The 72,089-nt window shown below is 38.0% G+C and overlaps 2 protein-coding genes, 1 long non-coding RNA gene and 2 pseudogenes across 5 annotated transcripts in view; 2 read left to right on the top strand and 3 right to left on the bottom strand.

The window, feature by feature from the left end:
- Positions 1-10,549: 10,549 nt before the first annotated feature.
- On the bottom strand, positions 10,550-12,439 carry LOC138305635 (integumentary mucin A.1-like). Its single transcript, XM_069245932.1, has 2 exons — positions 12,371-12,439; positions 10,550-11,320 (listed from the first exon to the last, which is right to left on the bottom strand). The coding sequence occupies exons 1-2, from the start codon at positions 12,437-12,439 to the stop codon at positions 10,550-10,552; spliced, it is 840 nt and encodes a 279-aa protein (XP_069102033.1).
- Positions 12,440-15,833: 3,394 nt separating this feature from the next.
- On the top strand, positions 15,834-16,739 carry LOC138305634 (uncharacterized; annotated as a pseudogene).
- Positions 16,740-32,834: 16,095 nt separating this feature from the next.
- LOC138305547 (uncharacterized) lies at positions 32,835-43,873 on the top strand (annotated as a pseudogene).
- A 13,226-nt stretch (positions 43,874-57,099) lies between these two features.
- On the bottom strand, positions 57,100-60,285 carry LOC138305906 (uncharacterized). The gene is made up of 2 exons (XR_011205731.1): positions 58,100-60,285; positions 57,100-58,019 (listed from the first exon to the last, which is right to left on the bottom strand). It is a non-coding gene; the product is annotated as an uncharacterized lncRNA (long non-coding RNA).
- Positions 60,286-70,268: 9,983 nt separating this feature from the next.
- LOC138306109 (zinc finger protein 862-like) overlaps positions 70,269-72,089 on the bottom strand; it is a 2,422-nt gene continuing 601 nt past the window's right edge. The window contains exons 1-5 of one of the 3 annotated variants that reach the window (XM_069246472.1): positions 71,988-72,089; positions 71,334-71,463; positions 71,044-71,181; positions 70,646-70,823; positions 70,269-70,518 (exon numbers count right to left, since the gene is read on the bottom strand). The exon at positions 71,988-72,089 is cut by the window's right edge and continues 601 nt beyond it. In XM_069246472.1, the coding sequence (XP_069102573.1) occupies positions 70,306-70,518; positions 70,646-70,823; positions 71,044-71,181; positions 71,334-71,386 (582 nt within the window). In that variant the 5' untranslated portion in view covers positions 71,387-71,463; positions 71,988-72,089 and the 3' untranslated portion in view covers positions 70,269-70,305. Of the gene's footprint in view, positions 70,519-70,645; positions 70,824-71,043; positions 71,182-71,333; positions 71,464-71,812; positions 71,965-71,987 lie in introns of those variants that run through there. The other 2 variants (XM_069246473.1, XM_069246471.1) reach the window with 2 other exon arrangements.

Below are 72,089 nucleotides of genomic sequence, written 5' to 3'. Positions count from 1 at the left end.
CTTATAAATACAATGTAAGTTTTGTAAATTGATTTAATCTAATTCCTGTAGCGTACAGAAGTGTTCACATTTGGGACATTTTTACAAGTAAGAATTTATAAATTTGACATAAAAAAAAATCTTCGGTGAATATTTCTGTTCATTATTCAGGACAAATTTGAACTGTATTTCTAAAATAAAATAAAAATTATTTATTGATTTAGAAATCCCAGCCAGCAGAGAGTGACACCGTGACCAGTGTACCACTAGAATGCAGTGAAGAGGAGTTGGTAGGAGGCTTTACAATGGTATATCAAAATTGAATACCGTTGCCTTTAAATATGTTCACTAATGTCTTAATTAGTGTGAATCACAATTCATCAACATATTACCAATCATAAGTAATTGCTATATTTTGTCCTTTTGCTGAATTTGAAGTAATGCTGGAATATTTACATTTTCACTGCAACCCCACTAATAATATTGTAACCTTACCAAATGCATCTAGAATTCACCAGCACATGAACTGCGATCCACTTATTCTGATGTCAATGTGACGTCACAATTGTCTTGTCAGTGATCACGGGAAATGGCTGTTCTGCGAGTACTTGACATTTTAACAGTTTATTCAGTTCAGATGCAAAATTTCATAGAATTTTATCATAAAATGAATATAAGAATTGAGTATTGCTAATTACTTGGAGTGTAACATTGTAAATCCTTTATCATTTTATCTATCAATAGAGACAATAGTTTCAAATCGTTTGTCTCCGGCATGCCTCTTGATTGATAGATATTAATATTTAGAGACAATGGTCTCAACACTAATGTATTTGCTTGAAAAAGGATATTGATATACACGTGAAAAAACTATCATATTATATTGATTCACAATTCTAGTGATTGAATACCTTTTCTGATAATTCTTTTAAAGGGGCAATTGGAGTGGAAGATCTCCCACTTAGAGTCCTTCTCGAAAGCAGCGGCATTGCTCTTCAGGAGTTTGTATACTCCTGCGGAATATGTGGGGAAAACACTGACAGGTGCTGGTGGGAGGCCTTCAGTTGACCAGAAAAGGTTAACAACAATATATAGTAAGTATTTAACAGCAATGATGTACATTATTTAAAAATTTTCAAAATTCCATACCGACAACAACTTAAAATGAATATATGAAAAGATATAGAAACATTTATAAAACATGCTCTGAAAATCTGTAGCTGGGTTAATATCTTAGCCAATTTTTAAACTCAATATTAGTTGATAAAAAAACGCCAATGCACTAAACCTATAGAGAAGGCGTTGTAATTTCTACGTGAGATTCAAAATGCTCTGATAGATATGATATCATGTATTTTTTCAGAAATCATCATGAAGAAATTCCCAAATGTGGCAGTTTCACAGATCCGGCTGAAACTGAGTGACTTGCTTAAGCCATGCAGAGCCAAGTAGATAAAAAAGGACATATAAATTTTTTACAATGTATTTGAGTTAGATATTCATTTTTTCATTTATTAATCCAATATTGAGGTAGTTCATACTACTGACTTTCTTTTCTGAAAGCCGTTAAACTATACAACAATGCCATTGAAATCATTTTTTCGCGTATCATGCAGATTTCCTTCACTGAGCTGACTGCAGACCACGGATGATGCCGTTTCTTCAAGCTAACAAACTCCGAGGTGGAAATTGTAAAGGCAGACAATTTTCAGGAATACTGACCATATTTTTCCACATTGTGGAAATTGTCCACACTTTTCTACACGTAATGTGGAAATTGTCCACACTATTCCACACAATGACATGCTGTGGAAATTGTCCACACTATTCCGCACATGCTGTGGAAATTGTCCACACTATTCCGCACATGCTGTGGAAATTGTCCACACTATTCCACACATGCTGTGGAAATTGTCCATACTTTCCCACATAGACCATGGAAATTGTCCACACATTTCCATCATCAAAATTTTGATAAAACTGTGTAAAACTGTGGAAAAAGACGTCCAAATACTCCACGGATAATTTCCACGGAATTCCATGAATTTATTCCATGGAATTCTGTGGAAATCCATGGATTCTGTGGAAAATATACACCCGGGTAAATAGCCCAGCGAGTCTTGTTCTCAGTTTTTGCTGACTTGCCACTATCAACCATATTCTGTAGATCCACAGTGTTTAAGGGAATTCTAAAACGACTGTCCATTTTCTCCATTTCCATTGAGCATTGAACAATACTCTCATCGTCGGCTGAAGAAATATCGGAAAAAATGCTGTTTCTTAAAGATGCTCCACCGCCGACAGAGCATAAATGATATTCATCATTTGAACAAGAATTGGTGTTTAATCGTGTATATATATGCCTAATTAACACAAAAAATAACATAAAATAATTTATTTCGCCTTTGGTGCATGCGCAATCATTACTTCATTCCATATAAGATATAGTGCCACGGAATTTTTTCGGGATGCAATTAATTATTTTTCGTATATTTAACTTTAAGTAAAATTAGAAGCTCAAACTTTTCAATGGTGGTAATAGTGTAAAGTAAGTAACTTTTGTAACTGAAGAAAAATACTAAATCGTCTGCTCCTGTTTTTGATAGTGAAAGAATACCATTTGTCAGCGGTGGAGCATCTTTTAAATTAAAATTTGGTTGCGTATTTTCCTGCATGTCTAATATATCACTTAGAACAGCATCGGTATCGGGATCTGTAGATAATTTCTCCACAAATGTTGACTGGGTTATTAGAATCGGAATCAGACATGCTGTCCCTTCAAACTTCACCTCAGAAATGGGCAATTGAAAACTCTCAGTTGCAAGTCACAGAGCGACATTGCATGAAATACTCATGCAAATACTATATATATAGCATTTGTTACCTTTACCTGTCCAAAAATCGTCATGGTTGATTGAACACACTTTGATCCTAGTTTTACCTATACCAGTCCAATATCATTCCAGACTGGTTGCTCATGCATTGTTAGCTTTCAAAATCTATCGAGAGTATGCTATGTGTTAATGCAAGAGCGGGTTATGTTTTAAGTAGGAGAATGTCCTCAAGCTGTCTATTCTTTGAAATAATGGATTGGACGGGCCGTTATTTCAAAGAATAGACAGCTTTCGGACATTCTCCTTTACATAGATGTGGACACTGGCAGATTTTCCAGACCGATGTAGCCATTTGTTATAGATAATGGGGATGGGAGGCGATTAATACCTCTCAAATAGGGGGGCAATAAAATTGAGGGAGCCCCGCAGACGATAAGTGCCACGGCCGTGGATAATTAATTACTTCACGGATTAAGGGTCCAGCGTGTCCCCCATCTAATTACCAGCTGTCAACAGATAGATGCGCTATAGAAAAGCACTAAATAATGATGTATAGACAAATACTACAGAATATAGAGAAACACAATAGAAAATATAGAAAAATAGTACACTTCCCCCTCCTTTGAAACACTGAACTTCCACTGTTCAGCTAAACGCTTGCCGTCTTAAAACTCCTTATCCTTATAAAGATGTTAACGTGATTATGAATATGAATACAAAAAAATCATTATTTACAACACATACCAAAACTAAACTACATCTAAATAGCATCTAACAACATCTCACGCCTATTCGGCATGATAATCATCGATGTCCAAAAACTACTGAGACATTACCTCGTCCCTACTAAACTAACATTACACTTTTTATGTATACCAGTAAAATAAAATGTTAACAACAATAATTTGTTCCATGTACACTACTGTAGCAATACCAATACTATACTGGAAGTACCCATCTACGTTAACGATATCTAACTCATGATCATCTAATTGACCTGAATGTAACAACTCATGACAAGTAACAACTCATAAAACAAACTCGTGAAACAAATAGTAACTCGTGAAACAACAAATAACTCATGGACCGGAAGTCCAATATTACATAATCAATCCAAAGCTTTAAATTCCAAGAACAAAATATCGAATGATGAGTCGTACGTGTATATAACGATACTCACACACTTTCAGTCACATGTTTATATATCGTAAAGGTAACTTACACTTATCATTTATCGATAGAAGAAAATCTGATTATACATATTAGATGCATAATTATAATGGAGGCAAAGTAATCTGACGAGGAAGATGTTCAAAACGTTTTAAGTATTAAAATTGATCAAAATAAATGCCACTGCCTTACTGTGATAATAATCCAAATAGAATTTACAGTTCCGCGTTAATATATAATCCAAAATGAAAGTCACAATTCGATATTAATAATAATCCAAAAAGATTGTCACAGTTCAGCTTTAGTAATGATCCACAAGAATGTCACAGTTCACCGTTTCAGTCCTTTTCTCTTTTAATCGCGTGGGTAATTTTACGTTTGGATAGTTTCTTTCTCATTTCTCGTTTCACGCTTGTCAGTGTTTCATAGCCACTTTCACTTCCTGACTCTGGATCCTCCGATACAGGTTTTACATTTATCCCCGCGTAATAAGTTTCTTCGTCAACTCCCTTGTATGATTGCATACAATGTGAAGTGAAGTCTTCTATTGAATTTCGATGCTCACTATCGGCTGTAGTTGACACTTCTGGTTCACCACTTCCAATATTGTTCCGAGCTTTATATGGCTTCTGACACAGGTTCCGATCGTCGGAAGTAGTGGACCTGTCATTGACTACGAGTTTTTCACGACTTGGGTGTTTATGGAGTGTTCTGGTCGACCTTTTGTACCCGAGGTTATATCCCGTTTCCCGACAAGAGGCTCGGAGATTTTCCCTGGTACAATCGGTTACCCGTTTATCCCCTATCCCCTTAGTCGTGTTTGCCCGATTGTCATGTTGAGTTAGTCCACTTACATGACCTGGGCGATCATAGTCTCTTGTCAGGTTCTTTTCAGAGCTCCGATTACTCTGATGAGACATGCCATTATGTGTGTTTCCCTTACACACACGGTTTCTTCTTTGAACCTTGTTCATATATTTTCTCTCTCCATTAAAACTTCGAAAACCCCGTCTCATATTTGACATGTTTTTCTCTGTAGCTCTCTTTCCCCAGCGCGTAAACATTCCTCATGAATAGCATTGGACACTGCTTCTGAAATGTACCTCGGTTTCGTTCTCTTTACCGCGAGACGAAAATCCTCAGTATCGCCACACTTATTTAGAAATGCCTGAAGGGAATGTTCTCTTGCTAAATCAGGTTTGTCCTGATAGGCACGCCTGTACAAATCATCCAAGGCTTGGGCAAAATCTCTTAGTGGCTCTCCTTTGTTTCGTCGTCGTAATCTGGCTTCTTTTACATATGTTTCTTTCATGGCTTTGAATCCAAATCGTTCGTCCATTTTCCGCAGCAAATGATTATAGCTGCCTTTGAATGACGGTTGTAGACCATATACATATGTTGAAGCCTGACCGCGTAGAGTGGTTAATAGCACTCGTCTTTTCTTTTCATCGTTCCACAAATTAAGGTCGGCAATGTTTTTGATACGTTGAGTCCTGAATCCACTAGAGGTGTTTTATCCTGCTCCATAACAAAATGACGTGAATAATCTCAGACTAATCCCAAAGCGCTGCCACCAATTGAAGCGAAAAAAGCGTGTATACGTATTCCAAGCCCGCAGCCCTCGGTAGATGCCTTCTAGGGTAACGTCAGGCACCCGCCACAATACCCGAGTTTTGATTAAGATAGAGTGGGTCGTCGAGTAAAACACAATTCAACGCCGTAATAAAGTTCCATGTGTATTCAGCAACAATAGCATTTACAGGATACAGTTACAGTTCACAGGATAACCACTCCGCTCTCTCTAGCATAGAAACGTGCACTTGAACAATAATCCAAACTAGCTAACACTTGAACTCCGTTATTCAACCCAACTAACACCTGAACTCCGTCATTCAAACCAGCTAACACCTGAACTCCTCGAGCTTCAGTTTCGTGCCCCTTTTATACCAAACATGCAGTAGCCCTGCAGGAGCGCTGCAGGACAGCAGGAGCGCTGCAGGAGCACACCGCTCCTTTGCAGAGCGGTGGGCTCTGGTTACCAAAATTGACAATAACACTAAAACGTAACACTTAGAAAAACGATTAGCCACAAGTAAATGTTAAATACCTCTCAAATAGGGGTGCAATAAAATTGAGGGAGCCCCGCAGACGATAAGTGCCACGGCCGTGGATAATTAATTACTTCACGGATTAAGGGTCCAGCGTGGGTGGTGGCTAAATCTTGTATCCCGTGCCGCGCCCGCGCCGGAGCTGTAGTTATTTTCACTTTTCTCCTTAACGACGGCATACATTAAAATAATATTTTGCACAATTAGTCCTTTGTGTTAATCTTTATCTTTCCGTGTAAGTTATGTTATTTGAGATGATTCGAAACTTTGTAAAATCGATGAGTTCAATTGGCGAGTCGAATTTGTTTACCCTGCGCTCAAGCGTTGGGTTTCAAGGTTTTATGCAAATTATTTCAAAAGTAAGCTTTTATTGCAATAATTGTTAGCATTCCAACATCAAGTAAACCCAGCTGATTACAAATATGTATATTTCAACATAAAGCACAAATCTTTTCATAACAAATTCTGCCTTTTTATTAACCATGTCTACTAGCGCGGGCCTCGACGATCTCATTTGTTTACCCAACCCGCGCCCGCGCTAAGGGCAGACAACTCGAAGTATATACTCCCGAGCTTTTAGTAAAAGTAGAACATTTAGCCATTCTTTCGAGAATGTTACCGGGCTCTGCGACGGGGACGCAGTTCTACAAAGAGCCCAATATATTTTATTATTATTATTTTAGATTATTTATACTTATGAACATATTCTTTAAATATGTAACTTCTATAACGATATACTTACATGTATTTTACAAACTATTAGCTTTATTTAATTTATTATATGCAGAAATGCCTTAAAAACCAAAAACAATACAAAAAAACTATTCTAATTTAATAATTATATAAATTTCCTATTTAACTGTTCCAAAATATGTATTTATTATTTATTGAATAGCTAAGATTTCATTTGTAATTGCTAACATGTAACTTCTTTTTGTGTTTTTTTTAGCTGGACTGTTGTAAAACTCAGGAACACTTATCACAATTCCAAATAAAACTATCCCTTAAAAAATTGAAACTTGACTTGTCACAAACACATCTATTATGAAACCATCGGTTAGAGCCAGCATCGCAGGTTACCATATCATCAAAAACATTAGAAATGTGACACCCATCTGACTCACAATCGATAAAGATATCATATGTAAGGGCCTTAACAACTTTCTTTTTCCTATGCCTAGTCAACTTCTTCCTTGGAAATTTAGTAAAAACCCCATTCGAAATGCAAGAAACTAGATGCTGTCTCATATAATCTATATCGAATTCCAAATCGTCATTACCTTTAAAGCTATTGAAACAAAACTCTACTAAATTAGCTATTGCAAAAACCCCACAGTCATCCCCGTTTGTCTGTTGTTGTACACTTGATAAATTGCCTGTAACATTTTCCTATTTTTCCCATAAGTAGATGATAACTGTATTTCTAATGATGCTGACAAATGATCCGTCTGTCTAGTTATACCTATCAGGCTATCAAGTATATATACCTCACCACAATCTTCCTCTTGAACTGACACTACCCAATGGTCCTCACCTGTATGATGGATCTGTGCTGCTGATGCTGAAGTCGGTTTCAATCTTAACGCATAATCCCACTTACCATTTTTCAAAACTGGAGCATAGCCCGTATCTTGCATACCATTTATATTCGAAAATTGCCTCTTTAAAATGTCCTGAACGTAACACATAGTATTTCCACAAAGTTTCCTATCCATTAAAATATCATTCTTTTCTTTAAAACTGATTGTACTCTTACCATTATCCATCCAAATACGTTTTGTTTCTACTGGTTTAACGTTTGACGGCCTATCACATGAAACATCATCTAAAATACCACTTACCTTTAGTTTGTGTTTTTTGGGTAGCGATAGTCTCTTTCTATTTGGTTTTACCTTAGGACCACCGATTATAATACACTCAATATTACTTACTTGGTTATCAGCACATGTGTTTTTCTTCTGACTTTTCAATAATTACGTTTTCGAGGCCATCTGACTGTTTCATACTTACATCATTTAAGGTATTTTCCTCTGACTGTTTTATACTTTCCTCTTTTATGACGTCTTCTTTTTCTTCTTTCTTTTTTTTCTTGACAATCTACGAGTTAAGGATAATCTAGACCTAGGCTTTGGTTTTTTGTGGGTACCGATGTCTGAAATGTCATGGAGAGGAGAGGTGGGAGCCGACTTAACTGGAGAAACTATAGTTGTATTAGGTGTAGAACAAACAAGTAAAGATTCACTTAGTTTAGTTAACTTACTGTCTGGTGCGGGAACAATATCACTTTCATCTCTATCACAAGGTCGTGGCCTTTTCCTACCTGCTTTCTTATCTACTTTTTTATCTAGAATTACGCCTTAGTTGACCAATATGTAGTTTCCTCTTACCTACCGAGTCATCTATTCCTATGCTTACCTTTGCAGCTATAATATGGTAACACGTACTTACCAAGGGACACTGACATTGCTCTTTGGGATGTAATTGAACTGCATACTTATCTCCTTGTGACCCTTCAACTATAAACGTCCTAGCTGACGGAACATGAGTTACCTTATTATCATTAATTGCGGCTAGTGCTAACGATTTCTGAGAAGTATGCTTACCTGTTTGTGGAACATCCGACACAGCGGTATCACTTACGGCACCATCATCACTTACCTCTTCGTCAGCCTGCTCGTCCGGGACACTTGTCTCTCTTACACTAATCTTACCCTTGATTAAATCTTATACATCGTCAGGATGGCAAACCTTATTTGAAAATTCTACATCATCTGGATTCTAACTGAGCACTTTTATGCATAGCTTTCAGCTGGTATGTACCTACTCCTATCAACCCCCGTTTGATCTCATTGCTATAGTAATTTTGGAGATAATAAAATGACAAAACTGCACTATCTAAAGGTATCTCTTTCCATGTATTTAAAGATTTTATCAAACTATTCGTACCTTCAACTATATTATTTGTAATACCCATGTACTTGTTACCTATACCTAATTCAGCTAGTACCCACCAACCTGTATATTTCACTATATCTCCCTTGATATTAGAATTAAAAAGAATTAAAATAATCTACAAATGGTTCACTCCACTTCTCAGAGACCTTATCTAACATAGCTAAAAAATCGCTTTCACTATCCACACCTCAATAATTGCAAAATATCCTCCATATAGATAGATATATCACTACTTCCCTTATGCTGATTTAACCAAAACCTGATGTCCCTACTAATGTGATTCCAGCAAAAAAACTAACTTAACGTTTGGAAAAAACTTCTTCTATAGAGTTTTTGATGGCTAATTCTCTATCTACAACAAAAAACATGACTACCCTTAGACAAGTTTGGTACAAGTGATTTGATGGTCCTCCAAAAGAATTCGTGAATCTTGGTCGATTTCTTATCATGTATGTAAAAAGCTACTGGAATGGTTTTTGTTATCTTTGAATAAAACGTGCCTAAAAACTAAGACTGAAACATAAAAATCTCCTACTTTGAAGGTTGTGTCATAAGACATATATAACTTATCGTCAGACTCGACTTGAAGTACTAAATTTAACTCATTTAGTAAGTCCTTAACACCCAAAATGACCCTAAGATCTGGACTTATAGCCAACTCATGAATATAACCCTCTAAGTGATACGTTAACTCTAAAGTAATATATATCTCGTCATGACTTAGCCGTTTCTCGTCTCTTGAGACCTTTAACTGATGCTTAGCCTGTTGGGGACACCTAAGATTAGCCCTACCCTGTAAATTACCCTTAACCGGATTATCAGTTTGATTACGGTTAAACACAGAAGAAGGATTACTATTACTTAATTTGTTTTAAAACAGAGGGAAAAGTTCTCCTGTAATCATTCCCATCAATACTATCATTCCCATGGGACGCCTCTGAGGGGACACTCACAAAATTGTCTTGTCTCACCTGATCTATACATGAATCAAAACCTGTAAGATAACCGTTAACCGCTTCTTAAAAGCATATAGCATCTCTAGCGCTGAACAGGTTTCTCTGCGATACCCGCTTTACTGAACCTGTATTCAGATACCCTTATTTTGACACTAATATAGGAAAAGTATCGATCTATCCGAAATCTGTGGCGTCTCTTGTCTGAGAATGCCCCTGCATCACGACTTTAACACCCTTATTAATGGAACCCATAAATTAACTACACCAATCTACCATGACGCAACTCATCGACCCTTATGATCATATTAACTTTCACTATCTAGTTTATCAAATAAAGACATTGTCCCCTCGGCCTTTGAGTCCTTAACGTCTGGAATCATCTGATAGACTGCTAGCCTTAATTGCTTATTCTGGCAACATAATTCAGAGAATTTGACGAATGATTTTATCAACTTCCCGCTAAAAACGTTTTTAAACCAGATAAATACACTACACTACGGTACGATAACCCACCACCCCCTCCTATTTGTATACTACCTGATAGCGATTAGGTGCTGGAGTAGGTGGTATCGACGAACGTGGTGCTGGAGTAGAACGTGGTGCTGGAGTAGGTGGTATGGACGAACGTGGTGCTGGAGTAGGTGGTATCGACGTACGTGGTGCTGGAGTAGGTGGTATCGACGTACGTGGTGCTGGAGTAAGTGGTATCGACGTACGTGGTGCTGGAGTAGGTGGTGTCGACGTACGTGGTGTTGGACGTAGGTGGTATCGACGTACGTGGTGCTGGAGTAAGTGGTATCGACGTACGTGGTGCTGGAGTAGGTGGTGTCGACGTACGTGGTGCTGGCGTAGTTGTTTTCCTTCTCCTGTTCTTCCGCTGACGTCTACTTAATTTACTAATCGGTCTCAGTGCTGGAGTAGTGGTTATCTGTCTCGGTGTTGGAGTAGTGGTTATCTGTCTCGGTGTTGGAGTAGTGGTTATCTGTCTCGGTGTTGGCGTATTGGTTGTCGGTCTCGGTTTTGGAGTAGTGGTTGTCTTTCTCGGTGTTGGCGTAGTGGTTGCCGGTCTCAGTGTTGGAGTAGTGGTTGTCTGTCTCGGTGTTGGCGTAGTGGTTGTCTGTCTCGGTGCTGGAGTAGTGGTTATCTGTCTCGGTGTTGGAGTAGTGGTTATCTGTCTCGGTGTTGGCGTATTGGTTGTCGGTCTCGGTTTTGGAGTAGTGGTTGTCTTTCTCGTGTTGGCATAGTGGTTGTCTGTCTCGGTGCTGAGTAGTGGTTGTCGATGCTGTCGAGCTTGATACGATATAATCAATATCAGTTTCTGATATCAGAATCAGTGACAGAGACTGAAAAAACCACTCAATATATAGCCAAGATAGTGTAATTGGTGCGATTTCATTGGTTGTTCATGACAAATATTCACTTAATTTATTAATGATTAAATGATAAGTAGTCATACGTACTCTAATTAGCATGAAGCCAATAACAAGCTTAAAACGGTGGCTGCAAGCGATTTCTTTGTTCGAAGCTGGGGTTGCTAAACCGATGTTTGTATAATGACTCCACCAGCTCTAACCTAATTATCGCTTTACACTTCACACCTTGGATTAGCTTACTATCCATGGAAAAAACTCATCATCCTTTGGTAATTAGCATTAAAAAAACATTTACTGTAGAACGATTTTTAAAAAAAAATTTATTCTACACTCTATAAGATGTATACTTTATAAAATATGAAATTAATATACATGTATACGTGTATATGAATAAAAGATATATATATATATACATAATTGGTAATAGTATTGATTAAATACATATGCATATATATGTAATTCATATTTTAAAATATATAAATTACAACAACTTCAAATAAGCAATGAAACGGTTTAATATTGTTACTGTTTGGCAATACACGAATATGTACGCATATATAGCTACATGTAGCTTAGTGTATATAATGTCAATAGAGTTGTCTGCCCTTAGCGCGGGCTCGGGTAAACAAATGAGATCGGCGAGGCCCGCGCCAGTGGACACGGTTAATAAAAAGGCAGAATTTGTTATGAAAAGATTTGTACTTTATGTTGAAATATACATATTTGTAATCAGCTAGGTTTACTTGTTGTTGGGATTATAACAATTCATGCAATAAATGCTTAAATTTTAAATGATCTGCATAAAACCTTGAAACCTAACGCTTGAGCGCGGGGTAAACAAACTCGACTCGCCAACTGAAATCGTCGATTTTACAAAGTTTCGAATCATCTCAAACAACATAACTTACACGGAAAGATAAAGATTAACACAAAGACTAATAGTGCAAAATATTATTTTAATGTATGCAGTCGTTAAGGAGAAAAGTGAAAATAACCACAGCTCCGGCGCGGGTCCCCGGCACCGGGATACAAGATTTAGCCACCACCTCCAGCGTGTCCCCCATCTAATTACCAGCTGTCAACAGATAGATGCGCTATAGAAAAGCACTATATAATGATGCATAGACAAATACTACAGAATATAGAAAAACACAATAGAAAATATAGAAAAATAGTACAATAGTTCGTTTCGGCTTAACTGCGGGATAGATGCTGGCGCATGCGTACAAACGGCTTGGGGGGACAAACCGTCATTGTTTGTTTACATTCGCTACGAGATCGAGATGGTGAAGGGTTGCAGTGTTTGGAGCTGTACTAATCGTTCAAATGGACAGGCGAAGGAACGCGGAGTGAAATTTTTTTAGATTTCCCGTGGACAAACATAAGAGAAGATCTTGGATCAAAGCTATCAATCGAAGGGACTGGCAGCCTACGTCAAATTCGTTTGTGTGCTCTGACCATTTTGTCAGCGGCTGGCACGCTTACGATAGATCCGAGGTGGACTACACGCCGACAGTCTTCCATTATAAGAAGAAACCAGTCAGCCCAGGTAGATCAAATCGGGCATTCCGACGAAATTTAAGTAAAGTAGGTAACTGTATGGCTTTTAAAATTAAGACCGAATTAGATGAAAGTCAAGTACATTCAAAATGGCATTGTACAAAAAATGTACCTACAATGTACGTTTCCTTTTAGGCCTAATTAAGTGTAAACAAATACACACGGTTTTCTAAAAATTAATCGTATTGTTAAATGCTATGATTATTTTGTAGAGCTAGCTTATTTATCTATTTTGTTTCCCAATTACAACAAATATTGTTAGATATTCTATGATAGTGTTTTTTTTGTTTTTTTTTTTCAATTATTTGAATTCAAAGCTTCCAGTACCCAATATTATACTGTAAATGTACTAGCTGTTAATACAGTTAATGTACTTCAAATTAATAAATTCATGGACATTTAATAGAGAGTTTCTGGCACCTGACTAAAGTCTCTAAAATGGATGTGCATATGATTTTTACAACATCATTTCAGATATTCAAATTTGAATTATACAGATCTCTATTTATACAAATACAAATATCTTGTACAAATACAAATATCGTGTATCTTAAGATACATGTATATTATTTCCAATTGAAGGATTCATCAAGATCCCTATAATTACCAGGGTCTGTGCCAGACCACTATAACAGATTGCCCTAAACTTGTGCAATAAAAACGCATGAAAATAAACATAATTAAAATACATATATAATTGGTTAAAACTCAAACGTCTTGCCATATGTGTATTCTATTGTAAGGTTTTTGTAACTCTCAACTTTGTAAGATAAACGTATCCTGTCATCAGGTATTCCGTTGTCAGGCGGCTAATTCTTAACAAAACAACATACACAGAAATGTAAAATTCAATTAAGTTTTATTAAGTGTAATCAAAGATTTATTTCCCAATACTTGCCACAAATAATTTATTCCAATCGAAATCGGAAATGCCGGGAAGTAATCCAGGAGTTTGAATTCAACTAATATTTCCAATATATTCCGAATAATAACTGTATTTAGTAAATTTCCTCAAAGTAAATCCCGGAAAGCTGAAGTAAAGTAAAATCAAAGTATGGGGTTATATCCAGTAATCATAAGATGTCATACAAAATCAGTAACTAAACTATAACTATACACAAAACTATACACAACACAGTTTCGAATAATATCCAAAATCCAAGCACTACACAAAACTTGTAATCTCCCTAAAAACAACTTTAAGTCTCCCGATTCACAACTCCCGACACAACTTCTACAGCACTAACAAGATAAAAGCCCCAAATAAGGCCCAGCAGCCCTTTTTATACCGACTATTTTAGACTAATGACATCACTTACTACTTTTAGCTACAACATAGAAATACATAGGTACCACAGAATTCTAAGTTTGAATGACATCATATGCTTAATATAGAACCTTTCCTGGAAGTGACCAACACAACAAACTACCCCCTCTCCCCAAATGACCTCATACCTATTTTTTAACCCAAAAGTTGAGACCGTGGGAACTTGACCAACTAAGCCCAGATCAGAACCCGACACCCTGGGAAATGGACACTCTTAACTCACAATATTTACATTTTCACTGCAGTCCCACTATGTAACCTTACCAAGCGCATTGGCAGTCATATAGACAATGAACTTCAAGCGCTTATTATGACGTCATTATCATTGTGACGTCACAATTGTCGTGCCAGCGATCACGGCAGACGGCTGTTCAAATGGCTGTTCCATCCATGACGATAACGAATGATTAATTCATGATATATGCAAAATTCCTTGGGATTTCATCATAAAATTGTAACCAAATGTAAATATAAGCATTGAACGTCTTTAAGTTGGCATTCATAACCAATATGAATGCAAACTGGACAGAGGCAAATTCAACATGAAGCGCTAGCGCGCTTCATGGAATTTGCCTCTGTCCAGTTTGCATTCATATTGGTTATGAATGCCAACTTAAAGACGTTCAATGCTTAAATGATCTCATATATGTTTATACACTACAGTCCCTCAGACTCTGTATCATGTACTAATACACAAAGTGACAATTATATATTTACTTCTTATACACACATTTTTGTTTGTTTGTTTGATTAATTAACGTCCTATTAACAGCTATGGTCATGTAAGGACGGCCTCCCCATGTATGCAGTGTGTTGCGTGTATGTTGTGCGAGGTGCGTGTTTCGGGAGACTGCGGTATAATTCATGTTGTGTCTTCTTGTATAGTGGAACTTTTGTCCTTTTTATAGTGCTATATCACTGGACCATGCCGCCGAAGACACCAAGCAACACACCCCACCCCGGTCACATTATACTGACAATGGGCGAACCAGTCGTCACATTAATCAACAAACTCTAAGATCACTTATAATAGTCAACTTACTGATAACGCTAATAGTGTCAACTAATTAATACTGAGAACACTACATGAACTCTTATCTCTCCTATTGTTAATTAGCGACTACGTCATATAATTATCACTGACCATAGACTGACCCCCACAAGACAATCTCATATAGACTCACCTTACCAGTACATACACAAACCAAAGGGGTGTAATCCAAGGGAAATAATCCAAACTAAAACTTCACACTATTTTCAACATGCATGCAGTACATGTACAGTTTATGTAATTATTATTCATATTCTTAAAATGTATGTTTAATATGCTGTATATCTTGTTGAACATTTTAGACATTTGAGGAAGCAGCTCGGAGGCAAAAGGAAAGAGAAGACGGAATGCTCAGACTGTCCATGGCCCATCATGACTATGCCATTGTCACTGATAAGACAGAGGACGTGAAAAATTATGTAAATACAGGTATTCAATCCGAGTGTGATCCTGTCTTGGAGAACATCAGTTTTGAGGGAGGAGAACATCATTCTCAGAGAGAAAGAAAGAAAACTGACCTTTTCTGTGGAAAAAAATCAAAGAGAATGATAAGGCAACTCGTTTTTATACTGGTTTACCCACTTTTGGAGTTTTTTTATGGTTATTCAACTTCCTCAAAATTAAAGCACAGGATATGACTTTCTGGGATGGACAGAACACTCCAGGAGACAGGAAAAGACCTATGAAACTTTCCATTTCATTGCCTAATCAACTGCTGGCAGTATTGATGAGACTGAAGTTGGGTCTGTTTGTGCAGGACATTGCTGATCGCTTTGATATTTTCTTGTAGTACTTTTTCAAATTTATTTGTGTCATGGATCTGTCTTTTATATGAAGAGTTGAAATTAATTAATGTGTATCCTTCCCGAGAGTTAGTAAACCAGAACATGCCTGAAGCGTTCAAATCCTTCCCAAATTTAAGAATTATAGTAGACTGTACATAAATTTTGTACAGAGGTCATCAAGTCTTGTGAACCAGAATTTGTTGTATTCAAATTACAAACATCATGCGACTTTGAATTTTTTAATTGGTATTACACCTTCAGGTGTTATTTCATATGTATCAGATGCTTGGGGTGGAAAAGTATCTGACCGCCGTATTGTTATGGAGAGTGTTTTTTTGGATTTATTAGAGCCAGGAGATAATGTTATGGCTGATAAAGGTTTTACTATTTCAGATTTACTCAGAGAGAGAAAGTGTTCATTAAATATACCACCTTTTAAGCGTAAATCACAGTTCACTGTTGAAGAGGTTTTTCAAACACCATCAACTGCTAAAGTCAGAATTCATGTTGAAAGAACCATTGGTCGAGTGAAAAAGTTCCATTTGTTTGATGGTGTATTGCCGTTATCTTTGGCACCTATTGCTTCAAAATGTTTCAAGGTTGCTTGCTGGTTAACCAACCTGGATACCTATATGTCATAGTCAATTCGAAGCAGCTAACAATTTCCGTGTAAATAAGTTTCCTTACTTTATATTTTATGGAAAATATATAGGAATAGGCGAATGTTCATTCATTAATATAATTTAATATATATATAAAAGAGCAAATGGATTCAACTAAGTGTGAAATGCGATTTAGATATATTTGTTGATAACTGTATCACTCAGGACAAAACTCGCAATGGAGAGCATGAGAGGTGATCCATCGATGGGCGAACGAACTATTCAGAACGCTATGGAACGACTGGAGAACTATCTGGTCGATAATTTGTAAGTTGACAGGTCGACATGAGTTTCGTACTATTTGGCTGATTCGGATACAGCTCCTATCAAAAGCCTTGATTTAGTTAAAGACAATCTCTCGGTGTACGGGATGTGTGGCCGTTTATTGTATTTTTGTAGGATAACAGGTTCTACTATTGCAAGAGGAACTCAATATGAATATACTGCAGTCTATACCAAAACACACACCCACACTCTTCACACACTCAACACACTACATACACGGCAAGCCTTACATGGGACCCTGGCTGTTTATATAACATGTAACATGTAATAAACCAAACCAATCAATTGAAAAAATACAGTCACATTGCAAGACAACGGACAAACCAGTCGATCAATCATTTTGTGTTGCACACCGAGTAGGGGCAGAACCTGCTATAGACTCTTGACAGGGAAAGACAAACCCAGAATCTTTATCACTCGGCCGAACGTCCCCAGATAAGTGCTAAAAGTGTAGGCGGGGATCAAGGGAGACACAAGCACTAGACTATTGAAAGGGTTGTATCCAAATCTTTTCATCCTTTACAATATCATACTATGGTGGCTGCAGTACAGTTTTCAAGTAAAACTACGGCCTCCTACTCAGCCAAATTGATAAACAAGTATGGATCCAATGTATGAAAATGCTTTATTTGGATTTTTCTGTATTATCTGAAAGAATATATCCACTTGTCGATGACGATATGATCTCTCTCTTCCAAAATGCAAACACATAACGATTGTATGATATACGGACAACAATATCAGTACGTCAACAATAATACTGCATAGAAATCAAGACAATCACATTCCAATAAATTAGTCAGTATTAGTGTATTTACATAAAGTAAATCAGTAAAGATGCAGGAGAACAGTATAAGAGGGGGCAATAATCACTTCCGCCCTCTTGAGAGCGAGGCAAGGAGTAATCTCCAGCTTTTCTGATGAGATAATAAGCTTTCCAACACTTCATCAAGCCTCGTGTTTCCCTTTCTAAACCTTGAAGGTGATGACTACTAATTAGATCACGTACGGCAATATACGAAACATTCGATTATAATGCGAATTCCAAATTACGTTTCGTCCAACCTAAATACTAGTTTCATAATACATTTCCTATAGTTTAAAGCAAACGATCTTGTGCATATTGTAGATAACGTGACCCTTATAATTAGACATCCGTTACAAACGCTTCAACAGTTTATGCATTAGTCTTAATGGGAAATCAATAATCAATGAATGATAAAATACCATGACATACATTTTTGCAACCCAATGGTATCTAGTGTGTATCAACGACAAGGCTTAAAGAGGCAATGATGGAAGAGAGACCAGATACATCAAGGAAAGAACAACAGTACCATAACCTGGCTTGTCACGTTTACATGGACGCCCTCCCATAGCATTTCACTGCCCACTAGACCTTAAACACCAGGCCATTGTGCTAACAGACCACTTGATAGTAAGTTATTTCAACACAGAAATATTTTCACTTTCACATTCCAGTCAGTTTACAGTATCAAAGGTATGTGTTTGCAATTGATATCCATAGAAACATCGGTCCTTTCGACATTAAAATTCTACTTAATAGCTTTACTGATAAAGTCCACTAGGAAAAAGAAACACAAAATTCCACTATACAAGAATAAAATTCCACTGAAACAAGAGACACAACATGGATATACCCGCAAGTCTCACCAAGACTAAGAAACTCGCACTTCACATACACGCATGACATACCACACACATGGGCGTTATGTCCATGCGACATATCAATCAAAATGTAGCCATCCCTGGATTTGGATTAGCTTCCGGTTACAAATGTGCAGGCAAGTTTAACTGTGTAGAAATATTATTATTTTAATCTCCAGACGTTTATAAATTGATATTTTCAGATGTACCAGAGCGCGCTCTCCTTAAACTGTACTTTAGGTATGCAATGGCGTATTAGAAACAACCAGTATCATCCGTGCACTGCACCTGAAAATACTTTGAACAAGAGGAACAAACATCAATGTTTCCAGTTGCTGGCCTTAGCAAAATGTTCGAACCAAGTCAACAAACATTACTCTTTTATAAGGGAATGTTGAATGTCGAGAAAGAAAGTTTTATTATCAATATTTATTAGGTGCCATTGAACGTGGTCCTTGACCCTGAAATGATGTAATAGTTTAGGCTCTTATTTAGACAGTCTTGGTATGCATTATCTGGATAATGAAATACAACGAAATAATAAAAATACTGAATTTGTTAATCGCCAGAAACTATCCAAAGAATTGGAACAATATCTCGAAGAATCCCTAAAAATGAGAAAACCAAATATAAGTTCGGTCCTTCAAGAAACTGGTTGATGGAACTTGTTTTTGAGGAGAATGGGAAAGAATCGACATACATCATTATCACACTAACACGGGAGGCTGCCATAGCAGTTTCGAATATATCTGAGAGTGATAATTCAAGAGCATGCAAAATGCCGCCACTTTATAAGCCAGAGGACAACTGATGAAGGATCCGAAAGTAAGGCAAATTTGGTTGGATACTTTTTAAATAATTATACGATATGAAAATGCAACTTCTTAAATCAGTATCTTATTTATTAATGCATACGACATAATTTTTTACAAATCTCACCATTACAATGTTTGTAGTAATTAAACACACACCGAATCGACAGTAAAATCCGTCGTAAAAATATAATCGCTGAAATGCAGTTAGGTAATGAAAACGTACAATATAGTAAGGCGAGAGCATAGCTGTATAAGGTGTCTAATAATCACGGGAGTTATTTAACAATGCGTAAATCGCGGATACCCTCCCAATTTTGCCGAAAATTATCATACCTTCGCCGAGGTCGTATCAAAAAAATGATTAACATGATTATAAAATGGTCGTCCTATAATAGACGCAAATTAAAGGATACTACGACAATTTCGCTGAAAATAAAGTTCCCCGCTGACTAACGTCCAAACAGTAAATCGCGAAATATTATCAACCCGCAAAAAATTAACCAACTTGTAAATTAAAAAGGCTTACACTTATCACAATTGCATAATTGACCGTAAAATCTAAATGACAATGTTTTCTGTTCTGTAGTAGCTATTTAATGAAACAAATAATTGATCATACACCCAGACTTACAGCACATTAGAAATTTGATTATGAATTTTCCTGAACAGTCCACAGGCAGATCAAAGTACGAGGTTGGTGAATAAACAGCTTCTGGATAAACCGGATCAACGGTGATGGTTGGCGACACAATTAGCGGAGGAGGACTGGACATTCCGGCCTGTAGACTTTCGTCATACGGTATATACAGATCCAGAGACGAGAAAACTACCAAACAGGTCAAACAGGTACGGCAGAGTAGATCAATCTTAAAATTAGTTAAACCTTTTCCGTGTTGTTGTAGACTGTTCATTCACAATAATTTTAAACTCTCCCTTACACCGTTGATGACAATAGGTCTACAGGAATGATACCCACTCTCTTTCCGCTTTGTTGACTATAGCCGACAGATATACTCCCTCTTCCCCGTTGTTGACTATAGTCAACATGATTTTACCTTCTCGTCCTCCCCGTTATCGACAATATTCCGACAAGATTTTACCCTTTCATCTACCCCGTTGTGTTGACTATAGTCAACAATGATTTTACCTTCTCTCCCTCCCCCTTAATCGACTATAATTCGACAAGAGTTTTTAACCTTTCTCTCCCCGTTGTTGACTATAGTCCAACATAATTTTACATTCTCTTCCTCCCCGTAATATCGACTATAGTCGACAAGAGTTTTACCCTCTCTCTTCCCCGTTGGTTGGACTCTAGTCAACATATTTACTTCCTCCGTCACTCCCGTTACGACTAGAGTCGACAAGATTTACCCTCCCTCTTCCCGTTTGTTTTGACTATAGTGCAACACCTATGACATGATTTATACCTTCTCTCTCCTCCCCGTTGTTGATCGACTAGTATTCACAAGATTTTACCCTCCCCTCTTCCCCGTTGTCTGACTAAGTCGACATGGATTTTACCTTCTCTTCCTCCTCATTGTTGATAATAGACGACAGGATTTTCCCCTTTTCACTTCCCTAATTTTGACTATAGTCGACATGCATAATTGACCTTCTCTCCACGCGATATATGACGTTCTTTTTCTTTAAAATAAACTTTTCCTATTATATTCAATTTTTGGAATGCACTGATATATGAAAAGTTTCTTAAGTTTATGATTTATGGCAGAGGAAATAGGATTAATGAAACGGCCGTTACCACCATAAACAAATATAGTGGTTTGCTGCACGTTCGATCCCTTTTTTTCGACATGATTTGGGAGGGATTTGGTATATGTTAGTGCCTGCACTTTACTTGTAATATATCTGTCTCTGTTTGATGTGTTTTATTTGATTATGTCATGATAGTAATATCATCTGGACGTCATCATTTAAAAAACCCCACATAAACTTGTAACTATATAGTAATAAGTATTGCGACGCCTTGGTTCACAAAACAAACAACAAGAAACAATCCAAACTAAGAATTGTTTTATGAAATCTCATGAAATGAACATATGAACGTAATTTTTGCAGGACGAAGCAGAAAAATTGAGGGGAAAGTCATAAATTTCTTTGATGAAAAAAAGGAGAAACAGGAACAGACGAACGAAAGGAGATTGGAATTGATGAATGAAGCATTGAAGAACATTCTAGCCATGCCAGAGGCAACGGTTAAAAGAAATGTTGCCGAATGCATGCCCAGTATCAGTAAAACAGATGCCGAAGAGGAGCGAGCTGCAGCAGTAAAACTCACGAAAAGTAAATTGGAGGGTAACTTTACATTAAAATGCGGTCGGTGTCAGGAACCCGCAGTGTCGAGCTGCAACATCAGATGCTATCATGAGAGTCACCTCATAGTCATCGAAAGGGAGTTTTATACTAAAGTCAAATGCAAGTCTAACCCAAAACAACCGAAATTTAACGGTCTGCAAACAAAATATAAAATAGAGTGTAAAAAATGTGGACAAGATTGGGGTGTAGGTGCTCTTTATCAGACCGATGCATTCTTTGCATTGTTAAAGATAAAACAGTTTATTGTTAGGGGCGATCAGTCAGAAAAAGAGTATATAAAAACCCAGTGGAATAAGCTGTCTTTTAGCGTGGAATCTATCAACGAAGACGAACTACCGAATTTAACTGGATTCTTCGAACTTACACAATAAGCTGATACTTACCGAATGGACGTACATTAACTGAAAGAGTAAACTCAAAATAGTATAGAAATTTCATCTGATTTCACAAAGGTTGTTTTCCTGATTTTGCGTAGTAATAATAGGACTATAATTGTGACTGGTAACACTAAGCCACAGGAAATGACAAAATATTAAGCAAATAGATATACGAGTAGTATCAGTGTAAAACCGCCATATGACCAATCAAATAAGATGTACATGCAATATGGTTCGACTTTCCCTCCCAAATTACATATTCATCTTCTGTATAAGCTTAGTATGTAATGTCATTGCTTAGCGTCACAGATATTGTATATATGCTCTTGTTAAGGCTAAGTAACTGTATACGTACCTTTTGTCCAAGTCATTTGCTATTTTATTTGTTATTAAATAAACTTGATGTCAAGTAATATTGTCATTTATTTGGTTTGGTAATTATAAGAAGACACCAAATGAATATACCCGCAATCTCACCAAAACACGCACCTCGCAGAACATAAACACGCACACACCATATACATGGAAGGCCGTCCTTATATGACCATTGCTGTTAATAGGACGTTAATTAATCAAAACAAACAAAACAAAGGGTATGATCTTGTTTTGTTCTATTTAAACCATAGATACCATTACGTAAGTTAGTTGAATTATCTAAAGTTGCTCCACCGCTGTGACAATTGGTTTTCTTTTTTTCTATTAGTTACAGCTGACATACGAATTTAATATGTTTCTTCAGTTACAAATGTTACTTACTTTATACCTTGTCCACATTGTTAGTGTGAAGCTTCTTCTTGTACTTCATTAGACAAATATTTTATATAATTATTATAGTTGCCACTCCCTCGAAAAAAAATTCCATGGCACTTTGCCCTTTATCGGAACTAAAGTTGACTGATTTGAGCTTGACACCAAAAGCAAAATATTTTTTATAAATCTTTTGTTTGTGATTTATTAGAAATTATAAACACTATACATGTAAATACACGGATTAGACACCAAATTATTTGATTAAGGATGGATGGAGTAATCATTAATTATTATGATCTGACGCGGCGTAGTATCTACTCCTTTACATTTAATATCAATAATATATCACACGACTTGATTTAAATCATACTCTTTATGGTATGTCGTACACTAACAGCTATTTCCCAAGACATATTAAGAACCACGTATTAGTGTACACGTTTTACGTAAAAAACAACCGATTAATTTATAATTAAACGTCATAAGGGTCGACACATGCAGAAATTGTCCAATTTGAATCTTGTTTTTGTGATTGACTGGTCATGCATTCCACGACGAGCAAATGTGTCACGAACTCACAACTAAGACGTCGCCTTTATTTATTCAGATATGGATTAATAATAGTATCGACCCAGTATTAGAGTCTGTTATAATAAGTCCTGACAAACTTGTACCACAAACTCAACGGACCGTTTTTTTTTAAACTACTGGCGTATAAGCTTGTGTTTTATCTGTCCAGATACGAACAATGATTTATATGTTCAATACGATCAAGAGATTTTAGTTCCATTTTCTCTGACGCCAACTATTTTCTTACTTGGGGACCCAGAACATGACCTAACACTCACCACTATCATAACAACAGGTTTTTGTACGGACATATTTGTGACTTTTTTTGTTTTATTAATTAACGTCCTAATTGAACAGTCTATGGTCATGTAAGGACGGCCTCCCATGTATGCGGCGTGTTGCATGTATTTGTGCGAGGTGCGTGTTTTGGGAGGCTGCGGTATATTCATGTTGTGTCTTCTTGTACAGTGGAACACTGTTTGCCCTTTTTTATAGTGCTTATATCACTGAAGAAGCATGCCGCCGAAGACACCGAGCAACACACCCCACCCGGTCACATTATACTGACAACGGGCGAACCAGTCGTCCCACTCCCTGTATGCTGAGCGCTAAGCAGGAGCAGAAACTACCACTTTTATAGACTTTGGTGTGTCTCGTCGGTCAGGGGACAGAACCCAGAGCCTTCCAATATTTTGTTGACGAAAACGTGTTACTATTAACACAATTCTGTCAGTCAGATTCGTTTTTGGCCATCATACCACACCTCTCACATGGCTCACGTTGCCGCAATGATATTTCTCGTTAGAATACCATCGTATGTGAAATGACACAGACATATTAACTTCGATGGAAATTCGATGTCCCATTTTGAGGGAGATGATTATATATACGAAAATAATTCTGACAGCATTTTCAATCTATTTCGTCCCCAATAAGGATCCTTGTAGCAGCAATTTGATTGGCCATTTCTAAAGGTCACCAGAACGTGACCCCTTATGGGATGTTGTCAGGTCCTCTTATCAACGTAGTGATAATAAGGATATGTATTTGAATCAGATTGAAGTAATCGGATAAAAATGCAGATAACTAGATTCACTTCGTGTCATGCCTCGATGATACGGAGTCATAATTAAGCTAGTATTTTAATTTGAGGGGTAACAACGTGGAAGATATGCAACAATCTGACTTGAGACGCATACGTCCGGATTATCGAGGGTCAGTGTTAACACATATTACGTGAGATTAATTTTTGTATACATGTGCATGTTGCACGGACATGTGTTAAGTTCTCTTCTGTCTTTTTTTTGTAAATTTCATATATGTTAATCAATTAGAATGAATTATGATCCGGAAACAATTCACACGCATTGCAAGTCAAATGCATTGTTTTTCATGATATTTCATATATTGAATTACACTTCTTATCGTAAATGCATGACATTTTTGTATGAATGTTTACAAAGTTTAATTACTCTAATTATTCTTTCGCTTTGTACATTTTATCTATGTGTGTCATGATAAAGGGACAGACGGCCCTGACAATTCGATATTGTATTTGTCTACACAAACACGATTTCGTCCTTGTTCCAAATTATATGGATTTATTATCAGACTATATACTATATAGCGCTTCGTGGGTCGATGTTTTGCGAAGGTTAAAGTTGGCGGAGGTTAAAGTTTACGGTTCATCGATTCTGTAATTGTTCATAGGTACAACAATGGGTTCCTGAACATTTCGCCGGTGTTATTCTTTGATTAAAGCGAATGTAATGAAAATAAACCAATTTTGAGCGCTATTAAGTTTGTAAAAAATATATATAAACAGACTACATCTACAAATCACATGTTAAAACAACATATGTGGTAATCGTCCGTTCACACAACTAACGGTGAACAGACTTACATGCATCGTCTGCTGTGTATAATAGTACAGCTCTATTATGTGTGTCTGTATACACAACCTGCAGACGGTAGTCATTAACCATACGCTATATCAGTTATAAAAAACCAGAGATATCGAAAGTAAAACTAGTGGTGTAACAAACATACAAATTCCTAGAAGCTCCTTTATCTACCACTGAACAATATGGCGTCTAAGGAGAGGAAAAAACCATGTAAGTAAATCAACTATATTCATCAGATATACATATAATAATGGTTTTGATGCTAAATATGTACTTTGAAATACACAAGTTTAAGTACCTATTTATGTCAAGCGAATAATGCTAGAAGTCTTGTAATAATATTAAACATTCCGTATTCGTTAACCACCATGATGGCCAGTGAACCCCGTAATATCAATATGGCGTCGTATTCAATAGATAAACAGAGGGATACATGATTTGGAATTAGTTCGGTTCCTTAATCATTATATCCTGCAGCCGTTAGCATTGTTGATTTTTTGTGCAGATGTAAGTGGCATCAACTGATATATACTCTATTTAACGTTATATGTGCCATAATGTTCATCCCCACGGACCAGGAAGATATTTTCAAATGATATTCATCATCAAACGTCACCAACATTTTGATAATTACAGTACTTAATAAATGTATAGGCTTTTCTTCTATATGTATAGATAAGAGCTAGATGAAAAGCATATCAAATTTACAACACCGTGATATGAGTTCATAAAATCAAATTATATGAAGTCATTTATCAATCATAATTTTTTACAGTGTTTTAGTACTTTTAAATCTAAAATTTCAAATCTTTTGCAGCTAGCATGTTTCAATTTGCAATACAGTTGCATAAATCTGTATTGTAGTTAAACTATATGCTGTTTATAAATATACTTTTTATTGCATTTCATTGTGATCACATATACATCAACATTACACAGCATAAGACAATACCATAATATATCAATTTTTACAAATCTAGAAATGTCATCGAAACGGAACAGATCCATTGAAAAATAAATAATGAACCAATATTTATGTTAGAAACGAAAGCCCTGGTTAAAACAAAATAATACAGCCTAGTACAAGTATAGTCACTAGTGATTACAAATAGTTTACAGAGTAAGGCACATCATTTGTAGTTTTAAATAAGATATGTTACTTGACAATTTAAAGATACAAAGACATGACAAAATACACACATTAAACGCTGTTATTACATGATGTATGTCTTTTCGTTCGTTTATCAATAACACTGTATGTGAGCTAGAGGTGATTTTAATCGCCTTTATGGAATACTATTTAATTTATAAACAACTAATAAAATATAAATACGGAAAATTTTAAACATTGGAAATAAACTATGTGTATATTATATAGTATATATTATGATTGAATGAAACATTATTATGAGTGTTTCGATAAAATGTTTTTTCTGTCGCAGTGAACAGCTTGGCAAAGCTTCTTTAAATCAACAACTGATGTTTTTTATATAGATTACTAAAAAAACCTGAGATATGAGTCAAAATTTTTTCGCCCACTTACGCTTCATATAACTTTATATAGGAACAACATATTAATTCAATTTGGAATCGCTCTTATTGTAAAAGCCGAAATATTCCTATTATAAGAGCTAATTGGTACAATGCTATAATTAATTGTTTTGGCTGCGATGAAATTAACGAGGTTATAGCGCATTTAGTGGTTTGCCGTGTTCTGAGCCCGCGCACCAGGATATTGATCTGTGTTAATAATTTACATGTGTTATAAGGTAAGATTGCCTACGGGGTGTTTTTTTTTTGTGGGGCATATTATTACAAATGGTATCAATTATTATAAAACCATCTATGAAAGAATGTCCGTCCCGTGCTTCTTTGTCTATGATTCCATATACTCAAATGAAAATTTTAGAATAATACTAAATTTAGGTTTAATGTTAAATAAACTTTGTGAGATACTAAGTATGCATACTATATTCGTTCTGATAAATGGGTTACAGAGGTGGACGTAACATAAAAACCCCGCCTGCACAGGTTAATGCAATAAACTCCACTAAATCAGAGGATATTGCAGAAGCCCTATATATTTTTTACGTCAAATCCCTTTTTTACAAGGTAGTTGTAGGAGGAGTTACACCGGACAGACAGACAGGGGACAGACATCCCAATAACCAGTACACCCCCTTATACTTGTCGTTGCTGGGGGGTTAAAATAATATAATGCGTGACTTTCACCTGCCTAACTGTCTCACATATACGACATGTAATATTGTAAATATGATTATCTTACTGCAAAGCTGAATGTTGGGGCCCTCTTGAGTCAGTTTTTAGTTCTAATTCATATACCGTCGCAATACCAAAAAACAAAACATACACATCATGCGATATAGGCATGTATATTGATAATTAATAAGGGTGAAATTTCACGAGTCAATAATTCCTTGGTATAATTTCTTTTACAATCTTAGAATGTTCAACGCGGATTATCTCCATTATGGAGAGGGCATATACATGACATGATAATTACAGTTAGTATGGAGACAGCATTTATCCTGAACTGTTTTAAAATTATTTCTTCACCTAATTGTCCTTTGTTAATTGGCCGACCTATCTTCACCGACATTTCTCTGCGCGAGGAGTTACCAAGAACAAGATTGGTGGGGAATGGAGAGACGCTGTTATACAGTATTAGGGGTGACTTGTGGTTAATGTATAGACAAGTATCGACAATTGAATTACAAACATTTGAATGGACAAGATAGGCACACAGTCTTGGATTGAATTGGCCAGATACAGGCGTTCCTGAATTAATAATTTTTCCGACCTTAAAAGAAAGCAATGCGAAACTGAGGGAGGGTCTCAGAGCTGCAGAGATGACATGTCATTGCAGTTAAAAATCGAGAGCGAAGAGTACAACACTTGACGTGTACGTTTTTGAATAAGTTAATGGTTTTAATTTATGATGTGCAAAGTTTCTTCTGTACTGATACTGTCAAAAAGATAACATAATTATTTCTAATGATGCGTTATTCCTATTACTATTGTTTGTGTCTGTTTTCAGTTTTGTTTCCATCATTCCACATGCTAGTAAGGAAGTAACAGAAGGCGAGAATCTATATATGGTCTTGGTAGTTTGAATTATTATATCTACTACATTATTATACCACGAAGTTTCAATCGTAAGGGGGGGAGCGGACCTGCCCTTAAGTGCGCATGTGATAACAAGTCAAAGGAGTGTGTTGTGGGAATATGTATTGTTGGATATAATTGTGTTATATTCGTGTTGTGGCTACATGTACAAGTAGGCCCTCTAATTATAGAGCATTAGTAGCGACTTTGTGAAAGCCATAGCGCGTGGCAGATAGAGTTTACTCCCAAACAACCTAGCACCCAAGCGGGGTTCATATTTAATGCAGAAAACGGGCGAAGCAGTCGTTCCCTATACTTGTTACATTTTTCCAAAAACCGATGAAAGAAAACATTCAAAATTTTTTAGACTATAATTTTGGACCAAGTATGTGTTAACTTGGATTCAAAAATTTACTTTTTGTGAAAAAAAAATCCTGTATTAAAGCTAAACTACATTTTTAGTTAAAATTAAAATATAAATTTGTTTGAGCATTTTCACTATTCCTATTAAACAACCTAGTGTAAATAGTATATAAATATAGAATTGTTAAAGAATGATTAAATTTTGTAAAATTTTAATTTTAATATATTCCGACAGTGTACATCTATCAATTCCATTTTAATCAATCATATTATTAACTATATAATGTGCTTTGATCAATTGTGTTTAATCGCTTTGCTCATGTTAAAAATTATCAAAATTTATTTTTTGTTTAGAACCAGATGCCCGGGATGGCATCCCTAAAGAAGACGTTAAATACCCGCCAGTATCAAAATTGCAAATTCCACAGCAGTTAGATTGGTACGAACTCATTACCTAAATTAGTCCATTGTCTCCTATTATTCCCATTTTTTGATGCCTATGCGGCGAAAGGTTCCTATTTTTCAAACATGTTGTTTTTGTACAATCTTAGAACACTTGAGGAGAATAGTAAAACATGTATTTGGGTTGATTTATTTTATGTTGACTTACTTAAGTATTATGCATGTTTCAAATTATGCATCATTATTATTTTGCGTTTAAACATGTAATCGATTCAAATATCTTAGAGGTGCATTTATAATCAGATCACAATGTTTGCTGTTTTTTTCCCAATTTTGGTTGACGTATACAGTGATGAATGGCTATTTTTTAGAATTGGCATTTCATTATACAAAAAAATCCAATTACAAGTCTCAAATGTCAACGATGATCGGACCACAATGGTCAACAAAACTGTTAATTCTTGTAGTATACCAGAAAATTTATGTGAGGGGATATTGACAACCAGACCGAGAACCTGTAACTTAAAATCATCCTTAAATTATACAAATGGGAACTATGCGGAAAACGGTCTAAGGTGTAGACAACCTCTATACATACTGGGCTTGAAACAGGGTATCTGGATAAGTACCAGGAAGGTTGACATACACATCATGAATGAAACCGATTCTAGGACAAGGAAACAAATACGTGTAAAAAAAAGAAGATGGGTGAATTACAAGGTTTTGTTAAATTTAATTTTCGAGTGGATAATAACAGCTCGGTTGTACGGTTGGTAATTAAGTTTTTAGCGAAGTGTTTAGGAACTATTATAAATACAAGTGTGTATTGAGCTTGATGATTACAGATTATCCCATATTTTGTTTAATCCCTTTAGGTAAAAACACATTTTCCAATGCTTGCCTAGAGGTAAGATAGTATTGTTTATACTCGACCAATAATTCATGCATCTAATTTATGAATAAATCAAATCAGCGCATAGATTGAATTAATTCATCACAATCTGATTAAGATACAAGTATCTCTTTATCCACTCACGAGACATAGTTTCAAAAGCAGGATGCTGACAATCTCACATCTCTGGCGGCCCTAGAGAAATGGCTAATTGCTGAGTTTGCTCAGGAATCTTGACAGGAGACGAAATAGTTTGAAAAAGCTCGTACAGACATTATTTCGAGTGTAGATAAGTCCCAACTCGCCCAAAAGAGCACAACACATCTAAAATGTATATATAACTGGGACGAACTGGAATTATCAAGTTGGTATAATAAAAAACAATGCATTTGATTCTGAAAGTAACACGTGGCAAAAAAGGACAACCGAAACCTCGAACCCCCTTATTAGATGTTTGGTCAGATTCTTCTGTATGGAACATGAGGTGGCTGTATGAATGGGAACAGAAATTTTAATGAGACATTTGAGTTCTCCGCATCATCGTTATCGTTTACTCCAGCGAGTGAATAGCTCTTCTTTCAACACGACGGTGACATATGCTAGACCAGATCAAATATAACGGTGATATCAAGATTCCTACCACAGATATAAGGTATGAGTTTTAATTCAATCTGATTTAAGCCAAACTATAACGTAAAACTATGCAACAAAAAACTGTCAAATTAGATTCGGACCTCGATTTTGTTAGTATTTGGTAGACCGAAGTTGAAATTGAGATATATTTATTTCAAAGAATATTTAAATTTTGACTTCAAAATTAGTTAATGTACAAAAGTTGTTTGAAATGGTAGATACTTGTAAATCTAGTCGCCATAGATAATAATATACGTTTATTTGCCGAACGGAAGTCTCGTTAAATTTCCATGACGCCCGCTTCGTCTGAAGAGTTCAGACAGGACTTAACGTAAGTTTACAGTAGTCCACCACGTGACGTTCTAGGCACTAACCCCCTATATCCATGTGGCGTCTAACCTCTGTTTTGTTTTGACGCTAAATGAGACGTATTAGCGCAGACAAACCAATTTAGGTTAAGCGCCACTGCAATGAAAACTAAAATGGGTCCTGATTATATTTATATTTACAGAGATGGATCACAAAGATTCATGGACACAAGACCATAAAATGGGATCTTTCGCTAACATTTTGAAGGACTGTCGTTGGTATGCGTGATAAACACCGATGACATTCGTTTTGAATTATATGCGACTCTAAAAAAGAATCCATTAAGCTTGTTATCACCATGCATTGTGTTTGTAGACGAATGTCATTCACATCCCGCAAAAACGAGCCTTACAACCAGGTGATGGCTTTATTACCGGAAACTGAGCTCTGAGGGATGTAGTGGTGGTCGAGCATTTACCCACATGGTAAGTGTCTCTCCGCAGCTCACATGGCTTCTCCTAGAAATGTTTCCTGACTTTGTATAACGGGAAATTGTATCCAGATAGAGTTCCACTGCAGACCATACCTTTGGATGGGGGATGTATAGTCAGATCGAGATTCCACTGTGGAAGACATCTAACTCAAGAATTGCTTTCTACAGATCAAGGACCGAAGTCCCATTTTTTTTTTTTTTTTCCACCCTAAAAGTCATTGAAAATTATCCACCGACACTCCATAGGTTGAATATAACTGTGACTTTTTTCTTTTGTCCACTATGAGTTTAGCCTGTAGTTATGACCAACACTGAAGGCTCTCATTTGAGGCAAATGAGAAGCAGATACAATGATGTTCACCACATCATGTACATTTGCCTCGGGGAAGTCAGAAGCGTCACTGTTCTGGTAATGCAACAAACAAGATTCCTAGTGGTCATAGTCATCAATAAATTATAATTTTCCTGGAATGCATTCATGTTTTCTTTTGCCATATTCTGGGAGTGAATATAATGAAATGTGAAGTTGACAACCAAATATTTAAACAAGTCACAACGATAACGGTTTTTTTAAGGACGAAAAAATTTGTTGTAGTAGTTGGGACCGGATTAGTTCGATTTTAAGAACCGTTGCTGTATGCTTTGTTTCATTGATAAACTTACGCCCTATTGACATGCCAGGGCCATGTAAAGACGGGTCTCTAATGAATGCAGTGTGTAGCATGTATGAAAGTACGCAGTGAGTGTTTTGGAAGACTGTGGTATATTGGTGTTGTTGTCTTCGTGTATAATTGAATTTTGGACCTTTTTAGTGTGCTATAACACATTCAGTATGCACCACCGAAGACACCAAGCAACATACCCCACCCGGTCATATTATACTGACAACGGATGAACCAGTCGTCATACTCTCTGTATGTTGAACACTAAGCAGGAGCATAAACTACCACTTTTCAACGACTTTGGTGTGTCAACGTGTTTTTTGTATGTGTTAATGTCAGGATTTTTGAGGATGCGTTATATTTTTGTAGTGTGAATATATGTTTAAAGTATGGCCAAATACACCAAACACCACACGCCACGGACTACTCATATTTCTGAAATAGTATTAGGTCGTTTGCAATGGTTATTTTCACTTTCGTATCTATAAAACAAATCCTTTTCTTCACCAGATCATTGGATTAACAGCTACAGTTGGGACTGAGCAAGCTTCAAGTGTTCCTGATGCAGAGGATAGCATTATAAACTTGATGGCTAGAATGAATGTTAACAAGATCGCCACTCCACAGAACTATAAAGAGGAGTACCAGAAACATGTCCCAGACCCCATCAAACGTAGGTGACATTGTAAAGATCAGGTTCCAGGATCAGGAAACAGTCTTATACTTCAGATGTTGCTGTTGCTAAGTGAATAAAATTATTTAACGTTTTATAGACTGAATGTGGATAAAATGATCAAACATCTTACACTAGACAAACAATGATATATTGTGTTTAGATTATTAAAGCGAACAATTGTGGCATTAGAGATAAAATTTTAGGTGACTTAATAAAAAAGTTGGTTACTTACATTTCTTATCATTTATAATTAAATAACGAATTTTAGTATGATGAAATTTGTATGTATTTCTTATTTTATTAAATATTATTATTATTTTATTAAAATATAATTGGACTAATATTTTTCTATTGCTGCTTCTATTTTCTATATATTAATAAAAGTTTGTTTACAAGTAGATTTTTCAGTTCATATCTGTATTTACTAATGACGTCCCCATAGTAAAAGTATAAATTACCGACAGATCTGTTTGAATAAAATAATCTGAATTCTTTGAGACACGATATGGAAATCAATTTATTGTGATTAACTATTAAACTTCAGAAAACATTGTGATGGAGGACAGAGAGAATGATTCAATCGGAGATACGATTCAGAGAGCCATGGAAAAACTGGAGAAATGGCTGATGGATCATTGTAAGTGAACAAAAATATGTTTTAAGTAAAGCACAGGTAGACAGTGTATTTCTGTATTGATTTAATTGGCCTGATTGAAGCAGTAAACTGTCAGAAGGAAAGTGTTACATAATTAAAAAGAGAGTGGGTCTGATACGGCTATACCAAACTATTCAATACACAAGAACTACATAGTAAACTCATTTCCACGAATGGGGGTTAATGCTGTTTTATTCCATTGCCCATTAGTGTATGCATATAAAGTATGCAAAATACATGTTATACTATTAGAATTTACTCAATGACGGGTTCTGTGGTAAATTTACACTTGACAACAAAAAATACAATAATTTGTATATTTTGTTTCTTACATTTCATACCCTTTAGTTTATGAAATAATTTAAAAGTCTCCAAGGCTTGAAAAAAAATTCTTAGGACTCGACTCGTTTCATAAAATTTCATATGAAATTATCCACATGTAATATCTTATATATATCATTTGAAACTTTTTGTAAACCTGTGCAAACAAAACTATTTCTTACCATGCTAGTTTGTGAAAGAGACCAGGATATATGTTGTCTGATGGAGGAGATACCAGATACACAAAGGAAGGAACAGCAATACCAGTCCTGGCTGTCACGTCTTATCGTCGCTCTCCCCCTCAGTCCAGTGTTGACCCCTGAACTTAAACATCAGGCCATAGTGATAACCAACCACCTAAGGGTATGTCAGTTTTACGCTTACAAACCGTCCTGTGATTGGGGGTATTTAATTCTGTCTTTGCATATTAGAGTAATCTCCCTTGTAATTGACGTTATTATTAAGTAATTAAGTAATTCCGTATTTTTATATTACTGAGTTACCTCCCTTGCGGGTAGATATACATTATGGTGCCATTATTTTGTGAGTGAAACCTCGAATGGTTTTCTCTGAAAAGTATAACATTACACTCCCAACACGTCACAAATCAATATCTTATCTCAAAGGTAGATAACTCTGTAATATGTAAAGACAGAATTGTGAATAAATCTTACTGCAACACTGACATTAATGCCGTTACATGAAAGATTTACTAATTTTCCAAAAAAGGTATTTTGAAGATCATTTTAAATGACCAATACAGTAAAACTTCTAGGATGCCCCACTGACGACAGAGCATAAACAATGATTAGTATATAGCTGTGTGTTTTGCTCGCTCCTGATTGGCTGAAACTACATTTTCCCGCCTCTATACAACACGATATCCACAAGAAAATGCATTGTGACGTCATTGATATAAGATTCAAACGATCGAGGTCGTACCCAAACATAGAAATCTTGCACGGTAATGTCATGTAATATAACGACACAATTATTTTCGGGGTAGATAGAAGATTCCAACAGATCGAGGTCGAACCCAAATACAGCCGAAAGCGACTTTCCATGACGTCGAGATAAGCTATTGTGACGTCATCATTCAGCAAATTGCGAGGGAGTGCAGCAGGGTTACTTATATCAATGGGCCCTGTCAATATCTGTCTGTACTTTTTGTATTTGTTTTAGATTGTAAGTGTATTGAAAACGTATTCCCTGTATTTTATAAATATTGTCAATCTTATTTTTCTCCTCGGAATTATTTAATATCGGGAGAAGGACAACTTAATATCATGAAGTGGAGATACATATTCATTTACAGTATACTTGTAACAAAAGGGATTACATTATGAAAATACCATATGATAAAACAGATATCTACTTGTTTTCAGGTAGATACTGTGATTTGTCAACCCTCGAAAGTGATATAACACTCGGCCTCCGGCCCCGGGTGATATTACTTCCTCGAGTTGATAAATCACAGTATCCACATGAAAACAGGTCGATATTTGTATATTATAATTTAGACAAAACTTAATGCTTCAACTTCTAAGTGTTTTTGTTAAATGCGAAATGAGTACCTCATTCCATATAGGGCATAGTGTTGTGGACTTAGTTTTTAATGCATATATTTATTTTAAATACTTTTATTCTGAATTAATTAAAATACAAAGCACAAACTTTGCAATAATGGTAATTGTGTAAAGTAATTTGCTTATGTTAATGAAGAAAATACTGATTATTCTGCTCTGTTTTTAACGCATAGAACTTACTAATCAAATTTAAAGACAATCTGATAATTATACATATCTTTATGATCACTCTATCAAATGGGGATTTGGGTTTAAATCAGATTATTGTTACAAGTAACACAATATTTATAACATGTTTGTTATTAATACAGCGGATGGAGAATAAAAATATCTCCATTAAATGTTCCCTTCATCCCTTAAAGATACCTCACCGCTGACGAATGGTCAGTTCCAAAGCTTACTTACTTTACATCATAACCACCATTGAAACGTTTGAGCTTCTAATTTTGCTTTAAGATAAAAATATTAAAGATAAATAGTTTTGCCAAGAAAAACTCCATGGCAATTTGCCCTATATGGAATGAAGTACTGATTGTACATGTACAAAGTGCAAGATAAATGATGTTATATATACATACATATATATAGATATCGTAATTAGACACATATTCAATTGATGAGTATCGTTTACGCTCTGTCGGCTGAGGTGCATCTTGAAGAATAATATGGATGCTTCCGATATTCACTCATCCAACGTAATGTACCTAATATGTAATAAATATTAATCTATGTCCAAACATTGATTACGTTGTAGATGTACCAGAACGCGCTATCATTAAATTGTACACTGGGGATGCAGGGCGTTCTAGAACATCTTAACATCTCGGGACTAAAACATAAAATACGCGAGGGCGAAAACCAAGTTGTCATCTCAAATGCTGGAGGAGGAAAAGTTCTGTCTAGCACGCCATATGACGGAGGACTTGAGACAGTCAGCGAAACAAAAGATGAAAATCTAGGCCAAGTTGTCGAAGCTCTAGATAGTTTTGAAATCAACGTCGGAAACACTAAGCCTAAACAAGGATTAGAAGGAGATACCAATTACAACAGTTTGGCGGACCCAGCCATTGACAGTACCGACTATGACGTCAGTATGGTTAAACAAGTAAGAGAGAGTACAGGATATGACGTCAGTTTGGCTGATTCGGGCATTGACAGTACCGGCTATGAAGTCAGCAACGTTGCACACGATAGAGATAGTACAGGATATGACGTCAGTTTGGCGGATTCGGGCATTGACAGTACCAGCGTTGAAGTCAGTACAGTTGCAAAATATAGAGATGGTGCAGGATGTGACGTCAGTTTGGCCAATCAATGTATGGACAGAGATGCCGATCAAACGCTTTATAGTACCGGAAGTTACGCCGCAGCTCCTAGCACCATTCCAGCTTTAATCAGTACGGATGGTGGTGAGAGGACCACTAAACCAGATCTAGACACCAGACTATACGAAGGTCAAATAACCAACGTCAGCATATTTAAAGGTAGGCTTTTTATGGTTTGATTTGGATTGATAGGTTTGATATTCTATTAACAGTCAGGACCATCATTTAAGGACGGTACCCAATGTGTGGAATGCGGTACGGTGAATGCGGCATACTGCTGTTGTGTCTCCTCCTTTTAATAATTATCATAATGGGAATTATTGTTAACGTTTTGGTAGTGCAATTCCACAACCGAAGACATCAAACAAACACACCCCACGCGTCCACATTATTCTTTGTTTGCCTATCACACCTGTTATGGTATGTTATCTGATCTTGCGGGTAGGTTGTTATTGTCACGTCATGTGTTTGTTTGCATAACGTAATACTTTTAGCAAAAAAAAGAATTTGAAATTCGCTTATAGAATAATGGCGTCACAAAGTTTACCGATCATTCAAGGGAGCTAACTCTGTAATATGCAAAGAATGAAATTAATACCGATAACAGGTAAACCAATCACATTGCGTACTTGATGCTGCACTTTGATGGACTTTGCTTAGCTTTTGATTAAGTTGACAAGAACGTCATCGAAATACACTTGAAGATAATTTAATTTTGGAAATTTGCTAAGCTTTTAAGTACAGTTATTTTGTTGATCTATCTTGGAATAGTTTCATAAGAAATCATTCAAATATATATATCATCTATTTAAGATGTCATTGAAGAATTGGAGCGTCTTACGAAGAACCCGGCGAATGAGAATCCAAATATAGTGCAGCTTCAAGGAATGGTAGATGCACATTTGGAAGAGAAAGGGAAGGATTCGACTTTCATTGTTTTTATACAAACACGGGAAGCTGCAATATCCATTTCCAAATACCTGAGAGAGAACTCTTCGAATGTAAAATGCCGCCACTTGATAAGCGACCGATCGACGGATGACCGATTTCAGAGTACGGTTATATTTTCTTTAATTAAATAGTAATTTGTTTGTTGATTTGATTGATTAACATCCTATTAACAGCCAGGGTCATGTAAGGACGGCCTCCCATGTATGCGGTGTGCAGTGTGTAAGAGGTGCGTGGTGCGGCGTGTTTTGGGGGACTGCAGTATGTTCGTGTTGTGTCTGCCTTTTTATAGTGCTATATCACTGAAGCATGCTGCCGAAGACACCAAGCAACAAACCCCACCTAGTTACATTATACTGACAACGGGCGAACCAGTGCAAAGCAGGAGCAGAAACTACCATTTTTATAGACTTTGTTTTTTTCTCGGCCGGCAAGGGAATATACCCCAGAGCCTACCTCACAGGGGCGAGCGCTCAATGTTGTTGGTTGATTTGTATGATATAAATCCATCAAATTAAAATAAGATTCTCAATTTATTCGTTATCGCATTCCAAATCACTATATCGATTGTGTCGTTGTTTATATATATCAAAGGCATCGCGATAGAATTGTTTTGTGGTTATTCAAGAAATAAAGAGATGCCTTCAAACAAAATTTCAAATTGAATTTTCAGAACAGTCCCAGGCAGAGCAAAGTCGTGTTGTGAAACAACTTCTGGCTAAACAGATCAACGGTGTGGTGGCGACACAGGTAGCGGAGGAGGGACTGGACATTCCGGCCTGTGACTTCGTCATCCGGTATAACAGATCCAGTGACGAGATTTCTACCAAACAGGCAGCAGGTACACTATTGTATATACTTACATATTACATGACAAACCTATTTACTATTCTTACCTATAATTAATCGTTTAAAATATTAGAATTTATAATGCCTTAACATCAATTAATCACAAGATACAATAAACATCTTACGTATTCAATATGGTAATGACATTACTATAGGATTATTAATAAGCTAATTCCATATTGGCCCTGTTATTTAGGCCTAAACTGTGACAGACTGAGGCCTTATAACAAAGTAAATGTTGAAGCTTATTATTGATACTTTTATTAAATAACTACTTTATTCATCAATAGCAATTGTAAATTCATAAAGTACAAGATACCATACCGATAACCCAAAGTTTGTTTGTTTGTTTGATTAATTAACGTCCTATTAACAGCTATGGTCATGTAAGGACGGCCTCCCATGCATGCGGTGTGTTGCGTGTATGTTGTGCGAGGTACGTGTTTTGGGAGACTGCGGTATATTCATGTAGTGTCTTCTTGTATAGTGGAACTTTTGCTCTTTTTATAGTGCTATATCACTGAAGCATGCCGCCGAAGACACCAAGCAACACACCCCACCCGGTCACATTATACTGACAACAGGCGAACCAGTCGTCCCACTCCCTGTATGCTGAGCGCTAAGCAGGAGCAGAAACTACCACTTTTATAGACTTTGGTGTGTTTCGGCCAGGGGACAGAACCCACAGCCTTCCTCACAGGGGCGAACGCTCAACTCAAGGCCAAAAGTGAGGCGGTGCCAAGGGAGGCATTAGGAAAGATAAAGTCAGTTAGGAAGAAGAGAAAAGATAAGATCCTAAATTTAGTCGCCTTTTACGATCATGCAATAGGGGCAGCAGGTACAATTCTTACGCCCTACCTGCATGGCCATTTAATTAAATAAAGATTTAATGGATTTCTTGAGACAAGATATTCAGACATTGAATAACCAATTTTTGCATGCATAACCCAACAATATCTACCAGGACATTATTGCAGCATTACATCTTTATCTTAATATTTATCCGATTTTAATCACCATGCTAAGGCTTTGTCGTCTTTACGGTGTCACGCACACTCTTTGTTTGTTTAATTAATTGACGTCCTATTAACAGCTAGGGTCATATAAAGACGACCTCTCACTATGTTGTGTGTTGCGTGTATGTTGTGCGGATGTTTGTTTTGGAGACTCTGGTATGTTCGTGTTGTATCTTTTTGTATTGTGGAACTCTTGCCCTTTCTATAGTGCTATATCACTGAAGGATGCCACCAAAGACACCAAGAAACACACCCCACCCAGTCACATTATACTCACAACGTGCGACCAGGCCTTTGAAGAAAAAGAGAACTGTGAATTGGGTGTGTTTTCTTTCTGGTAGCTAAGTGATATTAGTAATTAAGGATTAATAAGTCCGGAGTGACGAGAAAACAAGTTGACATACTGCATGCTTCTTAACCTCCAAACAAAATAGACAGGTTTATTGAAAAATACACAATTTTCCATCCCGATACTCCACACTCCAATTGTTCTCTGTTTTGATTTACCTATTACGCTTGTGAGCACTTTTCAGTATTAGGGGTTCTTTGCTCAATGTTAAACATCAGCTTGTCGTTGTCCATTGAAAGGAGCACAATAAGTTTTGCCATGTGTAGAGATGAAAACGTTGACCTTGTGAAATGCTGTATCAAACTATTTTAGGGATGTGTACAGTATGAACATATTGCACTAATATTAAGCTCTGTTCAGCGATTGCAAGAAAAAATTTGCAAATGAAAAACAGAAATGTATTTGAAATTAATTCCATCTTTTTTTCAACTGATAAGATGCATATATATTAATACCAAGACATCATTTTGTTGATATTAAATGTTCCCGAAATTTGAATTTACATATACGTGAAGTTGCTTAGTAGGTTTATGGGCTAGATTTGCGAGTAGTTGGTGCTGCCCTGCTATCACTATAATGTATTAATAGAAGTATGAAAACATATGTGACTGTTGATTTGATGTATATTGTAGTAATATATGGTGATTCAGTCTAGGCCAGTTTTAGTGCATTGCATTTTTAAAGAAATCTGGTGGCTATAGCATTTGTGCTCTTAGTTTTGGAAGTTGTCCGTTTAGGGTTGTTGTTTAATGCGCGATCAATTCCATTAGGCCTAATTTTGTGTTACTTGATCTTGCCCGAGTCGTAAGCAACACTATGACATTAGAGGGTAGATTGTCTTTATATTCCGTATGCAAAACACTCTATATACAAGAAAATCTGTTATCATTTACACGACATTGTTAAGTATTTTAATTGATACCGTTGAAATTACAAATCGTTGATCATTACAATTAAGCAGGTACAGTATCCATACCCAGGCCAAAGTCACTCACGTTTAACAATGCAATATATATAACCAATGAGGAATTGATGTATTAATTTTAGACAAGAACATGCATCAGGTACAACTAATAAGGTAAACACACTACTGTAAGACCGATTGAACTAGTTCTAAACAAAAAATTATTTTACTACACCAGCAAGAACCAGGGTTCGGCACACAAGTCATCCAACCACTATGTGTAACGATGGAGAATTACCGAGTTTGAACCCTTTCATATATACATACATTTCCCTACAGTGAATTTTTGGCATATATCACAATAAAACCAACTAACCTAATTTCTATTCGATCAGGTTTGTTTCCGAAATATTTTAATGTAATTTTAATATTTTAACTTTGCGAATACGAAAACTTACAGAGACGGAGAAAAATATGTAGAACACTTTAAATACTTTTTCTGTGCCAAAAAATTAAACAAGTCACAGACCTTACAACCTTTATCAAATCATGAGAACAAGGTGGGTAATGATTATCTCCCCTCTTTCACAGCATTTGTTTTCATGGTCGACTGCACACATGTCCAGCCCCTTTCATCGTCATGTAATAATCCTGATTGGCAATGGAAGGGGTTATGTGGACTCAACTGTGGTAGCAAGACATTTATTGACCACACTTTTCATTTGTGAGAGGTTGGAAGTATGCAGAAACATGGCTAATTAGTTATGTCTTTTAATAAATATAACTGATGTTCAGACCGGTGAATCGGCATGCTTAGTGTTTACAGTAATGATAATATTTACATAAGCATTTTCATCAAAATATGTAAATATTATATTTTGATGAAAATATTTACATAAGCATTTTCATCTGGCCCTACAGGTAGGGCGTTAGAATTGTACCTGCTGCCCCTATTGCATGATCGTAAAAGGCGACTAAATTTAGGATCTTATCTTTTCTCTTCTTCCTAACTGACTTTATATTTCCCAATGCCTCCCTTGGCACCGCCTCACTTTTGGCCTTGAGTTGAGCGTTTCGCCCCTGTGAGGAAGGGTCTGGGTTCTGTCACCTGGCCGAGACATACCAAAGTCTAAAAAAGTGGTAGTTTCTGCTCCTGCTTAGCGCTCAGCATACAGGGAGTGGGACGACTGGTTCGCCCGTTGTTAGTATAATGTGACCGGGTTGGGGTGTGTTGCTTGGTGTCTTCGCCGGCATGCTTCAGTGTTAAAGCACTATAAACAGGGCAACAGTTCCACTATACAAGAAGACACAACATGAATATATACCGCAGTCTCCCAAGGCACGCACCTTGCACAACATACAAGCAACACACCGCATACATGGGAGGCCGTCCTTACATGACCATAGCTGTTAATAGGACGTTAATTAATCAAATAAACAAAGCATTTTCATCAAACTATGTAAATCTGAATACCCGTCGCAGTACACTGCAGTCAACATGATGAAAATTGAAATTTGACGTGTGCTATCAATCTTGTTAAAATTCAGTTCCCTATAACCACTATCTTCAATAGAACATATGCTTGGGATGCTGATGCATGCGTTCGATTGACGCGCTTGTAATATTGGCCCAGTTTCTTTTTATTGGTGCAGTTTTGTTATGGTATTGATAGGACAGTTTTCCCATATCGCTACTAGTATGACAATCCTATCAAAATTCCGATTCTTACAGCTACTCCGTTCAAGCGAAATGATTATAAGGGTCTGGATTTTAATCAGATTGCCAATATGAAAGTTGTTAATAAATACATATTGTGAACTGATAATAAATAATTGCATTCACGAAAGATAATATTACCAGTTATAGACAGATATCTGAACAATAAATATTAACATTGTAGGAAGAAGCAGAAAAACACAGGGAACGGTCATAAACTTTTCCGATCAAAAGAAAGGGAGACAGGAGGAGATGAACGAGAGAAGATTGGAATTGATGTATGAAGCCTTGGAGACAATCTTACAGACGCCGGATGATGAGATACAACGAAAGGTTTCCGAACGCATTCGCTCCATTACTGAAGCAGAGGCCGAGGAAGAACGGGCTGCAGAGGAGTTAGCGAAAAGTAAGACAGAGGGAAACTTTACGTTAAGATGTGGTAGATGTCAAAAGAACAGCGGTGTCGAGTTGTGGCATAAGATGTTATCTTAAAAGTCAATACATAGTCGTGGACAGAGAGTTTTATACTAATATAAAACGGCGTCACCACCACAAGCCAAAAAATTATGCTGGCCTGAAAAACAACATACAAAATAGACTGTAAAAATTGTGGACACGACTGGGGTGTGGGAGCCCTACATCAGCGAAGAGTATTCTGTGCCGTGGTGAAGATCAAACAGTTCATTGTGACTGAGAATGGTACAGAACGACAGTTCAGTAACTCATCATGGGCCAGTCTACCATTCACTGTACCACCTATCAGTAGAGAGGAACTTGGCAAGCTTACTGGGTTCTTTGAACTTACAGAACAGGATGATGATTCCGCACCCACGCATTGATGTGGCTTAAGTTTATTGAATAAGGCCTTAACTGATAAATGAGAATGTATTGCGCTGACAACGGAAGATCTATTTTGCAGTTGAAAACAAGTAGCGTTTTAAATTCTTTTTTACGCTTCTTTGTGGTGTGTAAAAAAATAAAAAACTGCTAAGTAACTGCTTCAGGTGAAGATGGTATAAGTATGCTTAAATTCACAGCTGATACAGTTAAATCGTAAACATCTTCTGGCTATTTTGATTTTTTCTTTATCTACCGGAATACTTCCAAAAAAATAATTCATGGTCACTAATCCTAATTGGCTATGAAAGGGGTTATTGTGGACTCAATTGGGTGTAGACATTTATTCATCACACGTTTTTCTTTGTGAGAGGTTGGAAGTATGCAGTAACATGGCTAATTATTTCTATCTTTTATTAAATATGAATGATGTTGAGACCGGTGAACCGGCATGCTTGGTTTAAAGAGTAATGAAAACATTTATATAATTCTTAGTTGTTGCCAGACTTCCACGGGTATACCAACTACGTATAAACGTATACCTAATATGGGATATCAGCTAGTATAAACTTGGAAATGAACCTTTTGTCATTTATATTTTTTTATCTACCTGAATAATTGCATAATTATGTTTTTAAATTTGTTTATCAGTTAAAACTAAACCATTTGTCTAAATCTAGAACAGAAACATACTCTTATGATATTCTTTGTCATTTCCAAAGCCTTTGACAGAGTCTGCCTAAAGGTCTTCTCATTAAGTTAAAATATGTGTGTAACGCAGGACAAGCGGACGAGTTGAGTAGGTGGAGTTGACAACAAAAACAATAATAGAAGCACCAAATAATCATTTACTAAATACTATGTACAGCTACAAATTCACACACACACATTCACTTTCCCTGGTACCCTCGCTCACGAGCTATGTAAGTTCAATACACAGTTAAAGGTCTCTGCAAAAGTAATCTGGACATTTACCGTGCAACAATACAGGATTCAACACGACGTAAAACATTACGAGCACCTCCTGAACCAAAGCCCAGGTCACTCGCGCGCGACATACAGGTAAGTATACATATAAACCAGCGCTTACTACTCATATAATCTACTGTTTCTCACCAACTGGCCACAATGCTAAAACGTCTATTCTCGACGCTTATCACTTCACCGTCATACATATGGACGGCCGTGACGTCTTCCTGTGGCACCCTGACCCGCCTGTTTATTCCCTCAAACTTCCCGTGGCTGACCGAAGTTTCTAACTGGTCCTGTTGCCGAAACTAAGGTAGCAGTGTCCTGTTGGTACACACACTAACTCCACTCCGTTGTAGAAAGCTTTAAAATACACATAACAAAAGTATGTGATGTGACAACTCCAAACCAAACATTCATACTCACAACTTCAATACAAAGACATTCTAACAATTTAATTAACCAAATTAGCCATTCATATATTACGACACATAACTACCACATAAATTATGCACAAATAAAATGTGTTATTAATATTTAATATAATAACAAAATCCAAGCACGTTTCGGTTTACAATAATTCATACCATAATGTGTATTTATGGCCACTACGGCCTTCTGTTCATTTTAACATCGGCGAACTCGCTGACCTAATTTACCTGTACATATGTAATAAATCACCGGCAAATGACTTATACTAAGCATTATAACATATCTAAAATGAAATAATCACAGTAAAACTAAGTCAAAGACAATACATATATACAACCCTACTGTTCATCAATCGCTACGCATGATTTTACCGCACGATCACAAATACACTAGAAATACATTTATCCGGAATAATATACATTCAAGGATAGTTTTTGTTTGTTTCTTTGATTAATTAACGTCCTATTAACAGCTATGGTAATCTATGTAAGGACGACCTCTCATGTATGCGGTGTGTTGTGTGCATGTTGTGTGAGGTGCGTGTTTAGGGAGACTGCGGAATATTTATGATGTATCATCTTATATAGAGGAGCTGTTGCCATTTCTGTAGTGATATATCACTGACACATGCCACCGAAGACACCAAGCAACACACATCCACCCGGTCACATTTATACTGACAGCTGTTGCACCAGTCGTCCCACTCCCTGTATGCTGAGCGCTAAGCAGGAGAAATTAGTGAAACAACAGCATAGTAAAACATTAGTTACTCAACACAGTCTGTATTCCGTCCCCGTTTCCTACGACAATTCGAAATAATCCCACTACAGGTAATTCACGGCCATTACTCACGGCGTACTCTACCTGTAGTCAAGCTCGCTCACCTTTCTAACGTGCGCTTCCGGTCAATAGTCGTACTTCCATTCGTGCCATACAAAAGCGTGCACACGACATACAGATAAACAACATAAAACATTTGTATATTACAAATAGACTAATGCGGTCGTGACAATATAATATTTCGGGTAAATTCTTTTCCTAGATAGAAAACTTCTTAACTATCAGGACAACAAAAGTTCTATGTTAACGGTTCTTCTTTTATCGGTATCGAGAGTTCTCCAAGGCTCAATTAGTGGGCATCACCTTTTCCTTATTCTTATAAACGTTACAGCTGATAAACTAGAATCAACAGCATGTTTATTCACAGACAACACTTCTTTTAAAACATCATCATAGTCATGTCGTGATTTTAAGTTTTAAAAAGTAATCGATTGGAAAAACCTGGGCTTGTTTCTTTTATCCCGACAAAGCGAGGTAATTTTCTTATCGAATATTTATCTTAGATTTTAGTTTTTCATAGACATTTTGTGTTAATTAGACATATTTGTTTAGATAGTTAAATTTAAATTTAATAATTGTTCAATTGGTGAGTACAAATTGATGCTTTTTTATTTGTACTTGAATACATGTAAGCATGTAAGGATTGGGTAGAGCGGGTTCAGCGTGAAGCAAGAATAACAACCGTCTTACCATTTTATACAAGAAATAAATCTTTGTGTTTTATTAAATTCAATTATAATATAAAATTATAATATATACTTATGCCATTCACTTGTGCAGACAATGAAATATGTTAAAAGTCAAAAATGGAAGGTACGTTTTACCATGTATATTACAGTAATAGCTGGTTATATCGCGACACATTTTTTATATAGACCTTTAGCTAGATCGTGCAAATGAAAAAAATCCGCTAAAATGTAAATCAAGCAATAATACCAAAGATAACCAACTTTACGACAATAAAAAGTTGTTTAGTCAATTATAAACATTTGGGCCTGATGCACCTTTTAAGATATTAATGCTTTTTCATTATTGATCGTGTCTAAGAATGTTGAGTTCCTGTTGCACTGCTTTGGTCCATGTAGTTTGTGTGCGCAGTTTCTAATTCTTGATTTTTGAGTGATTGATGCCTTTGATGTTTGGAAATAGCTTAATGACATTATTCCTCCAGTGTAATACTTCAGATATAAATGACCATTTTCCAATGAAGTTACATCATACCTATTAGTTTAAATTCACGCTGAGAAACTTTTGTGATAATCTGTTTGAAACCACTTCAGTATTGCCATATTGACAATGTTTAACAGTAATAAGCTTGTAATTTATTCCATTTTTGTGGCTGTCATTTAAAGGTAAACAGAAACAAACGTCCACGAATATAGCGATCCCTCCATTAATGAGGATTGAATAAAAGAAACTATTTAATAATATTCTGTGTTGGTAGTATTATCATTTTGTTCATTAAAGTTAATAGTCGGTAAAAAAAAAAATCAGTCTTAATGAGCGGGTTGGTCTTCCAAAAGTTCTTACATATCGAACAACGACGGTCATGTTCTGCTTACGTTGTCCAGTTTTTAACAGTGAAATAACGGGACAGCCCAGTGTAAATAGCAAAGTTCTAAAATAAATTTGCTTGACTTTTTGAAAGCGAGGCTGGATGGAAATGAAACCACGGGCATTATTTTGACGGGAGATTGTTATATGTCTATTTCATAAGAATTTATTCTGGATTACTCACATCATTTTACCGACTTTAGCCTTCTTTTGCCCGACTCTTCACTTTAATAATTGATTAAAATGACCAGGAGAGGGAATGTCATATCGACTATACAATTTTGATAACCATGGAGCGAAGCATGACTTAGGCGCAGCACAGACAACACACCGGGAGTTAAGTAAGGCATAACGGTAGAAGGTTCTTTTTTAGAGTGATTTTCTAGTTAGAATTACAAGTTAAAAAGGAAATAAATCTTTCATTCTATTTTTCAAAATGCTAGGTAGGAAAGAGTCTATTCATGTGAATAAACTATTTTTTGTTGACATTTTGCTGCAAATCCCTAGAATTTGTGAAGTCATATATTGTTGGAAAAGGAACTAATTTAAAAAAAGTTATTTTTCTAGGTCATGCTATTACTTTGGTTAACATACTATAATGATTAAACACCTACAATCGACTAGTTTGTTAAGAAATGAACAAGAAATCCAAAATGGCAGCCAGACTTTTCTTTACATACAATGTATGGTGCCGTTAAGGACAAGGATATTTTAATCTCATTTAATACAGATCCTTTTTTATCATTACGTTAGATAAGAGCCTCTATTGAACGAGTGGTTATAAGGATCTGTATTTCAATCAGAATGAGGATATTTGTGTCATTATTAAAAGACAATTTGCTAGTAATGGATACTTTTTGTTTGTTTGTTTGTTTAATTAACGTCCTATTAACAGCTATGGTCATGTAAGGACGGCCTCCCATGAATGCGGTGTGTTGCGTGAATGTTGCGCGAGGTGCGTGTTTTGGGTGAAGACTGCAGTATATTCGTGTTGTTGTCTTCTTGTTTTAGTGGAACTGTTGCCCTTTTTATAGTGCTATATCACTGAAGCATTGCCGCCGAAGACACCAGGCAACACACCCCACCCGGTCACATTATACTGGACAACGGGCAAACCAGTCGTGCCACTCCCGTTATGCTGAGCGCTAAGCAGGAGCAGAAACTACCACTTTTATAGACTTTGGTGTGTCTCGGCCAGAGGGACAGAACCAGAGCCTTCCTCACAGGGGCGAGCGCTCAACCATAGGCCAAAAAGTGAGGTGGTGTCAAGGGAGACTCTAGGAAGAACAAAGTAATTTAGGGAGAAAGAAAAGATAAGATCCTAAATTTAGTCCCTTTTACGATCATGCAATAGGGGCAGCAGGTACAATTCTAACGTACCTGCATGCAATTAACAAGAGGCCAGAGGGCCTGTATCGCTCACCTGGTTTGTAATGCTATGTAATGTTCTGAATATAAGTTCATTGTTTCTTTTCTAAAGGAATTTGAATATTTACCTCTAATTCCCCTATTGGGCCCCACTCTTCTGCTCCAGGGGGTCAAAGCCAAAATTTATACGAATTCTGTTAACCTCAAGGATGTTTCAGGCAAAATTTGGTTACAATCCATGCAGAACTCTAGGACAAGTAGCGATTTTTAGGATTTACCTCTATTTCCCCTATTGGGCCCCGCCCCTCCTGCCCCCAGGGGGGGTCAAAGCCAAAATTTATACGAATTCTGTTAACCTCAAGGATGTTTCAGGCAAAATTTGGTTACAATCCATGCAGAACTCTAGGACAAGTAGCGATTTTTAGGATTTACCTCTATTTCCCCTATTGGGCCCCGCCCCTCCTGCCCCCATGGGGGGTCAGAGCCAAATTTATACAAGTTTTGTTTCCCTTCCCCAAAGGATGTTTGTGGCCAAATTTGGTTACAATCTATGCAGAACTCTAGGACAAGTAGCGATTTATAGGATTTACACCTCTATTTCCCCTATTGGGCCCGCCCCTCATACCCCCGGGGGGTCAGAGCCAAAATTTATTTAAGTTCTGTTCCCCTTCCCCCAAGGATGTTTCTGGCCAAAATTTGGTTACGGTCCATCCAGAACGCTAGGATAAGTAGCGATTTATAGGATTTACATCTATTTCCCCTATTGGGCCCCCGCCCCTCCTGCCCCACGGGGGGGTCAGAGTCAAAATTTACACAAGTTCTGTTCCCTTCCCCCAAGGATGTTTCTGGCCAAATTTGGTTACAATCCATGCAGAGCTCTAGGACACGTAGCGATTTATAGAATTTACCTCTATTATCCCTATTGGGCCCCGCCCCTCCTGCCCCACGAGGGTCAAGGTCAACATTTATGCAAAATCTGATCCCCTTCCCCTAAGGAAGTTTCTGACCAAATTTGGTTGCAATCCATGCTGAACTCTAGGACACGTAGCGATTTATAGGATTTACCTCTATTACCCCTATTGGGCCCCGCCCCTCCTGCCCCAGGGGGGTCAGGGTCACCATTTATGCAAAATCTGATCCCCTTCCCCTAAGGAAGTTTCTGGCCAAATTTGGTTGCAATCCATGCAGAACTCTAGGACAAGTAGCGATTTATAGGATTTACCTCTATTACCCCTATTGGGCCCCGCCCCTCCTGCCCCAGGGGGGTCAGGGTCACCATTTATGCAAAATCTGATCCCCTTCCCCTAAGGAAGTTACTGCCAAATTTGGTTGCAATCCATGCAGAACTCTAGGACAAGTAGCGTTTTATAGGATTTACCTCTATTACCCCTATTGGGCCCCGCCCCTCCTGCCCCAGGGGGTCAGGGTCACCATTTATGCAAAATCTGATCCCCTTCCCCTAAGGAAGTGTTTCTGACCAAATTTGGTTAAAATCCATGCAGAACTCTAGGACAAGTAGCGATTTAAAGGAAATGTTGACGGACGACGGACGAACGGACGCCGCACCATGGCAATAGCTAAAAACTCTATTTCCTTGTCATATTGTAGTATATTTTGAAAAGAAGGAAATGCTTTATTAGTAAATTTTATGAAAACAGAAGATAAAATGGCCTTAAAGGTCACTTGAGTTACAAAGAACTTAAAAGAGATTTTAACCTTTTTGGTAAAGGAGCATTCAGAACTCAAAGAGATGCATATCAAAATCAAGTTACCATCACATATTATTTAAATTTGTATGAAATCTTATTGCAATTGAATAAATAATGGTCACAAGTTTTGTTTCTTTTCATATGAAAACTATACATGTAGTAAACTTTGTATTGGGGTAAGCCTGATAATCCCAGATTCAGAAAATACAATATTTTGGTAAAAGGTATTTGAACCAGAGGGCCTGTATCGCTCACCTGGTTTTTTGTTAGTAATTATCACAAGACTCTGACAATTAGAAAAATAAGCAAAATTGACTATAAGGATGTAACCATTGCATTATGAGCGTAATCCCATGTTAAGTTGCAGAGAAAAAGTCATTTATATGGAAATTGACCACTTTTGACCCCGCCCCTCAGGCCCCCGGGGGGTCAGCCCTATCATTTGCACAATTTTGAATCCCCACACTATCAGGATACTACCATTGTATTATGGGTGCTATACCGTACTTAGTTTCAGAGAAGAAGTCGTTTATATGGAAATAGCCTAATTGGCCACTTTTGACCCCACCCCTCAGGCCCCCTGGGGGTCAGCCCCATCATTTGCACAATTTTGAATCCCCACCCTATAAAGATGCTACCATTGGATTATGTGTGCTATACCATGCTTAGTTTCAGAGAAGAAGTCGTTTATATGGAAATAGCCAAATTAGCCCCTTTTGACCCCGCCCCTCAGGCCCCCGGGGGGTCAGCCACATCATTTATACAATTTTGAATCCCCACCCTATAAGGATGCTACCATTGCATTATGGGTGCTATCCCATGCTTGGTTTCAGAGAAGAAGTCGTTTATATGGAAATAGCCAAATTGACCACTTTTGACCCCGCCCCTCAGGCCCCCCGGGGGTCAGCCCTATCATTTGTACAATTTCAAATCCACACCCTATAAAGATACTACCATTGCATTATGAGTGCTATCTCATGCTTAGTTTCAGAGAAGAAGTCGTTTATATGGAAATAGCCAAATTGACCCCATTTGGCCCCGCCCCTCAGGCCCCCCCGGGGGGGGGGGGGGGTGTCAGCCCCATCATTTGTACAATTTTGAATCCCCACCCTATAAGGATGCTACCATTGCATTATGGGTGCTATCCAATGCTTGGTTTCAGAGAAGAAGTTGTTTATATGGAAAAAGCCAAATTGACCCCTTTTGACCCCGCCCCTCAGGCCCCCGGGGGGTCAGCCACATCATTTGTACAATTTTGAATCCCCACCCTATAATGATATTACCATTGCATTATGGGTGCTATCCCAAGCTTGGTTTCAGAGAAGAAGTCGTTTATATGGAAATAGCCAAATTGACCCCTTTTGGCCCCGCCCCTCAGGCCCCTGGGGGGTCAGCCCCATCATTTGTACAATTTTCAGTTAGTAGCCCATAAGGATGCTACCAGTCAAATTTTGTTGAAATCCGGCCAGCGGTTATGGAGAAGAAGTCGATTGTTGACGGACGGACGGACGGACGGACGACGGACGACGGACGACGGACGCCGGACGCCGGACGCCACGGTATGGCATAAGCTCACCTTGGTCCTTCGGACAAGGTGAGCTAAAAAGGAGACTTTTACCTTTAATGAGTGTAAAAGGTGCACAGCAGCCCACGGCCGATTTTTATTTTATGACGGTAGACCACCACAAACTACGCATCATGTCACTACTTAAACAAAATTCAACATTTGTTTCCTGGATATGGCATCAAAAAGCACGATTTTCGCTGGAAAAATTATATTACATGTAACCAATGAAATATTATTCTCGCAATAGAAATGTTTTAGTGATCTTCCCTGATATTACATTTTATAAAAATATCGGGAGTTAAACGAATTCTCCCTATTGCATGCGAAAATGCGTTTTTTTTTCCAACAAAAAAAGAAGTAGAAATAATCTAAATATACACTATAAATCAATAGCATGTCTTTGTTTTTTCGGATACAATCTAATTTCGCTTTTCAAAACCATCTTTGCACCTTAACCTTCAAATATCCAGGAAAAAATATTTAGAAGATAACAGGAGATTTCTACAACCAAAATAACGTCGTAGCAATCTCAGTAATAATCTTTTTTTTCCGAAATTCATTATTTAAGTGGCCCTAGATCAGTGAAACTAAGGTTTTGAATATAAATTACTTTCAGACAGTAACGGTAACAGGGAGATGACATTTTTTGGAAAAATAGGGGTAAGAAGACAGCACCCTGTTGTAAAGAAAATTTAATAAATAGTTAAAAACAAGATTTGGGCAGAGGATTTTCGTTTAGTTAGCAAATAGTTCAGCTTCGGGCATAGATCACAACACAATGTATTTACATTATTTACAATATTGAATTACACTATGCACAACAACAAATACAATACAATAACTCTCTCACCCCCCTATATACATATAGACCTCAACAAGTAGCACATATAAACATCTACACGTAATGAACTCGTTAGCTGGACAGGCAGAGTTCCGTCAATGTCTCACGAACAGTGGTGGGCAGTAATCCTCCACAACCATCTTACACAGATGGGCAGTTATCTACCATAGAATAGCCAACCTCCCATATTTCATATATACAAGACCTGTCAGATCACTATACGGAAGGTACTAAGACATTCGGTCAATAATTCACCATCTGATTCCTTATTCCGCTGTTAGGCCTCGACCATGTTACAGCTCACCTAGGACTACAATATACCATAGATATACCTGATATAGTATCAGTCTAAGTATTTAGACAATCATACAAACTTAAATAATTCATATTTATATACATTTACGGCACGCGACACCTTAATAAACACTTAATGCTGACACGCACTCACGTGTACACGTATGTTATATAACAATATATAACCTTTTATCGACTATATACACATTCTAACCATATATTACACCATCTAATAAATATGTCACCATTTTATATCAATACAACCTGAGTAACAATCATTTAAATACAGGAAATATTCAGAAACACTATTTTAAGCACACCTATATATGAGAATACCCGTGCAAAGAACCGTGAAGATATCTATAAACATGTTTCGCGAAAATAGCTACGTCATTTTTATCGTAGAAGACGGAGAAGTACCCTGAAAGACGAGAATATGGTAAGGTACCTCGACATTGTCAAAACCAAAAGCACCTGCTTACCTGACATGTCACTGCTTCACCATGCATGGTATTCCGGAAGTTGCAGTGCGCTGTCAAATTACGGAAGGCGGACGATGGCAATTCCGCATCTTCCAATGTTATATCTACGGTGGCTAAAATACGAAACAAAAATGAAAATTATTTTCGTACAGAAATAATTTTGTTGGCTTTTGTCATTATTCTTACCAAACTTATCAAATGATTTTCATTGTGACAAAAAACGTCGGTAGATCGATACATATTTTTAAACATTTGCAATTAAATAAATTGCAAATATTAGCTAAAAAGTTAAAATATGTCTCCATATCGATATTTTGCTTTAATTACAAAAAAAATTTAATTACACTATAAATACAAGTACGGCAAAATTAAAACAAAAATTTTTTCTTTATATTTATACAGATACAGCATTAGTCTTTTTGTGGAATACAAAAAGAGGGGGACAGTGGGTAAAACGGAGAAAAGATTCATCTGATTTGTGTACTTGATGCTAAGAAAGTCAGGACGATTGCATCTATTTACACAGCAGTCGCATTCGGCACGTTCTTGAGCAAAGTAATTATGTAATTGTGATTCATAACAAATATCATATATTATATTAATTCAACAAATGCAACATCGACAAATGTATTCGAACTGCACATGCAGGTGTGTGTGTAAAAACTTTATTAGCAGTAAGGTATAACTTGGGTAGCAGTTCTTAATGTCGCCCGCGATGTTCCAGTTTCTTGTGCAGATACTCGATGTACTCACATGGATTAGATCTGATGTTCGGCCGACTTGGATCTGCTGAAGTTACATGTATGGCTCCTTATCCATACTGTCGATCTCCAGCCTTGGTTTTGTTGTCATTTTTTTGGTTTGCTGTTTTGACAATAGCCAAAATGAATACTGGCTCTAGGTCAGTTGCCGTTTTTAACTCATCTAAGTTGATAAAATATTTTGTTTGTTTGTTTGTTTGATTAATTAACGTCCTATTAACAGCTATGGTCATGTAAGGACGGCCTCCCATGTATGCGGTGCGTTGCGTGTATGTTGTGCGGGATGCGTTTTTTGGGAGACTGCGGTATATTCATGTTGTGTCTTCTTGTATAGTGGGAACTGTTGCTCTTTTTATAGTGCTATATCATCACTGACGCATGCCGCCGAAGACACCAAGCAACACACCCCACCCGGTCACATTATACTGACAACGGGCGAACCAGTCGTCCCGCTCCCTGTATGCTGAGCGCTAAGCAGGAGCAGAAACTACAGAAATGATGCAAAGGTAAGACGTGAGCGATATTTGTCTAAAAATGTCTATTTTACATATACAGGCGATTATACGCATGACAGCGTATCGAAATGTTAAGAAATTAACCACAGACAAAAGCATATTTAAATGTCAATGCGACACAACCATTCTCGTTACGAAAATGACGATTTATTACTAGTGGGTTTTTAACGGGATCCTAACTGTTAATCAAAGATCGCTGCCGTCCGTCATCGGGAATGTAAACAAACAGGGCGATGAACACTTATCACTATTAGTATTAATGACATTAGGCTCATCTATGTTGAAAAACAGAATATTACAATAGCATTTTAGTTTATTTTGAATGGTGTTGTATATAAGAGACAGCAACTGTTTCAAAATGAAACTTATTCTTAACAGGAAGCCAACCTTTGCAGTATTGCCAACTCACCCGATTTCTCCGGGTTGACCCGGTTTTCAGACATTTTAGAATGCATAACCCGATTGACCCGGCGGGTCATCAAATAACCCGATTTTCAGCATTTGGACCAAAGCGTCAAAAAGCTCACAAAATTACTTCAGATCAAGCCATTAGCGCAATTTTGATTACATCTCAGGGCTTAAGACTCATATCAGACCCTTGTATAATGCAGGTAGATATGTTTGTGTTTACACAAACTTTAATAAAGGTGTGAAATGGTAGCAATTAATCTATTCAGTCATGCATCACGATGTCTACGATCGTTTTTAGCCAGAGCCAACTAGGCCTAACAGAATTAGACATGGCCGATTCATACTGTCCAAAGTCAGAAATAATCTCTTCAAAATTCTTCAAAACAAACACTTGTAATTTCAGACAAAGATTTACTCACATGAATAAAACATCGTCAACGTGAACGGTATCCTGTTGCAGTAGGCAGGCAAGACAATCACAATGGCCGCCATTTTGTTTAGTCAAAGATAATATTGAAACCGGACAAATGTAGAACAAAAAAAATCCGGATTTTATTTAATTTTATTTTAAAGATTTTTAATACAATATTCTTATATATTATCAGATATTAATTATATAATTACAAAAAAATCATAAATATTATTGAATAACAATATAAAAATAAATAAATATATGCATATTTAAGGCTTTTAAAAAGTGTTAAAAATTACACTAAAATGTTGTTTCCCACATGACCCTTGTTTTGACCCATTCACCCGTTTTTCAAGGGTGTTCACCCGATTTGACCTCATCAGAGGTAATACTGCCTTTGTGAAGCAGTTGGCAATACACATTGGTGTGACGTCAATTTGTTTGTTTGATTAATTAACGTCCTATTAACAGCTATGGTCATGTAAGGACGGCCTCCCATGTATGCGGTGTGTTGCTTGTATGTTGTGCGAGGTGCGTGTTTCGGGAGACTGAGGTATATTCATATTGTGTCTTCTTGTATAGTAGAACTTTTGCCCTTTTTATAGTGCTATATCACTGAAGCATGCCGCCGAAGACACCAAGCAACACACCCCACCCGGTCACATTATACTGACAACGGGCGAACCAGTCGTCCCACTCCCTTTTTGCTGAGCGCTAAGCAGGAGCAGAAACTACCACTTTTACAGACTTTGGTGTGTCTCGGTCAGGGGACAGAACCCAGAGCCTTCCTCACAGGGGCGAACGCTCAACTCAGCCCTGCAGGTAGGGCGTTAGAATTGTACCTGCTGCCCCTATTGCATGATCGTAAAAGGCGACTAAATTTAGGATCTTATCTTTTCTCTTCTTCCTAACTGACTTTATCTTTCCTTTTGGCCTTGAGTTGAGCGTTCGCCCCTGTGAGGAAGGCTCTGGGTTCTGTCCCCTGGCCGAGACACACCAAAGTCTATAAAAGTGGTAGTTTCTGCTCCTGCTTAGCGTTCAGCATACAGGGAGTGGGACGACTGGTTCGCCCGTTGTCAGTATAATGTGACCGGGTGGGGTGTGTTGCTTGGTGTCTTCGGCGGCATGCTTCAGTGATATAGCACTATAAAAAAGGGCAACAGTTCCACTATACAAGAAGACACAACACTAACATACCGCAGTCTCCCAAAACACGCACCTCGCACAACATACACGCAACACACCGCATACATGTGTAACGACTTGTTTCGCTACGACCGCAGTCATTAGCGTAGAGTAAGAATGATACAATTAATTTGTTTTGCTCTGGGTTCGACTGCCGCGTTAGCTTGCAGATTCCTATGTCTCGCTACAATATTCAAAGGTACTAGTGAGTATGGACAATGGACGACATCAAATTCATTTAACAGTTTATTAATATTTAACATGTGTAAAGGTGACAACAAGAAAATACCCGCGTGGCTCAGTGGGAAGTACCGTGAAATGGACAATTTTGCTGCTAATATTCTCACGTTTTCGCTACCAGAATTAACTCCTACCCATCAATGAAAGACCGAGCACGTGGCGCTACACACCGGGCCGATTATCGATAGTTTAACCTCCAATTTCACAAACACCGTTCTCCAGCGAAGATTCTCAAAATATCTCCTTAACGGTTAACCCCGAAATTCAACACAGGAGGCTCCCACTCTTTTCCAGCCTACCAACGGCTCTCAACACAAGAGTGAAGACTTTTACTTACTATCGAAACCCGTCTAAAAGCGAGACATGCCAAGTCCGACATTGCACAATTTCACAAGTATTTCAACCTCAAAAATATAGCAAAAATATCGACTGACAGCGAAAAATACACACACAGTAATGTTGATGCATTTCCATACTATACGATAACAGCAAATTAGGGAAAGGATGGGCGACAAATATATAAAAATTACATAGGTTTCAAAAACACAACCCTCACCTCTCAAGGCCCGGCAGAAAAACTGAAAGCCTCGGCGCAGTCCCGAGATCTCGTGCACAGCAAATTCCCGCCAAAGTCTCGGTTAATATAATTTCCGGAATATATAGCAACGAAGCGCACCGCAGCTTCGTTACATACCCCCCAACCACCTAGACAGGCTGCGACCCGTAGCCGTAAAACTGATCTAAGGGAGATAATTTGAAGAAAAAAAATAACCCAAAAAGTTCCTAACAAAAGTTGAAACATTTAAAGCCAAAAGCAAGATGCACAAATTTCTAATTTGGAAGTATCCAGTTCACGAACTCGAACTAGAATAAAAAAATAGAACGGAAAAAACCAAACTAAATTTTTAAGAACCTATCTATCCAGTTCACGAACTTGAACCAGAATAAAAAAAAAATAGGATGGAAAAAAAACCAAACTAAATTTTAAAGAACCTATCAAGGGGAGGTAATTTAAGGAAAGAAAAACCTTAAGTTCACAAAATCAAACATCTCTTAATAAAGGGAGGTAATCCAAGAAAAAAAAAAAAATTCCAAAATTTTGCACAAAGACAATAATGCCTTAATAAGGAAACGTCAACTAAGGAAAAAGAAAAAGAAAAAAAAAAACTACCTATATTGTCCCCCCAACCACCTAGACAGGATGCGACCCGCAGCCACTAACAATTTACTGCACGAAAAAAAATAATGTGAGAACTGCATCAACATACCGCGGCCATTCTAAACAGGAGATAGAACATGTCATTAATGATTATCCTTCAATTGTTCCTCACTGGCCAAAATCTCCATCATAACATGTACAACAACAAAAAAAAAACAAAACAATTGTACAACAAGGTACCAAAAAAAAACAAAGGAGGTGGACTCTCTATATAACAATTATCCTGAAGTGGAATTGGGATTTAAAAAGATAACAATCATCCCAATGCCAGTACACAATATTAATTATATCACATCACAAGTATAGAACATGTACAAGTATCACCGATTAATTATCCCTAAGATGTTCAACATTGATATTCTTGCTAAATAACCACAATGCTAGCGCATCAGAGGTTAAGACAATGAAAGTATTATATTTCATCAAGCAATCCTGTACAAATCTACGTATTTTCATTTTCAACCAATTACACAAGTATTTCCTTATCTTTTATTTATCTTTAAGGGTTTTTTCCCCCCAGATATTCAATTATTATATCTTTATTTTGTAACACCACTGGTACGTACCCGAAAACCTCCACTTTAAATGTAGTATTGTCAGAGACAAGCTATGAAACCCCCAGACAGCTCAGAGAGTCACATGAGTTATGTGCCCTTGGTATAGGTAGTAGCTGGTGGCTAGCAAACTTCAATACTCAGCTCACCTGTAATATCACCTATTTTCTCTACGAGTACATCAATCACATCTGCTTAGTAGCGATTATATATATATAGCTTAGGGCATGGTTGTTTTTCATTCCTTTTCTTTTGTATTTCTTTCTCTTTGTATACCTGTTTTACAGCCCTAGCAATCAACTGCAGATGCCTCGTATATATATATTGTACTACCATCTGACGTATGTACAATGCCAAGTGACCTCGGAGCAGACTGGATAATTTCAGCGCAGAAATGGGTGCTAAAAGAATTGTAACAGGCACCCTTGCTTACTTTTGCAATAAATGTATATTAGAAGATGTTGTCGAGTATTACAATGGTGAGACCATAATAATTGTTATTGTGAAATGGACATCAATCAGCAATTGATTTTACCCCTAACATATATATTTGCACGCGTTACACTTTCCGCTGTGCAAAGTTAGACATCACCAAACATAACTTAGAGAGTTGAATAATTTTCCAAGGCAGAAAAAGTTTAAGCTCCATGTCCCGGAACTCTGTACACGAAAACTTTAAGATTATAGATAAACATAATAATCCCTTGCTGTCATTAATGTTGTGGGTTTCACAAGATTCCAGCATTTATAAAAAAAAAACCAGAACAATGTCCCAAGAGTCTTTTAACCAAGTTAAATTTCCTTTATACTTTTAGACAATTCCAAAATCAGAAAAGTACCCATAGATAATTTTTTTTCTTTCTGCCTTGGACACCACCTCCTTTTTACATGACTTTAGAACAAAAGGAAAAAATATGACATTATGGGAAAAAAAAAAAGTACACAAATACAAAAACATACAATTAACAAAACAAAGTTTTCCACCGGGCCCTAAACGATCCTACAAGACTGGGGAAGCCACTCTTATGATTTTACTTAACCCAACTCGAATGAAAATTTGGGGTCGACCAGAGACTTTTCCCGTTACTTATATAGCTCCCTCCCAAACTAATTAAGTCTGACCACGTGAGTACAAGACCCCAGTGTTGGTCGTATCAACTCTAACCACCAGAACCATAGTCCCCACAGTGGCCAGAATACCTAACAGCCAAAAATACCCACCCCAACAATTTTGAATAGGAGAAGTCCTTGTTAGGGTTATCTCGAGGTGTTGGTCATATCAACTCTTACCACCAGAGACACCCCTAACCACCTGGACCTTCTCCCTAACTAACTACAATTATACCTACAGTCCTATTTACATGCCCCTGGTCGCCCCCACCAATTACACTTAACATTACATACCACCAGTTTCACCTACATAACAACCTCCCCCCTCCCCCACCTATTGTATATGTGGGTCCCCCCCCCCCAACCCCGGCTATATACCTACCTAAATTTTCTTTAATTCCCGGATAGAGAGATGGCGCAACTCATGAAAATACCGCCGCATCCCCGTGGGGTTCAAATGAACCCCATCGCTCAGCAGCCGGGGGGACATGAGGCGTCGCCGAGCCACATAACTCTGACCCCGGTCCCTCATCTCGAGGGAGAGAGCCAGAGACATGCGTGCTCGACGAGCCGCACACTACCGCCCCGGTCACCGCACGATGCCGGGTCCGCGGAAATACCGCCATAAGGGCCACCCGCTCTACCCCCCAGCTATCTAATGTATCTAGTATCATACGCAGGACCCCCATGAAATGTTGAAACCTATCCTCCCTACTATCTAGGTCGTTCCCCCCCACCTGCAATATTACTACCCCCGGCCTAAATCCCTCCCTCTTCATTCGATCTACCAAGTCCACAATAATCCCAAATTTTCCCCCCCGACTTACCATAGAGACGAACCCCCACCCCCGTCAATCCCAGATCCCCGAGTAAACCTCCCCTCCCTAGGGTTATTGATAAGATTGCTAAGTCTTGTTATGTAACTATGGCCAATAATTGCCACCTGGCCTGATACTAGTCGTTTCATGTTTGCTTCTATATCCCTACAACATACAAAGGAAATATATATATATAAAAACAGGTCATAAATACATCCACAGACTAGACATGAACATTACGGAACTACTCATCAATACTAGGTATGAATGCATGGAATGTTCCTCACTATGCGTATTATTCCTTAAAGTTCTGATGCCCCCTGGGGGGGAAGGGAGATTCAGGGGTCGACACGGTGTCCTCCAGACCCCTGTGCTGCGCGGTTCGGAGTTATTTACCCTGCCCAATCGGGCCCAAACTATAATGTTCTCCTTGTGTACCACTGAAATTCCTTGGAATCAAGTACTGGGGTTTTTTGTTACCCTGGCCAGCAGCAACACCCCAATGTCCCGATACTTATCACCTCAAAGTTCCTCCGGGCACTTTATATCACACTCTCCGGAATAACAATAAGGACGTCTGGGTCCAGGCAGGGCCGTACGTATTTCCCCAAACCGCTTTGACGTTGTGGCACCAGCAACGACACAGGGGCCTGGGTCCTCTTCCTTAGTTCCTCCCCCCCAGGTCAGGGGCACCAGTATACAGCAAACATGAAAAACAAGTTGAACAACAAATGTTAGTCCTATCACATTGTAATATCAATACTACTAAAACAATAATAACCCCTCTTATATACAATGCTAAGTAAGATCATAAGCACCTGACCTCATCCAATCGGGGGGCCGCCTACGGCGCCGCCTCGGTAATGGGGTTGGTAGGTCCCCGAAATCCCCCTCTATTTCTAGCTCCAAGGGGTTACCAGTTTCTAGATTCCCCTCATCCTCCGTACCTTGGGGTAGTTCCTCAGACTCCCCCATATCATCCCAAGGGAGGCTGCTGTCCCCTAAGGGTTCTATGTGCTCCTCATTACTAGCACCGACGTCTACCCCAATTTCGCCCCCTAAAACTGTGTGGGGATAACTCCCCGGGGGCTCTGGGTCCTCCCCCCTATCCCTTTCATAATAGGGTTTTAAACGATTAAAGTGTACCACCTGTTGGTTCCTGCTACCAGGCTTTACAATGACATAATTGAGATCGGACAGCTTTCTCTTAATGAGGAAAGGACCCCTCCAACTACTTATGAGTTTGGGACTTAACCCCCTTTTTCCTCTATTTGTATGTAACCATACCTGATCCCCCTCCCTGAAAGCCTCGCCATGTACCTTCCTGTCGTAATATATTTTCTGTTTATGCTGCTGCTGCCGAACATGGACCTGAACAGTTTCAAAAGCTTTATTACTATCTCTCCGTAGCCTCTCAACAAACTCATGGGGGGTCATTGGACTATGTGGAGGGGGCTCAACCATTAGAGTTAGCGGGATATTAACCTCCCTACCTAGCATAAGGCGGTTGGGGGTATACCCAGTAGTTTCCTGGACACTGGAACGATAAGCCATAGTTACCAAAGGCAACCTCAAGTCCCAATCTGACTGATCTAAACTGACATAGGAGCGAAGTATTGCTACTAGTGTTCTATTGAACCTTTCCACTAACCCATCACCACTAGGGTGATACGGGGAGGTTCGAGTTTTTCGCATACCCAGTAAATCGCACATCTCCTGGAAAAGCCTAGACTCAAAATTTGGGCCCTGATCAGAGTGGAGGGTCCGTGGTACCCCAAATCTACTGAAAAACTTACTCACAAGCACCTCAGCCACAGTCTTAGCCTCTTGATTAGGGAGGGGGTAAGCTTCCTTCCATTTTGAATAGTAATCCCCTGCTACCAGAATATAACGATTTCCCCTGTCAGTAATGGGAAAAGGACCCAACAAATCTATAGCTACCCTTTCCATAGGTTCTACTGCCCCCATGTTCACTAATGGGGCTCGGGGGTTCCTTACAGGGTTTTTGTTAGCCCCACATATCCGACAAGAGCGTACGTAGTGTTTTACGTCCCGGTGCATTCCTACCCAGTAAAATTTTAACTGTAACTTACCCAGGGTTTTCTTGGTACCTAGGTGACCACCAGATGGCGCGTCATGGGCATTTCTAAGGACCTCAACGACCCACCCCTGGGGAATTACCAGTAAAGGAGAAGTTTCCCGGGTCTTGACATTATACCACTTTCTATACAATAGGCCCTCGTGCAATTCGAGTTGATCCCACTGACTGATATATAATCTAACCTGCGACGTTTAGCCCCGCTAGTCTAGCACCCTTGGGCTTTGCGTAATCCTCTTGTAATAGCTGTATAACCTTGCTTAACGTAGGGTCGTCTCCCTGGGCTTGCTCTACATCGGAATGGGTCCACTGATTCCCAAACACAACACTGCTACACCCCCCCGGCCTACGACTTAAGGCATCCGCATTTGTGTGCTTAGTACCACTCCTATGCTCAATTTTATACTGAAAGGTGTCAAGGAACTCAACCCAACGAGCAACCTGGCCTTCTGGTTGTTTGAACGAAGCTAGCCATTTCAGAGAGGCATGATCAGTCCTAATAGTGAACTCCCTCCCATAGAGATAATGTCTGAAATGCTTAACAGCCTTAATGACTGCCAATAATTCTTTACGGGTCGTACTGTACTTTAACTCTGAAGGAGCATGGGTCGTGCTAAAGTATGATAGGACTTTTTCTTCCCCATTCTGAATTTGAGACAAAACAGCCCCGCAGCTATGTTCACTAGCATCAGTATCTAGAATGAATGGTTTATCAAAATCGGGATAAGCCAGGACAGCAGCCTCACACAAGGTCTGTTTTAACCTATCAAATGACTCCTGACACTCCGCACCCCAACTAAACTTTGCATGTTTCTTAGTAAGGTCAAATAATGGGACAGCTATATCAGAGAAACCCTTCACAAACTTTCTGTAGTACGAACAGAGGCCTAAGAAACTCCTCACCTCGGTCACATTGGAAGGGACTGGCCAATTTCTAACTTTATTGACCTTCTCGGGATCAGACTTTACGCCCCCAGCACAAACCACGAATCCGAGGTACAATACCTCGGTCCTAAATAGTCTACATTTCTGCGGCTTTAAGCGTAAACCCGCACTATGTAAACAATCCAATACCTGCTGTAACCTATCTAAATGTTGCTCAAAAGTACTGGCGTACACAATGATATCATCCAGGTAAACCAAACATATCTTCCAATGTAACCCAGTGAGGACCCTCTCCATCAAACGCTCAAAGGACGCGGGGGCATTACAGAGGCCAAAGGGAAGGACATTAAAATGATAAAGACCGGAGCCCGTAGTAAACGCAGTTTTCTCTTTCGCCTGTTCCGCCAACCCTAATTGCCAATAGCCCGAGGCCAAATCTAGTGTTGTGAAATACGATGACCCATTCAATGCGTCCAAACTATCGTCTATGCGCGGCAGAGGGTAAGCGTCCTTCTTAGTTACCAAGTTCAATTTCCGATAATCAATGCAAAATCGCATGGACCCATCACGTTTTTGAACTAACACTATGGGAGAAGCCCAGGGGCTATCCGACGGCTCTATGATCCCCTCTGACATCATATCTCGAACCTGCCTATCGACCTCCTCACGCTTATGTATCGGAAGCCTATATGCTCTTTGTTTAATAGGAAGTGCATCACCGGTATCTATGTCGTGAAGATATTTATCACAACGACCTAACTTTTTATCGGCCTTCATGAAAACATCTCTATTTTTCATAAGAAATCGGGCTACAGTCTCTCGCTTATCTTCATCTACGGCTGCCTGTGTATCCTGTATTAACGTTTGCAGTAAAGGATCTTGATCCGAGTTATCCCCCTTATCCACGCCAGTCACACTACAGGCTATCGGGTGTAACAACCCTACCAGAGAACCCCTCTGAATGACCACAGCTGAATCCCCAGGATTCATTACACGAATAGGGACCATTTTATAAGAATCACATTGTACTAAAGTCTTAGCGAGAACAAACTCTGGATACTCAGTATCAGTTACACAGAGAGACCTGGGCTCTACAATACCCTCAGTGACCCCAGGGTCACATCGAGCTGCTAATCCCGTAATGAGCGCTTCCTGCCCCGCCGCTACTGTATAATCGTGCACCGCCGTGACCTTACACACACGGGGTCGAGAACCCGACGTAGTAACCTTCTGTAAAGCACCGAAAGTTACAGTTCGATCAAAGGCGTTAATATTTGCCCTGTATTTTGACAGGAAGTCCACACCTAGCAATCCCTCCTCAGAGGTCTCAGCTATAAGAACAGGGTGAGGGTACGCCTCCTCATCTATAGTAATTAATAACGTACAACAGCCTGCTATATTTAGTCTATCACCATTCGCAGTGAGGAAAGCACGGCCTACGGGCTCTAAATCCGGCATATTACCGTCAAACAATCGCTCAAAGGTTTTTATATCTATGGTTGTAATATCTGAGCCGGTATCGACTAAAAACCGTACGTCGCCTAGCGGACCAGTGTTATTTGAATCCAGTCCCCCAACCCCTGCAGTTATGAACATAACCCCTTGGTGGGCCTCCGCGTCCTTTGGCCAAGATGGGACCCTCATCTTAGCCTTGCTTAGTTTAAAGGGCAATCCCTCTGAACATGTCCCCACCCACTACATCGGAAACATTGGGGACCCCTCGGAACCTGGCCGTGCACGGTATAGGGATGGGGAACAGGGACAGGGGAATTTCCTTGCGGTTTAACCATACAATGTTTACGAAGCAACTGCTCTAACTCTGCTACCCTTTTCTCTAACTTACATAACTCAGATTCTGATTCAGGCGCAGAATTATTTTCGGTTAGACTACCCACAGGGTTATTTGCTGTTTTGGCCACGCCCTCTAATTTGTCAAAGCTCTCTTCATCCAGAGCCATTCTAACAGCTTCCCCGAGTGTGCTTGGCTTATTCCGCCTTAATTGTTTTTGAATTTCCTTATTGTCCAACGCATCAATGAAATGTTGTATTTCTATCGTACCCCTTGCCGAGGAATCAACCTCAGGGTAAGCCCTACATGTTAACCGTTGGATATGGCCAGCCAAATCAGCAAGTGATTCACCCTTCTTTCGCGTTCGACCCCGTAACTGTGCCCAAAATACTCCTGTATCCCTATCTGGGTCAAATCTCTCCTTAAGGGCTGTCGTGACAGTATCATAATCCTGCCTCTCATATGGAGACAAATCAGAAAATACCCTTAACGCGGACCCCTTTAATTTAACTGCTAGAAATTGACATGCTTGCTGGTCTGTCCAGCGATTAATATTCCTACAGGTGTCGAAATGCGTGAACCAATCGCGATAACTCCCCTGGCCATTGTACGATTCTGGTGTCACAATTGGTTTAACTAAATCAGGGCTCGCCCTCGAGGAACTACCCCTCGTGGGTGTATAAGCACGGCCAAATTCCCCTGGGGTCCCCCCTGCAAGAGTGGCCTCCCCAGTGACACTGCCGCCCATCCTTCCCCTATGTCCTGTCGCACGACTTCCCCCATGAGCCCCTATGTCTGCAGTTAAAGTGTGTATACGGGCTTGTAAAGCCTCTATTTCATTAACCAAATCCGCACTGTCCATATTCCCACTAGTACTAAGGTTACACGCCTACACAAGTTTCGTCAATCAAGCTAACCAGACTAAATCTAGAATACAATAGAGAAACACAGTGCAAGCTATAAATAGCTCACACTTGAGAAATTATACACACAAGCGTAACCACTCAACCGAAACGTAAACAGTACACCTGTATAAATTTCACACACAGGGATTTGTCTCAACGCCTAGTAAATAAACGAGCAAGTAAGTCAACTATCAAAAACTCAAATTAATTAATCAGATAATTAGGGTCCCTACATGGGCGCCAAATTGTAACGACTTGTTTCGCTACGACCGCAGTCATTAGCGTAGAGTAAGAATGATACAATTAATTTGTTTTGCTCTGGGTTCGACTGCCGCGTTAGCTTGCAGATTCCTATGTCTCGCTACAATATTCAAAGGTACTAGTGAGTATGGACAATGGACGACATCAAATTCATTTAACAGTTTATTAATATTTAACATGTGTAAAGGTGACAACAAGAAAATACCCGCGTGGCTCAGTGGGAAGTACCGTGAAATGGACAATTTTGCTGCTAATATTCTCACGTTTTCGCTACCAGAATTAACTCCTACCCATCAATGAAAGACCGAGCACGTGGCGCTACACACCGGGCCGATTATCGATAGTTTAACCTCCAATTTCACAAACACCGTTCTCCAGCGAAGATTCTCAAAATATCTCCTTAACGGTTAACCCCGAAATTCAACACAGGAGGCTCCCACTCTTTTCCAGCCTACCAACGGCTCTCAACACAAGAGTGAAGACTTTTACTTACTATCGAAACCCGTCTAAAAGCGAGACATGCCAAGTCCGACATTGCACAATTTCACAAGTATTTCAACCTCAAAAATATAGCAAAAATATCGACTGACAGCGAAAAATACACACACAGTAATGTTGATGCATTTCCATACTATACGATAACAGCAAATTAGGGAAAGGATGGGCGACAAATATATAAAAATTACATAGGTTTCAAAAACACAACCCTCACCTCTCAAGGCCCGGCAGAAAAACTGAAAGCCTCGGCGCAGTCCCGAGATCTCGTGCACAGCAAATTCCCGCCAAAGTCTCGGTTAATATAATTTCCGGAATATATAGCAACGAAGCGCACCGCAGCTTCGTTACACATGGGAGGCCGTCCTTAAATGACCATAGCTGTTAATAGGACGTTAATAAATCAAACAAACAAACAAACAAACGCTCAACTCAAGGCCAAAAGTGAGGCGGTGCCAAGGGAGGCATTAGGAAATGATCGCCGTCAAAATATTGACCACGCAGTCGGTTTTCCTTTCAATTGATTGCAGAAAGCTATCTATCAATCTCTGTCGGTATTTCAATTTTAAGCTGTAAATAATGCCTTGGTCGCACGGCTGCAGTTTAGATGTTGTATTGGGTGGTAGAAACACTAACTTTACCGATGTCAAATTCTCAATACGAGGATGGGCGGGGAATTGTCAACATAACAAGCATATAAGTTTCTCTGTTGGTTTGGGATTCTTTTCAATCCTGATTTTTAATAATACATGTTCCTTTTTATCACTACGTTGGGATAACGGGATATCTGAGAACTTCCCATAAGGATGGTCACATCAAGATGACCTTTTGAAAAAAGCAAATTCATATTGGCACTGCCAAGAATCATTGAATGGGGGACGAATTTAGTTTTGAAAAATGCTGTTCGGCCATAGAAATTATTTTAGTGTGTATGTAGTCTATCTCGCTCCGCGAACCATGTGTGAAACAACAAATAGCTAATTGTATTCTGTGTATTAATTGGGCGCAAAAAAACAGTTTCAAATTGAATGTTGTATGCGTGTTAGGGAAAGAAACTGCATTTTGACTCTGTTAGTTAACGTGTTTGTATAAGGTCTATCCTGGGATCGTGACTGCCTTATGTGTTATTGTCAGATCCTCTTATTGTAAAGTTGTATAGTGGTTATTAAGGATATGTGTTTTTAATCAGATTTGGAATCTTTCGGTCGAGTTTTCTCACCCATTTTGTGAAAATATCACCTGTCATCTATGCTTTCCTGCTGTGATGAAAGTCAACTGGTGTAGATTTCACATTTTTAAAACATCTATGATTCGCAAATTCTCCTAGAAGTTTTGTTTTGTTTGAGCCGTCCATATTTCCACAAACCATGACGGTTAATCGCTCTTTGCTGTTTTTACCACCATGGCAGCTTTCACCATCCATTTGAAGAGATCTATTGGGAAGCATTTTGTAAAATAGTCCTGTCTCATCAGCATTGTAGATGTCTTTTGGAGAATATCCCTAAAGTAGGTTTGGCAGTTTATCTTTCCAGTCATTTACTTAATGTTTCATTCATCTACTGCGCATCTCTCCAGCTCACAAAACTCTACTCAGAAAATAAATGGCTTGCATTTGTTTTAATACATTTATGATTTTTTTATAGATAATTGTGTCTCGCTGAAAATCCATCATATTTCAAGTTTTTAGGATAGGCTTGATTCAATTTATGCATTTTCCTTGTAGAATCGGTTCAATTTATAACGGATCGTATTATTTCGATTCGCCTTGAGCTGTAACACTTCTGATGACATAAATGACATCTTCTAACTTGGTGGAATCATATGCTGTTCTTATTTTTTTTTGTTTCATACTCGGGACTCATGTCAGTGACCCTTATTACTGAAACATTTGCTCTCGCGATTTTGACACTGCCATAGTCAAGTAGGGTTGTTTGGTCTCTAAGTCCAAAAATCTGTAAGCGATTTGTTTTTTTCGTCTTTTGATTGAGACTTGAGAGCAGTCACAATCTGTTATTTCACATCTAGAGAAATTGCTTTCCGTTTACGACGAGCTGGAGACGATATTTTTTCTAAGTGAATGCTCGATGAAACTGATCAGTGATTTATGTAAGGAAACCCATAACACTAATAGGAGAGTTTCGAGTTGCTCCGGATTCCGTCTCCTTCCTGATTTTTACACGCAAGGGTCATGTGATTTTGTAAATAATAGGCCCAACAACTTCCGGTTTTCGTGGGACGCTTTGAAGATTTTAGAAGACTGCTTTTCTAACAAGAAACTTGGGAAGTATGGATACATGTCAGATGTGAAATTTTATCCATTTCCAACCCGGAAAAAAGATCCGAAAGGAAGAAGGCGTCGCCAGGATTATGACCCACCACCATATCGTATTTTTTTCTTTTTTTTTCAACAAAATATTATTTCAAACAAGATGAAATAGGATCGAACAACAGGCAGTGCCTATGTAAGTTCTCTCCCTGGTAACAAAATGTATATATACAAATGACATGAAAGAGTATTTGATAGTATTTGAAAGTATATGTTTCAGAAGTCATGACAATATATGATATATTATTAATGAGATTATAGATAGTAATTTTGTTTTTCAAAAAGTATAATAATAAAGAAATGAGAATGCAGCAGCCATGAAGAAATTACCTTCACCCACCAGATACGTCAGGGATAGAAACTAACTTTTTCAATAAACTAGTCCAAAGGACTAGTAAGAAATATATTTAGATAGTCCTGTGTTTTTAGTACTAGTCCTGAGGCCGAAGGCCTCAGTTGAGTCACGAATTGATGAACTGCGAATCGCGAAGCGATTCGCCAGGGGGTAGGTGCGGAAGGGGGGCGGGGCCCCCCTTCTGCTGGGGGGGTAGGGGGGGCCTCCCCCGGAAAAATTTTAAAACCTAGATGCTCTGAGATGAGTTTTGGCATATCCTGAGCTCTCAAATTCTGCACTTTTATGTTCTTAAAATATTGATTTTTTTTTTGTAAATGTAGTTGATAGTGCTTTCAGATACAAAAAGGAAGCCCAGTTGACAATCTTTAAAGTTTTATTACAGGTTTACAGTTCCATTAGCATTCTGTATGCCTTCATTTGAAGGGCAGTCAGATCACTGAAATTGTCATCAAACTCTTCTTCGTCTGAACTATAAGAAGACGTAAATGCAGGTGACTGTTGGGCATTGACTAGCTCCTCAGCTTCCTGATGCTCAGCATCATCAACTGGGATCCCCTCCTCAGTGAAGACAACCTGATCTTGTACAGGAATACAATTCTAAAACTAAAGAGCAAATAATATACTAGAGATCCCATTTTAAAGTTATATTTGTACCATCGGCATGTGTTTCATGATATGAATCCGGTTTTATCTGTACAGTATTCATTTTTGAATTCTTGCTTACTTTCATGTCATCTTTGTAGTAGGGCCTCCTAACACGCTGGCCTTCATTATTCCAGAAGTGTATGGCAGGTAATGGGTCAAACACTTCAACTGCAGGGGTTTCCAAAATTACCATCATTAGGTCTGACAAATTTCTATCCCCCAGTCGGGACCGCCAGTCATTTTTCACTTGTTTCATGCTGAAAAGTGTTTTGAATTAATCAAATATAATATTAGATAATTTGAATAAAATTTAATTTTAGTTTAAAACATATTTGACCAGTTAAATTTATTTCCTGTACAGTACAGAATCAATTCTACAGACAAGAATCATGAATATTAGCATAAAAAGAAGAGACATTTGATATAAGTGTTAAAAGATAAAATAAATATAAGTCACTACACAAGTAAAATACATACACAGAGAATCCTCGCTCTGCATCGACAGAACTGGATGGCAGTGACAGCAAATAATCAATGAGATGGAACAGATTTGGACAGCTTGTTCCTTCAGATTGATAAGCAGACTCCCAAGTCATTAATGAAAAGTCTTCAGACCTAAATTAACAAACAATGCAGAATTAACTGGCACATGGAAACAGTATACATTTATGAGCAAGAAATAGAAGTAGTGTGAAAATGTTATCAAGATTTAGAAATTAAGTACTATTGTTATTGAAATTGGAATTATCTGTACAATAAACCCATACTTTGTGCTTAGACCCATTTTCAATCGAGTCCACTCTGGCTCAATTGCCTCCATCTCAATGTCAGGGATGCATTCCGTCAAAGGTGTCTGGCAAAGCTGGATCAGGTTTGCAATTTCTTCATCTCCAAAATCTGAATTGACAGCATCATAATATTGAATATTGAGAGATAATGTTTTTCTTTTAATATAAGAGATCCCAGACGGATCTTGGCGCCCACCAATTGTCCATAATTGATCTAAGTTAGCTCTTTGGATGATTGATATTGTCTCTTCTTTTCCCTTCTTAACTCTGCTTTCAATAACATTTACTAGGGAACTTAATGTCACTTGTCAAAATGAAATTCCAAATGGCCACCTATCAGTTATATTAAAAACAGGATCAGGTTCAAGGGAGATCAGATTTTCAAATTTGATGAAAATCCAATCCAGTACTTTTCAAGAAATGGCGATAACAGATTTAAGATATTATATTTATTTTACCTTTTAACACTTATATCAAATGTATAAGCCAGAGAATTTACGATCAGAAGCAGCGTGTCAGAAAATTTCAGCCGACTTGGCAGAAGACATTCACTTGGTTGGAATATGACCCCGACATTGGGATGTTTTGTACGTTATGCAAAACAGAGAAGACCAGTACAGGTAGCGTCATTACCGGTTGTCAAAATATGCGCCTCGAAACTGTAAAATCTCACGATAATTCAGAGTCCCATCGGAAAATTGTACTTGCAAAAAAGGCTCAAACTATACCAACACA

Source organism: Argopecten irradians, chromosome 13 (assembly GCF_041381155.1).
Source record: "Argopecten irradians isolate NY chromosome 13, Ai_NY, whole genome shotgun sequence".
Lineage (NCBI taxonomy): Eukaryota > Metazoa > Mollusca > Bivalvia > Pectinida > Pectinidae > Argopecten > Argopecten irradians.
This window is presented reverse-complemented; position numbering and strand designations above follow the sequence as displayed.

What these genes read in the sequence shown, in the direction of transcription:
- LOC138305635 (XM_069245932.1), bottom strand. Translation starts at nt 12,439, where the DNA reads ATGGGGGACACGCTGGAGGTGGTGGCTAAATCTTGTATCCCGGTGCCG. An exon ending in GGACCCGCGCCGGAGCTGTG is followed by an intron (nt 11,321 to 12,370) that starts GTTATTTTCACT and finishes TTCTGATATCAG; the next exon opens with AAACTGATATTGATTATATC.